The sequence below is a fragment of the Glycine max genome, chromosome 20, assembly GCF_000004515.6.
Source record: "Glycine max cultivar Williams 82 chromosome 20, Glycine_max_v4.0, whole genome shotgun sequence".
NCBI classification, from domain to species: domain Eukaryota; kingdom Viridiplantae; phylum Streptophyta; class Magnoliopsida; order Fabales; family Fabaceae; genus Glycine; species Glycine max.
In genome coordinates, this window is record NC_038256.2 from 36,280,549 (window position 1) to 36,331,673 (window position 51,125).

General features: G+C 30.3%; 4 protein-coding genes and 1 long non-coding RNA gene across 9 annotated transcripts; 2 read left to right on the forward strand and 3 right to left on the reverse strand.

The window, feature by feature from the left end:
* Positions 1-9,735: 9,735 nt before the first annotated feature.
* On the forward strand, positions 9,736-14,572 carry LOC100782799 (alpha,alpha-trehalose-phosphate synthase [UDP-forming] 5). 5 transcript variants are annotated; one of them, XM_041013254.1, is made up of 5 exons: positions 9,736-10,106; positions 10,223-10,448; positions 10,855-12,916; positions 13,203-13,476; positions 13,876-14,572. In XM_041013254.1, exons 3-5 carry the CDS (start codon positions 10,932-10,934, stop codon positions 14,173-14,175), a joined length of 2,559 nt encoding a protein of 852 aa, XP_040869188.1. In that variant the 5' UTR covers positions 9,736-10,106; positions 10,223-10,448; positions 10,855-10,931; the 3' UTR covers positions 14,176-14,572. The 5 variants fall into 5 exon arrangements, with proteins under 5 accessions (XP_040869188.1, XP_006605933.1, XP_006605934.1 ...); XM_006605870.4 differs by having other exon boundaries at positions 9,760-10,106; positions 10,818-12,916; XM_006605871.4 differs by having other exon boundaries at positions 9,760-10,106; positions 10,228-10,448; positions 10,818-12,916.
* Positions 14,573-15,814: 1,242 nt separating this feature from the next.
* LOC121174287 (uncharacterized) lies at positions 15,815-16,643 on the reverse strand. Its single transcript, XR_005890277.1, has 2 exons — positions 16,211-16,643; positions 15,815-16,100 (listed from the first exon to the last, which is right to left on the reverse strand). It is a non-coding gene; the product is annotated as an uncharacterized lncRNA (long non-coding RNA).
* Positions 16,644-21,213: 4,570 nt separating this feature from the next.
* LOC100783332 (putative nucleotidyl transferase) lies at positions 21,214-26,935 on the reverse strand. The gene is made up of 12 exons (NM_001255864.3): positions 26,788-26,935; positions 26,614-26,712; positions 26,458-26,542; positions 26,170-26,239; positions 25,092-25,152; positions 24,859-24,912; positions 24,433-24,589; positions 24,252-24,339; positions 23,611-23,720; positions 23,057-23,163; positions 21,676-21,786; positions 21,214-21,586 (listed from the first exon to the last, which is right to left on the reverse strand). Exons 1-12 carry the CDS (start codon positions 26,875-26,877, stop codon positions 21,470-21,472), a joined length of 1,149 nt encoding a protein of 382 aa, NP_001242793.2. The 5' UTR covers positions 26,878-26,935; the 3' UTR covers positions 21,214-21,469.
* Positions 26,936-37,569: 10,634 nt separating this feature from the next.
* On the forward strand, positions 37,570-40,529 carry LOC100792873 (receptor protein kinase-like protein ZAR1). Its single transcript, XM_003555205.5, has 2 exons — positions 37,570-39,346; positions 39,462-40,529. The coding sequence occupies exons 1-2, from the start codon at positions 37,870-37,872 to the stop codon at positions 40,115-40,117; spliced, it is 2,133 nt and encodes a 710-aa protein (XP_003555253.1). The 5' UTR covers positions 37,570-37,869; the 3' UTR covers positions 40,118-40,529.
* A 5,791-nt stretch (positions 40,530-46,320) lies between these two features.
* LOC100793397 (auxin-responsive protein IAA32) lies at positions 46,321-47,833 on the reverse strand. Its single transcript, XM_006606828.3, has 4 exons — positions 47,655-47,833; positions 46,928-47,164; positions 46,717-46,825; positions 46,321-46,604 (listed from the first exon to the last, which is right to left on the reverse strand). Exons 1-4 carry the CDS (start codon positions 47,797-47,799, stop codon positions 46,523-46,525), a joined length of 573 nt encoding a protein of 190 aa, XP_006606891.1. The 5' UTR covers positions 47,800-47,833; the 3' UTR covers positions 46,321-46,522.
* Between the last annotated feature and the right edge of the window lie 3,292 nt (positions 47,834-51,125).

Consider the following 51,125-nt stretch of genomic DNA (forward strand, 5'->3'; position numbering starts at 1 on the left):
ATAAAATAAATATTTTTTTTTGTTTTTTTAATGTATTTGTCTAAATTACTTTGGCTTAAAAATAGATTTTTTTATACTTATTTTAAGAAGTAAATCATGTGTTTTTTAAAATAAATATTTATTTTATTTTATTTTAATTTAAATAAACTCATCCTTAATGTTATCACTAGTCGATGTAAGATCTTCGGTATATGAGTAGTCGCCATTGCTTTTTGTTGTACAATACATCTTTATTTCTTTTCACTAAAAAGAAAGAAAAAAAATCCATGTAATAAACTTATATCTAAACTTATCTCTCCTAATGTAAATAGATGAGGTTGATTATAAGATTCAAAACCAAAGTTTTTATTAATGTAAATTTTATATGATGAAATAAAATAATTAGTAATATTAGGCTAATCATATAATGTGACACTGACATATGTTTTCATATGCTTTTATTTGGTATAAAAAATTAATTTACATTGTCACTGGATCATACTATTAATAACATTCTATAAACTTTAAATATATATTTGCAATATTTACATCAATAGTTTAGTTTCAGTTAGAAAAAAATTATACCAATAAAAAAAAATTAAATGGCTATATTGTTTCTCGGATAGTAAAACAAAGACTAGGGAGGTCCTTTGTGAATATCTGAGTGGGTTTATTCAAAATTAGGTCAAATCTTCCGAAGCCCATCCATCAATTTTTTTTCCTAGAAACGTAGGATGCTTGTTCGCTTTTAAACCCACTTAACTCACGCGAGCTAATTTCCAATATTTTTATACCATTTATATTTTTACACAAACTTTTGATGACCATTATAACCACTATTTCATTTTCGGTGGCTGAAGGAGAATCATTTTAGAACAATAATTGGTGGGGTTGGGTTCCCCACTTCAACTCGATCGTTATTATTTGTAGACAGTTAGATGTCTTTTTCTATAGGGGAACAATAAGCCACGTAAACCCCAACTTTAAGCATAGTTACGGTCATTCAAATCATAACATTTTCAACTACGAATTGATACCATGTAACTTCTTCCACCTTTGAATACTAGACATGCACAGGTGATAGATTTACAACACTAAATAACTCTTTCAAGACTTAGATTGATTCACATTGTTGTGGTATCAAAGTCACAAATTTTTTTCTTACTGCCAGTCACTTGTGTACAAGATGAAAATTATTAAAATAAAATAAAAACATTATTTATACTATTATTCAATCACAAATTATAATATATGAAATTTATTAATTTTTATAAAATTATCTTCACCATCAAATAAATGATATTTTATAATCGGATGTCAACACTATTTTACAGCAGCATCAGTACATTATCGTTAATCTCTTAAAATTATATATAAAACATAAGTAACAAATTAATAATATTCTAAATTTTAATAATGGACAAATCACCTTCAGACGAAAAAACATAGGTGTTGAGTATAAAAGATAAATTAAATTTTAAAATTCATATAAAGCTAAAACACTAATTGAAACAATCTAAAAATAAATTAGAAACTACTAAAATATAATCATAAAATAAACAAGTTTATTTTGAACAAACCCACTTATATATTAATCAAGATAGTTTATAAATTAACAAGCATTTCAAATAATTAAAAAAAACTAAAAAGTAATTTAAAATACTTACCAAACATATCTCTGGTGATATATATATATATATATATCATAATTTTGGTTTTGCAAGGTAAGTATGATTTGACCATAGATCTAAATTATAGTAACCCATCATTTTGGGGAGTTAGCTCATCGCTTTCATTACTATTCTTTGGTCACCAGTCAATCATCCTGGTTTTGACTCTCCGAATAAAAGAAGAAGAATAATATTCCTCAGTCTTTGGAATATGACAAAATATTCATCTCTGATTGATTATATAAATTTGTACCGATAACTAACACCAAAGATATAACATTACATGCTAAGTCAATTATTTGTTGAAAATTATTTATTTATATTAGCAATTCTTTTACAGGAATTTCATATTTTATTATGTCCTTTTGTATCCGGAGCATTTTACTTTTAGCAAATGTATTAACAAGTCTTTGTGTATTATATGAGTTTTTCAATTTTAATAAAATTTAAAATAGAAATAAAATATTTTAAACACAACATTATTTTTTAGCAGTATTTTTGAATTTAAGGGAAAGTTTATGAAATTAAAGTAATTGAATTAAGATACAGTTTTGGTTTAAATAAAAAGTTGATCTATTATTTAAAGTTTTCCACATAAACTAAGAAATATAATTAAATTGTAAGAATATTTATTGAAATTTACTTTGAATCCTTAGTTTATTTTATCTATGTTCCCTATATCCTTTTTCAAGATAGGGGTGTGATAAGGAAAATAATAATTTATATTATTCTAAAATGGTGAATAAATAAAAAAATTAAAAAGGTGAGAATTAAAAAGAAATAGAAATACAATTTGAGAAGTCATGTGTCGTCTTAAGGATAAAAAAAAATATAATAGAAGATGTTCTCAATTTATAAACATGGAAAAAAGGGTAATGCATTGAATTTTCTGTAAATTATAATGTTAAGTAATGAAAGAATTTAATAAAAAAAACTATTATTGATCCAATCCAACAATTGTATAAACTATTTTTGTAAACCCAATAATAAAACATTAAATTTTAAAACCATTTTATGTAATTTAAAATATATGTACAGAGATATTTATTATTCAGAGTAAATAATATATTCACTGAGAGTATCTATAATTATTTTTATAATGTCATTAATTACATACTATTATATATAATAAATTTGAAAGAAAAAAATACATAATAAAACCACGTTAGCAATTTTTTTTAAAAAAAAAAGCATTTTTGGAAAGATAATTTATTATTTTGCAAATTTCCAATTCACCTCCCTTCCAAACCATGCAAAGCATGCAAGGTTTGAGTTGCAGCAAGCCAGCAACCATTTGTTACTTATACGTTGTATCAAAAGGTTGTTATAATTTTTTAAAATATTTTTTGACATTGCAAACTGAAAATAGACCTTCAACACATTACACACTTTAGAGACCATGCCATCATCATCCAAATGAGTCTTGACTCTTGAGTTTGGGTTCTATATATATGTACTCATTACTCAAGAACATTGAACTCGTTGATTGCCTCTATTAAATTATTCATTTCCCATTGAGCTGGTTGTAGTGTGTTAAGAAAAATAACGCATACATCAACGAAATTATCCACACTTTACCCTAAAATAATATAATAATTAATCAAGGTTTTGGGTTTGGTTAGTATGGAGTTATAATTGAAGCTATCACTTTATCCTAAAATAGATTGATCATGTGGAAGAAAAATTTGTTGAGTGTCAAATAAAAAACCCCCACATACCTCCTAATTCCTAAAAAAAACAAAAACAAAAATACCCACATGTCTAAAAAGAATTTTACGTCATCTATTTAATGTTATCATAGTTAATGATACAATTTTAACTATCAATAAATAAATATTTGATTATTAGATTAAAATTACAAAATTACAAAATTAGGTAGTTAAAAATTGAAGAATTAAAAAAAGAAAGACCAAAAACTACAATTGGATATTATAAGAGAACAAAAGTATAATTTAGTATATTTTCAAAATAATTATTTATTGTATAAACTTATAATTTATTCTATTTTTAAAGAATTATTTAATGCTTAAATTTACACAATTTGATTCTTAATTAGCATATTTTTATATTAAGTAAACGAATAAAATTTATCATTAAGTAGTTTTAAATATCCCATTGATAAATGAATATTTTGAATTATTAGTATTTAACAAATTGTTCTGTAATGTTTCGGTAAATCTGCCCGTTAATTTATTGATAAAGTAATAATTTGCTATAAGTTTGAGACTTTGTTATTCCACTAAAGTGTGATAACTTGAAGTTTAATCTTGTATTGTTGTTATGTTATGGTCATATAAAAGTTTTTTTTTTCCTCTTTTTTTAGGAAAGAGAAAGTAACTAAGTAAAAAAAATAAAAGTAGATAATAATTATTGTTAAGTTGTAACTGAGAGAAAGAAGGCTAATTATGACGCATGATGAATGGGCATCGAGTAGCAGTTTGGCATCAGTAATGATTGTATTAATTTTCTTCATTTGTAGTTTTTTTTTTAAGCCTTGATGTGATGATTGTAATATTACAAATGGTATCCACACGCTAAGTGGACACAATCACTCAACGTCAAGAAGCAACTTAACACAAATGATAGACTTATTATATAAAAGTGGCACGCAAATCATTGACGTTACCAACACAACTCTACTTAGAAGTTTGTGATCCACGTATTATTTTAAAAAAATTCTTCTTTTCTCATCTATTTTTTCACAATCAAACTCACAAAAATCATAAGTGACTTAATAAAAATAACTAAATAAGTAAATTTCATGACTTTGTTAAAGAAAAGTTACGGTAATCAACGGCTGGTCCAAAAATAATGTTATTAAAACTTAGGCAAATGTTAACTAGGGTTAAAAAACTGAAAGATTTTTTTATATTGAAATGAATAAATTTATATTGTTTATAATTTTTTTATGTTTTCCTATTATATGTATAGTAAGTTTTTTTTTTAGTTCCTTGAGTACTAATTATCAATAACCTAAAACTTACACTCCACCGATAAAATTTGTTTTAGTATTTGTTATTTTTAATGTTCGGGTAAATGTTATACCGAAAATGTAATTAAACTTACAATACTTACTTTCTTGAAAATAAATTTCTTGAAAACAAATTAGATATCTGATAAAAAAAATATTTCAGGATTTGTTGTATTTTGTAAATAGTTATAAAAACAATTTTTTAGAAATATTTATAGAAAGCTATGAAATAATATTTTTTTTCTTTTACTATTACTTGTATAAAATACTAAAAATAAGAAAATAATTTTTTATAATAATAGATGGACATGAACATAAAAAATAGTTTTTAAACCAAATTTGTTTATATAATGATTAGTGTGTGACATATTCAAAATTAAAAATCGGGTTAGTAACAAAAATGGGTAAAATTTAAAAAAAATACTATAATAAATATTTTTGAAAAAAAATATGAAAATAAGTAACAATACTTTAATATACAATTTCACAATGAAAAAATTGTATATCAAAATATGATTTTTACTTTTCATTTGTTAAAAAAAATCCTCTAAGAACTAAAATCGTATGCTAAAATACAATTTTTAAAATTAAAAAAATGTTGAAATCATATTTTAACATATGATTTCAAATTTTAATAATAAAAAAATTTTAAAAATTGAGATCATATATACATATATAATTTTAATGTAACAATTTTATCAAAAATAAAATCGTGCTTTTGAGCATGATTTTTTATAGTAAAATTGTACTTCAAAGCATCTTTTTTTTTCATTTTTTGTAATTTTTAAAAAATACATCCATTATGGTCATTTTAAAAAAAATTACTCCATTATAGTGCAAGAGCCTTAAAATTCTTATTTAAAATTTTTTAAGGTTGATCTAAAATAACAAGATCATAGAAAAAGTTATTGAAAAATATTTCTTATTTTGCAAATATGAATACATAATGAACATTTTATTTTTTAAATATAAAATTTAATTTTTAATTGCTTAAAATCAATTAATCGATGTTGACAAAATTAAAAAAAAAATCCTTAATTTATTTGAAATTTTAATAAATAAAGGGTTCTATAAGAATGTCAATGAGAATAATATGTAATTTAATTAAATTTGTTTATTTTTTACATGAACAGAATATGAAAATTTAACTTTCATATGTATACTTTTGCTCAAAATCAAAGACTCAAAAAAACATTTGATTAATATTAGTAAAGCGGGTCATTAATTAAAGTCTATGTTGCATTACCACAGGCGTTGTCTTAATTTAATTGAGATGATATGCAGTAACCTGAACTTGGCTTGGAGTAATTCATAATGTTGATATTCTATCTGTCTTAAAATGACTGATCAAACATTACAAGAGAATTAATTTATATTTGGAGATAATTTTATTAAAATATTTTTGTTCTCTCTTTTAATCTTAATAGATATATTATTAATTCTTTTAAAATAACATTATATATTGATCATAGAATAAAATTTGAATGGATGTTTGAATATCTCATTAAAAAATAAAAACATTAGTCAATTTAAAATTCTTTTTAAAGATTAAAAAGAACTGATGAAATATTTTTTAAGTCATGATCACGCAATCTATTTTGCTATACGTTACGAATTCTAATCTAGCATGTTCGGTCCAGATATTGATTATGAAGTTGCCATGGAACCAATTTATAAATCATGACAAGTAATTTTCTAGTAATAAAAGTTTAGGGTGCACCTCAAATATAAAGGATATATTTTTTTTGTTACATATTGCTCCTGTACATGACGCAAGACAAGAAATATTGTCGGTAGGGTGATCGTGAAACAGATCCAGATAAATCCTGGTATTTTTTAGTGATTGTATATTCTTCTGTTTACTCTTCCTACGAATTATCCCATTTAATTAATAGTAGTACTAAATAAAGTAAATATTGCAAACTTTTTATATTTTTAAGAAATTAAGTGTACTTATTTTTTATTTAATGCTTCGAGACAAGTAATGTTTCTTTTATCCCATAAGGGACTAGAACCCTTAGATAACCATATAATCGAATAATACTTTATCATTGGGAATTGTTCGACCTTATTACAGTAGGCAATGTTAATGTTAGAGGCATAATATTATTATACAACGAAGGATTATCATGACATTAATAATAAGATAAGGTTCATAAATACTAAGAGTCATAGTATATAAAGAGTGAAATTTTCAAAATAAAATAATTATTCATTCTTATTTACTATATTGAGATAATATTTGTCTTGAATATCAAAGAACAAGTATCCGCTCTTCCTTTGACACACAACAAAGTGCGACAAAAGATGACGAGGACAAAATAATAGAACTCAAACAATAAAGAAAAATTACCATCATATTCTAAAAAATTTAGATTACAAGTTATATATATATATATATATATATATATATATATATATATATATATATATATATATATATATATATTAAGAATGTTAATGGGTCGGATTCAAAGTCTTTAATAGATTGCTTTGGACTAACAATTTGATTAGGTTTGATTCTAAAATGATTGACCTATCCTAATTTGGTATAGGTGCTGAATTGTAAGGTTTTCAATATGATGAATCCAAACCAAAAAAATAGGTTAGTCTAATGTATTTTTAGGCCCAAAGCGATTTTGTGGTGAGCTCCTCATAAACTAGTAATATTCTTTTAATAAAAAACTAATACCTATATTTTATTCAGTTAAAAAAACTATATTTTATTAAAAATTAGGGGTCTACCAAAAAAATAATACATGTCATTAAAACAAAGGGAATTTGATTGAGAAGTTGGAATAAAATTCATTGATTGAACTAATTTGTTATAATTTTTAGTTTAGTTTCTTAAATTTATACATGTCATTAAAACTAAACGTCTCTCTCACAAGTTATTATACTCCACCGCGAACAGCAAATATACAACTACGATAAAAAAAAAAAAAAGAATAATAATAATCATTTTTAGCTTGAGGCTCCATGACTGAAAATGAAGTCAAATAAAAAAATGAAAAAAAGGCTCGTGCACTACAAAAAGGGTAAAAGAGAAGGGTTATAAATGATATTATAATAGAAAATCTAAAAATGGGTTTCCAATGCTCAATGACGACATAAACCAAAAAAAAAAAAAGTAAATAAAAAAGAAGCACGTCCTCGTTGTGTAAAAGTAAACATGTGAAATGAGGGAAATAACTCACAGAGGAGGTGGGTTGTAGGGATGACAACTGGGCAGAGGTTGGGAGTGAGTTTCTCTAATCCCATTATCCTTCTCATAAAAAGTGAAATAGATTTGAGTTTATAAAACATGGAAGTGAAAAAAATTGAATTCAATCCTATTCTTATCGGATTTTATTGGATTTGGGGAAATCTATTAGAAAAAATTCATCTCACATTTTAAAAAATAAGATGTTTATATACTTTAAATAAATTATAGATTAATGTATTAATTATATTTTAATTCAATCAACACATATATGATTTTATAAAGAATAAATAATGAAAACGTATTTAAGAATTAAACTATATTTTTAATTAAATGTATAATTTTTAATTTTTTTATAATTATAGTATTATTTATTTTATTGTTAAAATAATATTCTATTTATATATATATATATATATATATATATATATAATTACATTATTAATAATTATAAAAATATAGTTAGGGAACGAGTAGGGAGATCACGATGAAACGGAAAGGACATACTCAACTCTATTCCCGTCCTGACTCCCTCCCAAGTCGAAAAAAATTTAAACCTGACTCCGATCCGAGTCAAAGTAAGATTTTTCCGTCAAATTTGAAACAAAGTCAGATAGATAACCTACGGATTCAATTTTGTTTATCATGGTTTGTGGGTTAGAATTATAGTATGATAGGAGAAAAAAATCATCTTTTTAAATTGAGTATTTTACATTTATTTTAAATATAAAGATCATGAGTTACCGGTAATTTTTTTAACATATTTCACTATTTCAGATTAGATTTTATACTTTTGGTGAAAATAAATTTAATAACTTAAATATTGACCAAACTTTAAATTAATATTTACCATAAATTATATTTATATTTACGTGATTTATGATAAAATGTTCAAAAACATCAATTGATATATGGCATATGTATGCATCACGCTTACTTGAATGATAATAACATTTATGTCATTTATATAATTGGTGTATTCTATTATAACGTACGTTTTTACATAATTTATCCCTCTCTTATATTCTCTTCTTCCAAATATTTGCATGATAATGCTTAAGATTTGAATGCATATTTCAATTAGCCTGTTTTGAGTTTTGAAAGAGCAAAATTTTTCTACATTCTCTTAAAAAAAAAAAAACCAAATATCTTGCAACCCGGAACAACAATTAAGAATCACTTTGTTCATAAATTAAGCTCTATCGGACACTTTTTTTTTTTTTTAAGAAAGACACATGTTGCAATGTTGTTCACTAACATTGCGGGTGTAATATACTCTGCAGCAAATTCTAAGGTCCTGCTTGTCAATAATTTCTACAAAATCATACTAGCATTTTAATAGTTAATATAACTAGTACATTGTTCAAGAGAATCTCCAATATTAGTTGTTGGATTTATTTTTTTATGAGCCTTACAATACTATATGAAATTCGAGTATTTTAATAAATTTTCTTTATAAAAGTAAAATTGTTAAAAAGTTAAAAATAGATGATCTTATAATTTTTAAGAATTAAACCGTGAATTTCTCCATTGGTAAGATTATATAAGAGTTAGTTCTTAATTTAAGGAATTCTATAAAACAACTTTTAACAGGAATGTTGTTAGAAAATTTACTAAAATCAATTTAAAAATGAAATTATTCAAATATTTTCGAAACAATATGCACAAAGGAGTACATGAGTTATCCCTATGTGATTCTCACCGGAAACAATGATAAAATTAATTATGTTCAAGCAGGCATTAACCATGTCCAAATCACAATTTAAGAAAATTAAACACTACTTTGCGTTAAATTAATTTCACGAGTTAGTTAGAATATATTTGAACCTAAAAAACCAGACAAGCCCACTTTGCACACAAGAGAATGACAAGGGAATATATGCTGGAACTGGAAGGAAAAAAAAAATTGAATGGAGATATGATTACACGCGCTTTAGTGTGCATTAAGCATGTCTTAGTGGTGGCAGTGAAGCACCACCGTCACATTTGAGGAGGGTTTGGTGGAGTTAATCTTTCATTTAGAAAAAACTAACCGTGGTTAAGGATGTTGGAGTTCACTGTTTCGGGGTAGTCATGTCATCACACATCACTGAGATAGAGACATTCACACATAGTGAGAGTGTGTGCGTGTGCGTGTGTTTGAGGGGAGGAGAGAATCAAATTCTTTGTATAAAGACATCCCAATTTGTCGTTAGTTGGGTGTAATAGGCAAAAAATATCACTATGAATTTTCTGGTTTGGTAAGAGAAAAAGGGATTCCCAGTTGACACCATTGCTCACTCAGGTGAGTGTTTTTGTGTGTGACTGAGAAGAGAAAGAAAAGAAGAATCTTTTGGTGTCTGTCTCTCATATCTTAACTCACACCACTCACCACCTCTCTTTTGCTTGTTGTTTTCAAAGGGTAGGATTTTTCTTCATTGCTGTTGTGTAAAGTTTCTTCCTTTCTTGCTCTTCTGTTCATTCAACGCTGGTTTGGCCTCTCTTGAGCTTCTTCGTTCATCAAAGGAAGATGGGCTAATCGAGCATTTTTATATATCTTGGTGTTTGGATCCATTTAAGTGTTCACGCAGCCTTCCTGAAACGTTGCTCCAATTCTCAGTGTTAGTGGATGCATTTTTTCCTTTTGGTAGGTGGTATTATTAATAATTCTATTAACAGATTCAAATGTTCTCCATTTTTAGGATTTTCTCAAATTGTTGTTATGGTTGCCTTTTTGGTTGAACGCGGTATTCTTCGAAACATAATTTGTCATTAAAGTACACAACTATTGTCTGTCCCAGCTGAAGGGGTTCTAGTGAGATTTTATATTTATCTCCCTCTCTGCTCTTTTCTCATGAGTACTATGTGCGAAACCTGAATTTTTTGAAATCCTGAGGTGTAAAGAAAACATATCAAATTTTTGTTATGGACCTTTGTTGTAATGTAACATTAGGTTATATTGATTCTGCTGGACTTATTAGTTTCGTGCTATAAATGACATTTAATTTGTTTTCAGATTTCTGAAATTTCATCCTTATTATGGCTGTTTGAAGGACTGTGAAGTGAACAATTAATATAAGCCTGCTTCTGCATCTTGTCCACCAAAGCTCATCATTTGACCATCATCAAAATGGTTTCAAGATCATATTCTAACTTGTTAGATCTTACTTCTTGTGGCTCCCCAACTTTCGGCCGTGAGAAGAAAAGGCTCCCTCGAGTGGCAACTGTTGCTGGAGTACTGTCTGAACTAGATGATGAGACCAGCAACAGTGTTTGCTCTGATACTCCATCCTCAGTCTCTCAAGAGAGGATGATCATTGTTGGTAACCAGCTTCCATTAAAGGCACACAGAAAAGACAATGGTACTTGGGAGTTCACATGGGATGAGGATTCACTTCTTTTACAGCTGAAAGATGGTCTTGGGGATGATGTGGAAACTATATATATTGGTTGTCTTAAAGAAGAGATTGAGCCAAGTGAGCAAGATGATGTTGCTCAGTACTTGCTTGACACTTTCAAATGCGTGCCAACGTTCCTCCCTCCTGAGCTTTTTAGTAAATTCTATCATGGATTCTGCAAACAACATCTATGGCCTTTGTTTCACTACATGCTTCCACTGTCACCTGATCTTGGCGGTCGTTTTGATAGGTCCCTTTGGCAAGCTTATCTCTCTGTGAACAAGATATTTGCGGATAAAGTGATGGAAGTCATTAGCCCTGATGATGACTTTGTGTGGGTTCATGACTACCATTTGATGGTACTTCCAACATTTTTGAGAAAGAGATTTAACAGGGTGAGGCTAGGATTCTTCCTCCATAGTCCATTTCCTTCGTCTGAGATATACCGAACTCTTCCTGTTAGGGATGAACTTCTTAGAGCTCTTCTGAATTCGGACCTTATTGGGTTTCATACATTTGATTATGCCAGGCATTTCCTCTCCTGTTGCAGTAGAATGCTTGGGATTTCTTACCAATCCAAGCGTGGCTACATTGGCCTTGAGTACTATGGAAGAACTGTAAGCATTAAGATTCTTCCTGTTGGTATTCACATAGGTCAGCTCCAATCAGTCATGAGTCATCCCGAGACAGAAAGCAAGGTTGCGGAGTTAAAAAAACAGTTCAGAGATCAGACTGTGCTGCTTGGGGTCGATGACATGGATATATTCAAAGGAATCAGCTTAAAACTTTTGGCCATGGAACAATTGCTTTTACAACATCCTGATAAGAGGGGCAGAGTTGTTCTGGTCCAAATTGCTAACCCTGCAAGAGGTCGCGGAAAAGATGTGCAGGAGGTACAAAGTGAAACTTATGCCACGGTGAAGAGGATAAATAATACATTTGGAAGGCCTGGATACACACCTGTAGTCTTGATTGATACACCACTTCAGAGTTATGAGCGAATTGCTTATTATGTGATTGCAGAATGTTGCCTTGTTACAGCAGTGAGAGATGGCATGAACCTTATACCTTATGAATATATCATTTGTAGGCAAGGAAGTGAGAAGATAGATGAGATTTTAGGGACAGACCCGCTTACTCAAAAGAGGAGTATGCTGGTGGTGTCTGAGTTTATTGGCTGCTCCCCTTCATTAAGTGGGGCAATTCGAGTGAATCCATGGAACATTGATTCTGTCGCTGAAGCTATGGATTCTGCATTGATGGTCCCAGAGGCTGAAAAGCAGATGCGGCATGAGAAGCATTATAGATATGTCAGTACACATGATGTTGCTTATTGGGCACGTAGCTTCTTGCAGGATCTGGAAAGGGCATGTAGAGATCATCTGAGGAGGAGATGCTGGGGAATTGGTTTTGGTTTAGGCTTCCGAGTGATTGCTTTGGATCCAAACTTTAGAAAGCTATCTGTGGAACATATTGTTTCAGCTTATAAGAGGACCAAGCACCGAGCAATTCTTTTGGATTATGATGGCACTATGGTGCAGCCTGGGTCGATGAGTACAACGCCTAATGCTGAAGCCGTTAGCATCTTGAACATCTTGTGCAGGGACACCAAGAATCATGTTTTCATTGTAAGTGGAAGGGAGAGAAAGACTCTTACTGAATGGTTTTCTTCTTGTGAAAGGATGGGAATCGCTGCAGAGCATGGTTATTTTGTGAGGTATATCCTCTTTCCTTGTGTGTTAGGAACAGGAAGAGTTTGTGGTTACTGCAAATCATGTTAATGGTTTTTTTACTTGTTTATTTTATTAATTTTAAGAATGATGGAATTTGATTCTTTGTCCCAAATTTGATGGGATTGAGAGATCATATTTGGATTTTTTTTTATCATTAACAGCAAAATAAACTCACTTTCATTTTATGTATGAGAGAATGTTGAGGAAAAATACTTTTCCTTGCAGAGCTTGCTCATGTACTTAAGCTGAAGTTTATCTTTTTTTGTCCAGGACAAATCAAAATGCAGAATGGGAAACTTGTGTTCCAGTACCCGATTTTGAGTGGAAACAGATTGCTGAGCCGGTTATGCAGTTATATATGGAAACAACTGATGGTTCTAACATAGATGCCAAAGAAAGTGCTCTAGTTTGGAATTACGAGTATGCAGACCGGGACTTTGGTTCATGCCAAGCTAAAGAGCTTTTTGATCATCTGGAAAGTGTTCTTGCCAATGAGCCTGTTTCTGTTAAGAGTAGTCCAAACATTGTGGAAGTAAAACCTCAGGTCAGTAAAAGAAAAACTTTCCACTTTTTATCTATTTTTAGGTTAGTCATATTTGCTTGAAGAAGTTTATACTTTATATGCATCTTATAGACATGACTTGTGTGGCCTCTTTAATCAGAAAGGATCTTTGGATTTGGACCTTGAAGGAGATTTAATTGTAGTGGTGCTCATAACTGGCCCAGAACCATGTTTTGACAACCCTATTATATTCTCTGTTTTGTATAGTTGACTGCTGTTTGTTACATAATATTCTGTTCAAAACTATTGGAAATTTGGAATGCATTTGGGATTGGATACCTTCTAAAGAACTTGTGTAGATCACAGGAATTAGTTCTAATATTTGGTCATGAAATGTGGTTGGGTTGACTATTTCCTCTTGTTTTTCATCTTTCGGTGCAGGGTGTGAGTAAGGGAATCGTAGCAGAACGTCTTCTCTTAACAATGCAACAAAGGGGAGTGATTCCAGATTTTGTTCTATGCATTGGAGATGACAGATCAGACGAGGACATGTTTGGGGTAATCATGAATGCAAAGGCAACCCTATCTCCAGTTGCTGAAGTGTTCCCATGCACTGTTGGCCAGAAACCTAGCAAGGCCAAGTATTATTTGGAAGACACAAGTGAGATTTTGAGAATGTTGCAAGGCCTTGCCAATGCTTCTGAGCACTCTGCTAGAATTTTGCAACCAGCTTCTCATTAAGGTCTTTCTAATGTGTAGCACACGCACACACACACTATTTGGCTACAATGTGGTACTATTTTTCTATACTATGGTGGGATATCTATCTTGTGTTAGATTTCGTGATCTATTTTTATTTTCTGGCCTACTTGCCTTCATTTATTGATATCCCAACGATGTTACAACTACCAATAGGTTGTTTTGAAAGTAGTGAATTACATGGGGTATTGTATTTATTGTTTCTTTTCTTCACTATTGATTCGGGCCATTTTGATGTATGATAAGATTGGGAAAATGAATGCTAGGATTGTGAATGTACTGTATCAAGTAACATCTCTTGTTGGCATTGAGGGGGGTCATGAATTCTGCCGCTTCTTTTTTCGTCAGCTTTCTTCATAATGTACACAAATTTCAGTGAGTGGTGCTTTTCTTTCTTTTAGCAATTGCTCGTACAATTAATTGGGGGCCGAGAGCTGTGGACTGTGGTAATATAAATGTTTTTCCGAGGTGGTGATTTCTGAATTTATAGTCCTAACGTTGCAGAGAAGTTTTGTCTCAGTTTTTGTGTCAATAGATTGCTCTCAGATTTTGTAGTTCACTTCTAATGCAATTAATTGTTGTTGGGCTAGTTAGTTAGGAAGAAGTCAGTTACGAAACTATACAGATTTTAATGCAAGAGTACTATAGTAAGACAAATGCGTGTCCTTAGGTTTTATTGGATTTGTAAAATTATGCCGTCCGTATACTTTTGTTATGCCTTCTGATTTTCACAATAAATACTACTAATTCTTTGTTTTTGTGTCTTTTTTTTTTAACAAAGATTTAGGCCCTAGACCTACCACAGCTAAATAGCCTCAAACTAGGCAATTAGCTGCCATGACTCCATTACTTACAATAGTTCTACTTTACTCAAGCATGATTGTTTCTCATTGAAGATATTTGTGGTCTCAAACCAAAATAACAGCGTTGAGTTTACAGATTTAGCCAATTTGCACTAAATTGCAGTTAAATGGAGCAATTTTTGTAGGCCTAAATTTAAATTTCCCAATGTTTAACAAACTCATTTAAGCTCTCAGTTAAATAGGCCAACTCATGGATTGGTTTGCAAACTTTTTATTTTCGTTTGTAAAATCTTTTATTATAGTTTGGCCAAAATAATTCACCAGCTAGATCAGAATGTCTTTTTTAAAAAAATAGAAAAAGTTTTTGAAATATATATATATATATTTTAATATAAGTAAATGAGTTTGAATGTAAATTAAATTCGTTTAAGCCTTATTAGGCTGTAAATTACCGTTACAGCTAATATACCTGAAGCTGTAAACGATCCATGCATTGATTGGTAGGTAGGATACGATAGGGTAGAACCACTATCTGTGAAAGATGGCTCCCCATGCAGGCCACCTCCAAGACTATCGAAATAGGTTGGTTAGGAATCACCAAACGCCATCTCCCTTTTGCATTGGTACAAGTAGACCCATAAGCCTCTCACGAGAGTTTTTTTTTTTTTTTTTTATTTGTAAGAATCTCATTATATTTTTATTCAAAATTGTAAATTTGGTTTCTTATTTATCTCTGATTTCGATTTTACTTTTTATTTAAATTTATTCACGAATTTAGTCTCTCGTTTATGTTTAATCATGTAAATTCAATCCCGAAGTCAACATTAATAGTTACTAATGAACATTAATCGTGAACATTAACCGTCACATGTTATGTTGTGATTGAACAATAGATAAGTGACTCATTTTAACCATGTGTCGAAATTTTTTGGTTTAATTTCCTTTTCTGTTTGTTACTTCACCACTCACCCCTTCAGAGAATTCTGTCTTCTCTTTTTTTCCCTTCTAACTATCCATCAGCTACCCAGAAAAACTCACAGAAACACCACTCTGGAAGCTTCAGACACAATAGAAAGCTTGATCACTGAAACTTTTGGCGAACACCTGGTGTGCAGTGATGTGAGTTTCTAAACAGATCTCAAATATGCACTGAACTCAGTATAACTGAAAGCACATCCAAAGCTTACAATTTGAGAGGCATTGAGAGACCAAACCTGCATTCCTCTGATATCCAGATTCCGAAATCAGCTCAAAACCCAGAAAGGTTGAAGCTGGTGGTGGGTGCCGCTGACACAACAGGATCAAGTTGTTGACCCTTTTTGAGCAAAAGCTAGGGTTTAAGCTTGTTGCAATGTGTAGGAGTGGTGGGTTTGGAAATGAGGTTGAAAGAGTCTCCAAAGGTTGAGATTGCATTCTGCATTGTGGAGAAGGAGGATACTCTCAGCACTGCAACCTTGCTCACGCATTCCTCAGTTGAATTCATGCTGTGTTTATTTTCTTTTCTTTTTTCTTTTTCTTTCCCAGAAAAATAGCACAGATGGTTAAAATGACGTCCCTATTTTATGGTCCTATGACATGTTTAATAACATTCTGGACTTGAATAACATATAACGTACCATTCTGGACTTCGAGACTGAATCTACTGGATTGGGCATAAATGGAGACCAGTAAATAAATTAAAAGGAAAATCAAAATCAAAATTTAAGATAAATAAAGAGATTAAATTTATAATTTTACGTAACTTTTAAGAAATTGATAATAATTAATGCAGTTTTGTTCAATTAATTAGTTAAACTCCCTTAGTAGCTTGTCATGAGATTAATATTTGATACTAGTATCTTAGCTTTTACATTTTATAGGATAAATATTTATATAATTAAAATTTATAATAAATAAATACTTTTAAATATATGAATCATATTACAAGTAAAATTTATAAATATTTGATATATAAATTACATTTTAGATTTATAATAAATAATTTAATAGTGATATAATTATTTTTAACTTGGATATTTTTTAGAAAAAACTATTGAAATCTAATTCACTTCTATGTTATAAATTTGAATCATGGTACTTGAATTAGAGTATTTTTAGAAATTATTCTTGAAAAAAACTATTTTGGGAGTTATTCTCAAATGAGGACTTTTAAGAATTACTATAATTCGTTTTTTTTTAAAAAGAATTACTCTAATTCTCATTGATTCATATGTCTTATCAGAATCTTATATATTAAGCATTTATCTTTTTTTATTCCTTTCATATATTTATTTCTCAAATTTAATTTGATTTAATAACTAGCACAAAATATTTCTTTCTCAACCCACTTTCATTACCTTTATTAAATTCATATAGTTAGTTTTCTCAATCAATTGTTTGTTTAAATTTTTCATTTTTATTTTTAAATTGAATTTCAATATTTTTAATAAATGTTATCAATTAACCTTTTATTAATTTCAATATGTTTATCGTAAATTCACAATACAATTTTTATTAAAAATATTATTATGAATTTTAACTGCAAAACAAAGTATATATTTAAAAATATGTTTATTACAAATTTAAATTATATAAGACTCAATATTTATCATGTACATTGCATAAGCTAAAATAGTAATTTATATATAAAGATAAAAGAAAGGTAAATTGAAAGGCACAAGTAGTTAAAAAGATCAATTATACAGCTAAAGTTAAAATGAATAGTTTGAGTTGAGTTAACAAATTTAATCCTCCTAACTAAATTAACAAACTTTTTTAATTTTTGTGAATTAGTCAGAGTGGCATTATACATAAGAATGAAAGTAGTATATAGGAAGAAAAGTAGTATACTGTACAAAAAAATTATTAAGAAAGAATGGAAAAATATTTTAAGATTACTTTACTATTTTAAATGAAAAAATTAACAGTAGTAAAGAGAGTGATGGAAAACGTTTTTAAATGAAAAAAATAACAGTATTAAGAAAGACAGTTTTGAAACTATGGGTGAGTTTTTTAAACTTAAAAAATATAATTTTAAAATAAGTATTCTTAAGAAACAGATAACATTTGCTTCTTAAAATAAACAAAAAAATAATTATTTTTAGCCGAAATAGTTTAGACAAATAATAAACAGATAAAAAAATTATTTTATTAAAATAAATATTTATTTCAACAAATAAATTTAAACAAAATAACCGTATTCCAAATATAAAGAAACTCCTAACCTCATAGGAGGACGCCATTTGATGAAAGTATAGAGGTAACAAATCAACTAAAATGTTTATATGACATAAACGTGTCAACTAAAAAATTGATATGTGAATGTAATAACTCTTGTTTCAGAAATTAAAAGCATAGCAAATTTCTTAATACTAATTCAAAATATTAAACTACAATTATTTTAATATAGAAAAAGTAAAGAAGCTGAACGAACGAGAAAATTTTAGTTTTCTCGCGGCAATTTTTTTTCCTGGAAGTAAGTTATATCTTGATAACCGGAAACTATAAGATTAACCTCAGATCACCAAAATAAAATTTAACTCTAAATAAAATATTTTTTTATACACAATCAGAAAATCAATCCAACCATCTACAGCTTTACGTCACATTTTGGCCTCAACGCAAGGACTAAATTCTATGGGAGTGACATCCTAATTTGTAAATTTAAGGATAAGATTAGGACTAAGCTCATTAACAATTTGGATTACAATTGTGAGGTGAAGTCTATCGGATAGAAGTGAAAAGGTTGAGTACCATATAAGTGGGGAGAAGACTCATAAACTTGAGCCTTAAGGTTTTGGGTTAGGGTGTGGAGGTGAAGTCTCACTTCGGATATAAGTGGGGAGAAGACTCATAAACTTGAGCTTTAAGGTTTTGGGTTAGGATGTGGTGTCAGGCCTTAAAAAGCGAAGGAATCAATCAATATTCAAGTTAATCGGTCGACTGCTTTTTGAAGAATTATAATCATCTACTTATATTACTTTTTTTTTCTCTATATCACTTGCTATATTTATTTTTCTAATTTTTGTCTCTCATTTTTCTACTTCAATCCACCATATTTTAGAGAAAACGTTAATTAGTAATATAGAATTTCAGATTAATTATTCTACTCTGGATGTATAGAGGTAAAGGAAGAGAAAATAAAAGAAATAGTATAATTAAAAAAGAAGACAAAGTGAGGAAAAATAAGATTATTGAAAGTCTTAGAACCATTCACATTCACATGTTGTTTTTATTTTCCTTGTACCATGACACTGTTCCACGTCACCTTTTCGTGGCCCTAAAGGACAGTAACCATTTGTAGCTAACACCATCTCTTTATCTTTGCCACAGATCAGAAGCTTAGAGCCACAAGATGGCGAGGCAATTGAAAGAGATGGGAGTAGTGAAGAGTGGTGAAGAGTTTGGAATTGGAGGTCTTGTTTTTGTGTTATGTGTGACACTTTCTCTTCTTACAACCATCATCTTCTTCTGTGCAGATGGAGTGCCCAAGAACTCCAAAAAAGCCTCCCAAGACAACAACTATGGTGGTTCTGCCTGCGCCGCCGGGTGTGGCGGAGGCTGCGGTGGTTGAGGCACGTACACCGGTGATCATGTGTGAAGGAAAGGAACTAACTAACGAGACCAGAGAGTATCTATTTGGCACATGCTAGCTTGTGTTTTTTTCGCTCTAGTCAAAATAGTATAGGATGCTATGAAATTAAATGATTGATTGTACGATCCTAAGTAAATGCGTGAAATCTAATCAAGTCACCATGCCTTTTTTTTATTCCTTCTTTATTCCTTAATGAAAAATATTTATTTTTTAACGTAAAGAATAACAAACGAAAGAGGAATTATACGTACCATTTAAAAGAGAAAAAAAAAAATATATATATATATATATATATGTATATATATATATATATATATATATATATTATTTTTTAATTAGAGAATGGACAAACAAAACCGGAACTAACAGTTGGATTCGGGGAAGCGAAAAGGTGGAGTTGAGTTTTCAATTACAGTTTGAATGGATTATTTTCTCACAAGGAGAATAAATGCAATTTAAATTTTTCACCAAGAGAAATACTTATTTTCTATCTCACCACATCTTATAAAGCACATTTATGAAAAGAAATTAGTAGCTATTGTGTTGATTATTTCAAAAATTAAAATTTTAACTTGTTCTAATTAAGTTAACAAGTTAAAATTAGATTTTTGACACTTAAAGTTTATCATCTTTTGTCAATAGTATATTCTAAAAGGATCAAACTCAAGTTTTTTTCTGTAAACTCAATATGTGTTGTTGTTGATTGAATTACATTCATTGGATTCTGTATGACCTTTGGTAATGTATCATTTTATTAATTTAATATAATATAAAAAAAAATCTTATCAGTTTATTCAACATTTAAAGTTGAATAAACTAATAAGATTTTTGGAGGTGGAGTTGAGTTTTCATTTACATTTATTTTATTTTATCTATTCATTTATCTAACTATATATTTATTTCTTTATGTCTATATTTATTCATTAATATACATTATATATTCATTTATTTAGCTCATATTTCTCACTTCTCAAGGCCAATTCCCGGCTTCATTCACTCATCTTCCTTTGAGAACTAACTCATCAGCACAATCAAAGATGGAACTAGCGGAAGTATATAGGGGGTGGCAGCCGCTCCCCCCAGAATATGAAAAGTCTCCAACATTTACAGTTAAAATTAAAATTTGCCCCCCTCTAATATTGGGCCTTAAGCATCAAATCCATATATAATTAAACTAAACTTTTACATTCTCCCACCCAAACAAAGTTCCGTCCCTAAATACAATCGTCGATTCGTGTGGTACCTTCAAAATGCAGTTTCACACTCACTTTCGCATACAGTTCTTTGTACATGTTTAGTTGAATTTTCTAAAATTACATTAAAATACTAACATAATTTTAAATAATTTTTTACTTTTATATTAAGAAATTGATTATGAATCTAAAATTAATTAAATTAAAATAATTTTAAATAACTTTTACGTCAAAACAAAATAATTTATAATAATACTAAATTTTACTATCAACATACTTTTATAATAAAAATATTTTAAACATAAATGAAATCATTTTAAAACAATCAAAATTAATTCCGTTAAAAAACAATTTTGTCATTGTTGGTCTAAACACTCACTTCATCTACATAGGTACGTTTTTCGATTAACACTCACAAAGTATGTTCTCAAACCCTAACTAAAAAGCGTCGTATCTAAATCATCCTTCACTCTTTTAATCAACGTTGCAGAGACATTCTTTGTCTTTTACACTAAAACCAAAACTACGGAGGATGGACACTATACAGACACATCTCGCCTTCGGATTTTAAGTGTCGTGTCTTATGCATGAGCATGACTATTCAATACTTGTCTGACAAAGATAGTTCAAAAAATATAAACCCTTTTTTTTTTAAGTGTTAGTGATTTCATCCTAGATTAAACATTGACCTTTAGCCATGAAATTATTTACATCCCACTTCTATTTCTTATTTCAGTGGAGGATATATCCATGCGGAACTGTTCAGCTGGAATGGAGACGAACATGTCTTTTAGTTCTTTTGGAACATCAATATCGTCAAGAACCTGCCATCGAACCACAAAATGGCCTCACTAACACTGAACTTGGAAACGAATATCACAATTAGAAACGCTCTTTGCTTATGCAGTAATACCTTGAAAGCACCATCAACATTCCGACCACCCACAAGGAAAGTGCATCCTGTTTCTTTACAACCAACAAGTATCTTCAGCATCTTGTTGTAGTCACCATCGTAGTATTCAGGCTGCAAGAGTAACGAAGATACTAATTAATAAAATCTATTGAAGCAACAAAAAGAAAAAGTACACTTATTCTTAACTACAAAGAAAATACAACGTGGGAATTTTAGGTACTGAACTGGTCAGACTTTTGGCTTGACTTCCACAATAGAGCAGCAGAAACGGGAAAAAGAGAATGAGACATTTCTTATTTCTTCTTATTGGCCAGATTTGAGAGAATATTTTGTTTTCACTTTTAATAAAAAAAATAGTTTATTGTTTTATTTTGTTTTTCATTTTTAAAACTTTGCATAGGAAAACAATAACAACAAGCTGCTTTAACTATTTTCTGTACATATATTTGGAAACAGAAAATAAAATGAAAGCAATTTAATATTATCATAATTATGTTTACTGCTTAAGTTATACTGTTTCAAAAAGGATATTCACAACATTTCTAAGTTTCTGTTCTTTAGTAGAGAGTACTTTCCCCCCAAGTTACAACCTAATAAGCTAGTTAAAGCGGCCAATCTGGTACATAGGTCCTTATTCAAAATCAGTCAATCTGTCCGAAATATTCCCTATCATGATAGGCTCAATCTAACTCAACATATCTTTAAGGAGAAATAACAATTTCAGTGTGCAAAAGCTACACATAGTGGGAAACAATCTTAAAATAAATACATAATTTTGTTTCACAAAAACCAGTCCACTTAATGAATGTCATGACACAAACCACAGGGCTGCAGATTGATAAGCAATGGAATAGGGAAACATATAAATATAACAGTCAGATTGCTCTACTCCATTCAGCTATAAAAAAAATGGCCTAAGTAATATGTGTTGTGAAAAGACTGAAATAACATTCTAATGAATAAAACGGGCTTTTCCACAACAGCAAAAGCACTGTCCACAGATAACATACAAAAATATCATGAGGGACAGTGACATGATCCAGAAGTAACCAGGGATTGAGCTTTATTTATAATGAAACTGAAGTTGCATCCTCAGTGTAACAGTGTTGTACTGTAATAATGTTGTGTTTCTTGGACAACCCACTAATCCTTTATTTATAATGAGCAAATAGGATCTACATTAATTACATAGAACCAATCTAATCTAAGTAATAATGAACAAATCCCTAGTTGCTCTCTAATGATAATTAAGAGACTAATATATAATTCTAACACTCAGAAACATGCCATACACAACTAATGAAGCAACAAGTATTAAAAAAAGTGCAGGACATGACATGGTGAAAACCATGTAAAATTAATCCAAGAAGTAATTCCATACGTTAATAAGCCTCACTGCCGTGTCGGCCCCAATTACAAAAGCACTGCCTGGGAAAAGTTCAGCCTTCTTATAAAAATAAGGCTGATTGGATATAATTACCGTCTTTCCTGCCATTGAAGAAATCATTTACTACTTTAGGTGGTACATTAAACAACGACATACTAAGTACTCAGAAAAAGTATTAGTACATTTTTGGATTAAAATTGGAAGAGCTCAAAAGTACTTTTACTCTAGAAGCAACATTTTTTTTCTTTCTTCATTTAATACATTGGAACTCCTTATTGTGCATTAATCCAAACATAGCCTTTAACTCCAAGTATGATATTGTCATATGAGCTTATCCTAAAATTTTTAACTTAAAACAAAACATGTTAATCCCGTTCAGTATTCACTGTGCAAATAGGAAGGTAAGAACCTATTCTTGGATATAAAAATCGAAGCAGATCCCGCTTCATAAATTGGTAGATGAAATGATACTTACGAAACTCATGCATTTAGAACTTAAGACCAATGCAAGTTTATATAGAATCTGGGATGGTGAAAAAGAACCTCACCAACTTTTTCAAATTGCTTGATGCGATCTTTGATCTGAGACACTGATAATGGAGGTTTGTCTGCATTGACTGCCGATATTTCAAAGCAAGGATACCCATCACCACAAATGCTGCATAAATGTATTCTTAATTAGAGAAATATTGAAATAAAATTATGAACAAAAGAAACAAAGTTTAAATAAATCATCATGCGTATAGATATCTGATCCTAATTAGATTCTCAAAATAGATCTGGTACAAAAGAAAATTATAAATTTCTATGATATAATGTAAATTTTACACTCACTACCCAATCAGATATGATATTTGATTATTATGGTGTTGACACGATGTCAACTTCTAAAGAGAATACTTCATTGTCAATTTCAAAGTTAAAATATTTCTTTACTCCAGTCCAGTAGTAGCTACTTTGATAAATAACTTTAATGTTATCAACAAATATAAATATCATTGAATATTTAAGACTAAATTCTAAAAGCAAATTAATAGAGTAGCCCCTTGGAAGGCATATTATCTATAACAAGCATATTAAAATAAAACCTAGAAGAAGAAAAAATACATGTTGTGACTAGTCCATTAGATTATCATTGACCTATAAAAAATATTTGAGCATTTTTACAAAATAACATAAGTTTATGTACCGAGTAGCAACATCCATAAGCTTCAGATGCCCATCATGTAATGGATTGAAAGAACCAGGCATTATTATTTTCCTTTCGGCTGATATCTCTGCAACCAAAAGATAAAAATTTGTCAATATGAAAGTAGAATGTAAACGTCACTGAATTACTAAATTGCTTCTGCTCAAAAGTTTAACCATACCATTTTCAAATGGGTAAATTTTAAAGCATATTTGTCCATTTATAAGTTGTTCTAACTGTTGATCTTCATTGAATTGTGTTTCACATTCATCAGATACATCTGACTCACTCAACAACAAAACAGATGCTCCGGGAACTTTGCATGCATTTCCAATTGCCTAGAACCAGAACAGAAAATGGAGCAAAAAGAAAGCCAAAGCAAAGTAAGATTTTAAAACAAATATGTCATAAGGAATACGTTAGTTTTTTTTATGTGGTAAGGAATACACAAAATTTTTGCTTCCAAATATTCCTGTTCTCACTTTACAAGATCTCCAATGTTCTTATAAATAATCTTACAAAAGGAAAAAAAAACAGATGAAAAAACTCGAGTGCTAATAAATAGCAGAACAAAAGTATTCACAATTTTTTCAAACCTGCCACACACCTTGATCAAAAGATGACTAGAAACTCTATCCTCTTCTTCTCGAGTACGAAGCCCCTAAAATTTAACAGTTTGCAAAATAAATAAATATAATTTTTTACATAAACAAAATGACAAATATATATATATATATATATATATATATATATATATATATATATATATATATACTATTATCAAATGATTAGCATCAAGTTCATAGTAACACATGGAAAAAAATACTAGGATAACAGTACCTTAGTCAAGGTCACACTTGATATCCAAAGTTGGTCGGCTGTCCTTGTTGACATATAAAATCTACAAATAAACATAAAAGTAAAAGAAGTTCACATGGGATTAGTCTTCCCCAAAAATCACACTTAGGAGAAGAGGCAGAGTACAATTGTGCAATATGGAAAGATCCTCTTTAAAGAAAATGTGACAAATTAACGAGATCCAGAGAGTGATGCACTCAGATTGACAAATAAATCCAGAGGTAACTTGAAAAGCAGAAGTAATGCACATATATGTAGTTGAGCTTAGTTTGTTTCTTGTATCCTTATATAAACCAACGCCTGATACAAATTGCTGCTGAATGCACAAGGCTCACCTGGTGCTTATTATTGGATATAAGTGTACAAAGTCTTACAACCACAAGCAGAAAGGCTGCTTTCTGAGTACATGATATCCAAGTCGCTAGGCAGCAACCCTGCTGTTGTGCCAATGCTTGCCCTCAGGCCTCTACTACTAATACAACTTTAGGAAAAATATATCTTCATGGGAAGTCATGGACAAGTAATAGCAAGAGAACATAAAAAAGAACATTATATGAGCTCCAATAATAAGCTAGTTATCAATTTTAATTGCTGTCCAAAAAGGTTCCAGCAGCTTGTTTTCTAATTGCTTAAATTCCCATCCAACTTCTCTGTTTTTCTACAAAATTGAATTACAAACTTGAGCACCCATGTTCTCATCGAAGTAGTATTCAGCTATAGCAATCTTCGGGGTAGTTTCATAAGGTGGTGCCAGGTTAATCACACAAGACTGCCTTGCAAATGTGAATTTCTTGGCACAAATAGGAAATAAGTAAATAACTCTGGACCAGAGGTATAACAGGTTCAAACAAAATTGGAAATCCCAAAACCCATTGGCAGTAAGCCTGAGAGATTGAAACCAGTATATACCAATGCAATTACGCAATGTACATGCCAACGGTAACCTTTTCAGAAGTTAAGCATATAAGAAACCCATTGAAAAGCTTAATTGGCAGGCTGCAACTGAATATAGTGAGGTTTCACGAACCATTTTCATAGATAAGGCAAATTTAGACAATACCTGTGTTCCCCGAGTTTTGGACGACTGCTGGCCAAAGAACCAGTGAAACCCACTCCAACAGCCGGGGATCCTAATCAACAGGCAAATGCAAACCCCATTAGTTCATGTTGTTTGCCTTTGGCACAACACACACACTCGCACACACAAAAGTTGCAATCCATCCAAATTGTAAAAACATTTGTACCATGTTTCACACAACACATAAACTTTCACATGTTATTATTATTATTATTACTAGGCAATAACAAAAACAAAATTGAGTGGCAAAGGTGCATTCGATTAGTGAACCTGGCTTGGAGAGCTTAAGAGCGCGATTATACGCCAATAAAGCCATATCTTCAGCAGTCTGTTGGCCACAAAATTGGGATGGAATCTGCATGAACAAAACCAGTGAGAAGAAGAAACAGAAAAGCTGATTGGTATATAAGATGAAAAGGAAGGGACCTTTCCGAGTAACTGAATGAGAGACATCTTAGAGTAAGGAACCACAACTTCGAGCACAGTATTCGAAGCACCGGGAACTGATAGCAACGAACCCACCACCTGATAACGTCCAATTACTATTGTTTCGTTCAATTCAACACTCTGCGTGCAACCAAATAGGAGAGAGAAATGAACCTGAGAAGCTCCACCGGCGAGATGGAGAACGGCTTGGAAAGGAGAGGAGTGAATGGCTTCTACGACGGATCGGATGCAACTTTCCGTCATTCTCCTTCTCTTCTTCCTTCACCTCTTGTTCCCCCACTCTTTCCGGTTTTAACGCCCCTCTCACGTCGTTTCTCTCACCACGTTTTGAGTCTTTTGGGTGGTGCAGGAAGCAAAGGCCTCTCTACCAACAGGGCCCAATTAAAATCTGAAAATTTCATCTTTCACTTTCTTATAATTAATCACATCTTGTTGAGCTCCATCATCCGATGGACAAAGTGACATACATTATCACACTTTTATTGTGTTGTATCTTGTGAGTGTCTACCATCATTGCTATTTGCATACAAGAGCATCTATGGTTATTGCGAAGAAGCAAGCCAGCACAATAAATGACATCAATGTTCTTCTCAAACTCGTGTGAAAGTAATAATTGGATTACTACATACTCCTAACACTAGATACATGTTTGGTTTTCGGATGAAAAAAATACTTTTGAGGTAAAATTACTTTTATCAAAGAATCAAGACTTTTGTTTTTGTTTTCATTTTCTTATTATTTGTTGAATTTACATTGAAATACACTCACAATATTTTTAACTTCTATTCAAGCATGTACTCATTCTATTACACTCACCTTATTATTAGGTAAAACCTATTAGAAAATAAAACATAAAAGATGTTCATTAAATAAAATATATGATATATTACATTATGATTTTTAATCAATTTTAATAAATAGAAAATATTTTAAAAAAATGTGTTAGAAAATATGTTATTAACATTTCTTATATTAATAGATGTTACATGTGAAAACTAATGTATTTCAGTTAATAATAAAAAATAAAATAAATTGAGTTTTTGAAGATTTTCATTTAATTTAATATAATAATTGTTATTATTGTTGTTAGTTATCTGGATTAGGAGGAAAAGTACAAATAAAGGTTTTATAGCCATCATTGGCCAGAAACGAGCTAGGTGGGCGGGCTGGGCTCAATGGAGCAAAACGGTCACGCTCCCCGTTACTACTTTTCTCTATCCTATATCCACGTGCACCACATTCATCTTGCCTCAAGTTTAGAAACTATTATATTATTATTATAAGAACACAAAATAAACAGTAGACATCTATATAAGCACGATAAAATTAATTCACATCATTAAGAAAGGGATATTGCTAATCAATGTTGATAACACAATTCTATTAACTATTATTCTTGGGATATTGATTTAAAAAATAGAGTATCTATTATAAAGTTCATAGAAAAGTGTGAAAAAAAAATTATGATAATATAATTTTACACACTCTAATAAAAATCTTTATTCTTTTGGTTTTTTAGGTAATTTCCAAACGACACTGTTTAACATTTGTCTTAAGAAAATTAGTTATTGCTTCTGTCCCAAAACAAGTATTATTTTTTTAAAAATAAATGTTGAATTTGATTTTTCAATATAACATTAATTATTTTTTATTTCAAAATCCTAATAAATATCACTTTAGTTTTTGAATCTAGTATTAATATTCATCTATTTTATTTATGTAATAAGATTAGTTTTGTAAAATTAATACTTTATTATTATCTATTTATTACTTTTATGTATTTGTGTAAAATAACTTAAAAGGAGACTTATTTTAAGATGCAGAAAGTAATATTATTTATGATCTTATATATAAGAAATAAAAGATAATATTTTGTTGATCATAATTATAAAAAACATAAGATTGTTTTATTATTAAATTCCCTTTTAACGTCTAATTAATTGTGATGTCCATCATTACTTTCATTCTTATTTATAAAATCCAATTATTTAAACTTTTTTGTTCATTTATATAAGATCCAATTTATATTGCATTACTTATTTTTAGACTTAAAATGTCCCTAATTAAATAAGAGAGAGATTACATTAACATAAATTTAGAAGAGAGAAAAACATTAATCATAATGATATTTTTGAAAAGTATATAAATTTAAAACAAATTTCAGTATTTTTCTCAATATTTGTGAATTAATTAATTGAGTCTTATAAATAATAACAAAATTAATAATGATCACACTCATTTCATGCTAAAAGTAGGTATGTTTATTGAGTCATCAACAAAACTTGATATACAAGTTAGTTGAATTTGAAAAACAATCACTTTTCTTAAAGCATTTAATTTTGATAGTCTCACTACAAGGTTAACTGTGTTTTCTAATATATTAATTGTATAAGACAAAAAAAAAACTATTGAAAATATTGTAAAACTTTTATTAAACTAATGATATTTTGAAAATACTGTCATTAAATATTAAATAGGAGACAATTACTTAAAATTTACTTATATTTCAATCCAACACATATTGAATTTTTTTCACTTATTTTTCAAACCGAAAATAATATTATAAAAGTTTTTATATTATCAATTAATTTAAAAATATGCCTCTTAGCATAATTATTATCCAACGAGTCCTAAATCTTACTTTTTTCAAAATGAGATTAAAATTTTATTAGTATAAATAAACAAAAATTTCTTTTTTTTTAAATATAAAAAATTTAATTAATTTTATCTTATTGAGATTATTTTCAACTATATTTTAACAAATTTTTTATGTTTGATGTCTAATTTAATCGAATGATAATTTAGGAAAATAATATTTTTTAATGGATATTAACACAATCTAACGAAGTTAATAAGTGTGATTTTATTTTTCTCTCGTTACAACTGAGTATTAACTTGCATGAGTGTAGCGTAGCGCGAGGCCTACTGCAATCTACCAATTCTGTTGGATAATTTAATAAAATTATTTTGGAATCATTAAATAAATATAAACATTAGTCAATGTATAATAGTGTAGTCTCAGAAAAAGAAAATGCAGAATAGTGTAAACTCCAACGTTAACACGGGGCCACTCACCCCGCAGCGTATTGCGACAGGAACGTTACTTGCGCGCTTCACGATCACATGCCAATTTATCGTTATTTTATCGCCCCTTCTCCTATTCGTATCGTGCTATTTTCACAAATTTATAATGGCTCCGTCTTGAGCGGTGCGCTGACACGTGCTCTGCAATCACAACGCGTCGTAGCAGCGGACCCCCCTAACAGGAACATCACAATGGCTCTTTTACCACTCATCTTATTTCTGAGTCTTTTTAAGATACAGCATGTTTTAATTAATTTTAGGTAAAATTACTTGTTTTTCTTTAATTTGTCTTTAATTTCGATTTTAGTCATTTTTTAAAATTATTGACAAATTTTACCCTCTTATTTTATTCAATCACGTAATCTTTATCTCTCAATTCAAAATTCAAAATTGGACATTGACTACACATGTTATTGATGGTTATGTGTCACATTTTTATTGGATAATGACGGTCACATGTCTTATTCTAATTGTGTTTTATTCTAATTGACCAATGACAAGTTAATGCATTTCATCTTTTATGGATTCGATATCCAATCAAAACATGACACGTAACAGTAGATCAAGATTGCGTGATTGGATAAAATAGGAGGACAAAATTTGTCAATAATTTTAAGAGGAGACCAAAATTAAAATTGGAGATAAATTAAGGGACCAAGAATATAATTTTACCTTAATTTTATTATAAAATAAAATGCATAATATTGTGGCTAAGAAAAATAATTATAAGTATTTTCCTTTCACCAAGAGTAATATTATTATTTGTCGCTGTTGTGTTGCATCAGACTGATAAGTGATAACACAGGAATAATTATTTATAAATTTTATCAATATTTATAATTTTTTTTATTATATCATAAATCTTATAATACTAATACTTTTTTTTCTATCTTATTGCATAATAGGTGTGCATAAAATATTTTCCGATAACACAATGTTTTCTTTTGTCAAGATATAGAGCTTGGGGACAGTATCTTTTTTCCTTTTTAAGGATGAGAACATTTTTTTTTCAATTGAAAAATGTTGATAGTTAGTATTATTAACTTTTTTAGTAGGAAAAAATAAATATGTAACTTTTTTTTCTGTTAACCATTCAATTCATCTTATATACTTAAGAATGGGAATAATATTCTTAATCAACAGCTAAAAGGTTAGATTTGCACCAGATAGTTCATAGATTATGGTGGTTATTTTAACATTATCATTTTAAATATTTATATAATATCGAGTATGATCGAATAGAGGCTCAATGATCCAATTCACCCTGTACAAACGGCAAAGATACGTGATTCTTCATGTCTTCTTAATTTCACGATAAAAAAAAAAAGGCTTAATCATTATTTTGATTCTTAAATTTGGAAATGTGGTTTTTTAGAGCCTGATTTTTTTTTTAAGTCTCTAATTTTTGAAAATTTAATTTTTTAGTTCCTCACATAATAAATTAACATTTATAATAAAATTTAATACTTTATGATGATTTTAAAATACAAATTTTAGCGATTAAAATATAAAAAAAAATAATGGCGACTAATATATAACATATTATCAAATTAAAATTATTCAAAATATAACTCATTTATGTTTTCATTAACATTTCTCATTTTGGTATAGACAGGGATTCATATTGTCATGGCACTAGGTTGGTTCATTTTTTAGATAAAGTGATACTCCTAATTATTACTCTATACTTAAGTTGGGGATCGAACACTAGATCTTGGTTCAGGCACTTAAGTGTCAAACCACGTGTACCAATAACTTTTTTATTTTTTATCTTCCTTTTCAAAATTTACTTATTACTCAAACTAGAAAACTCGACTAGATTGACCTGTCGGTTCGTTGGACCGAACTGGGAAATTGTTGACCAAAATAGAACCATGCCTATTTAGGCTAACCCAATGGATCCATCAATACATACTAGACTCAATAAACATAAGCTTGAATTCTGATATGATTAGGCCTAACCAAACTTCAAAAAATAAGGTCCGTATAAAATATAGAATGGTCTTACCTTGTCCATTTTTCATGTTTGGTCCATCGAGCAGACCCATTTGTTTATTTTTTTCAACTCGACTTATTGCATCAATCAATTTTTTTTACTCATAGAATTAAATTTGGGTGTACAAAAATAGTTTTATTTGTGAAACATGTGAGATCTAATATGTAAAATTTGAACCAATTAAAATTAAGCTTAAATATGTTGAAGGTCGATCCCTAAAATATACTTGAATTTCATAACCAATCCCTGAAATTTTTTTGCTTCTCATTGGGTCCCTAAAACTTCAAAAGTTTTATGGGAGATTCTTGTTGTTAGTATTCATCCAAAACATGATAATGTGTTCGTTAGTTGGACACATCAACGATATACGTGCAGAGTCATGTTAGAGATATCAATGACATGACATGTCACCTGATTTTTTTTATTTAATTTAATAGACTATTTTATTAAAAAAAGAAAATAAAGTTAAATATGTGCAACTAACAGAGGCCCACTTCATTTTTCCCATAACCTCGTGGCCGATCGCTGCCATCTTCCTCCTCCTCCAACGAACCCTACGCCAAGAAGCTCTTCTGCAACCATGAGAATCCTACTCAGTACAACTTCTCTGTCGTTCCCATTCCCCTCAACATCAACTCCCTTGTCAACAAGCACGGCTTTTTCCCTGTCCTCCGTCGCTGCATCTCCAACCCCTACACCTCTTTGGTGCCGACACTGTAGTCAAAGCAATCGTTGTCACCGGAGAGAGGCTCTAGGTTGCCTCCCTTGTTGTCGAGATTTCGACGAAACGTGTAAGATCTCTTTGATCCTTTGTCGGATAAGGTTTGTCCTGTTTGAGCTCTGAAGAAATTATTATGCCTGGTTCCGTGGTATGGAGGGTTCAGAAATTGAAACATGAAATTAAAGCTTTGATCTTTTTGGGTTTGGAATAATGGGTTTTGTTTGTTTTTTTATGGGTGTGTAATTACAGAGGCTATGAAGGATGAAAGAGCGTTTGAAAGAGATAAGAAAGTGGTGGGATGAAGTTATAAAAGATGAGGAAGAATGTGACATCCTCTATCCCAACATACATATTTATATAATATCATACATGAAAATATGAAATTAATTAAAAATTATTTTATTCAATAAACATAAAGGAGCTCACATAGGTAAAAGATTCACATTCGCACTAATCACAAAATTAAAAACTTATCAAATAAGGGTATGAAAACATCTTTGGCCCAAAACAAGGTCATTCAATTTTTACAAAAGGAAACAAGTTAAAAAATATAATAACATAAAGTAACATGTTGAGAACATTATGCAAATGATACAGAAACTCATGTCTCAATGTCACATCCTATCAGAGTATTGTGTTCCAGTATCCTCTAGCGTGAGGTTCTTCATAGTCATCCACCTAACCATCTTCTCCCACAAACACAAAGTTCGAGATCATCACAAGATCCAAACACAAATAACACACAGAGAGTGAATTATCACATTCCTAATTAATAGAGAGAAATGAGACAACATAGATATACATATCATATAAATGAAATGCAACTTACTTTAACATAACTCATGTCATTTCACCACTTATCATGTAACATCACATCTCAACACTACACATCTCACACATTTTCACATCATTTACGTACTCAAGGATCAAAATACAATATCAATATCGATCAATACACAAGCATTGTGCAACAAATATACTAAGACTCAATCTTATATGCAATGTGGTATCATGTTAGTGAAAAATCTCATCGGGCGCCTAAGATTACATGACAAGATAGATTACACACTGGTAAGTTAGGTCACTCTCACTAGATAAAATCATAGGGGACCAGTCAGGGTCACTCTATTTTGTGAGAACGCTCCAACCATATGGGATCAACATAGGCTTCAATGAACATTCAAACCGAATGTATTTACCCCCAAGACTTACATTTCGAAGAGTCCGCTAGGGTCTCTATCTCCTGATTCAGGATCTAACCCAGAAAATATTTTAGCACGCAGACTCTATCTAAGAACTGTATAAAACACACGACTCTTCAACTGTTCTCAAAATAACTTTAACTCATCGCGCCTCAAAATGATTAAATTCGTCGGGTTTCCACAGTGGATCTCATCACAATACTCGTCACACATTAGCTCGTCGCCCCTAAAGGATTTTATAGTTATGTGATTGTATGGTTCATAGCTCACAACTCAATGCACACGACATCTTAATACACACGTGTGATCTCACAATTTAACACATACTCAAATTGTTATTTACACATAGTTCATCACACTTCCATAATCACAAGACAACATGTTATCAACCCTCATGCATTATATACATGTCACACAATAATAATATTAATATGTTATGTTCATGTGATTAAACCTCTCAAACAATTTCACATAATAATGTCAAAATCAAAAGAATCAAAATCATAGGTCAAAAACATGAAAACATCAAAAGCACTCAATTTTATCAACCAATTCACGTTAGGGCATCAATTGGCTTGTCAAACACAACAATATCATAATTATAATCATAAAGGAAGAATCACAATACGGTAAACATTTCAAAATAAATCTCAATTTGATCCTCTAAGGATCCCTGCAAATGTTCATTTTAACCTCAATTACAATAAACTCATCCATTACCTCTAAGCGGGCATACATGTGTAATTCGGTAATGATAGCAATGTCTTTAGCGTTTCCCTAAGATTCCTCAAGCATTTCTTCTAGTTTCTCTGCTAGGGTTTCCAAGTGTCAGAGAGAAGGAGAAGTGAGTGGAGCCTCCATTTCAGTGTATCTGTGCAAGGGACATTTACTTCATCACAGACAATATTTCGTAAATCCCAACTGTTTGGATGTGTGAAATGAGTTCTAAACCTAGTGTTAAAATTTAATGATGATCTAATGGTTAACAAGTTCGAGATCATAGTTTTACTGAGATAGATTCGGGTGTATGTGAGAAAAAGAGAGCTATGTGCGAAGGACATTTCTCTAACCGCAGATGTTATTTCACAAATCCCAATGGTAGGAATGTGTGAACACAAGTTCCAAACTTGGTGTTCAAATTTCACAATAATCAAACTCATTTGATTTTCATATATTTCTCGAGATATTTTCTTACGAAGTTTTGTTATAACATCTATAATAGCCTTCGGTTTAGGTGGACAGCCCGACAAATAGACATCCACTGGGATTAGTTTATCCACGCCCCCCAACAGTACTATAAGAATCGGTACTAAACATCCCCCCCCCTGTAATTGTACATGCTCCTATAGCAATAACATATTTAGGTTCGGGCATTTTTTCATATAATCGAACTAAAGAAGGAGCCATTTTCATAATGACTGTGCCCGCAGTTAAAATTAGGTCTGCTTGCCAAGGACTCGATCATGGTACTAGTCCATAACGATCAAAGTCGAATCGTGATCCTATTAATGAAGCAAATTCAATGAAGCAACAACTAGTACCATAGAGAAGCGGAAGGAAAAACGAATTTGAGAGTAAGAGAGAGAGAGTGGATACTTATCATAAATGTAAAACTGATATAATATGTCTCTACTTATTGTTAGGGTACTCTCAACCTATTATTTACTTTATTTTTTTATTTTATAGAAAAAAATTTATTTTATTCCTTATCAAGTAAATAAATAAAATATCCTTTTTATTTCCTAAGAACATATATTTATTTTCTTTACCTTAAAATCATTATTTTAATTAATAAAACTATTTTTTTATTTATTTAATTACAAAAACCTCGTTATTTTTTTAAAATTCTATTTATTTTTAATTTATTTTATAAAAATGGAATGTTACAAAAGAAGATGGAGGCATAAGAAAAGAAGGGTGTGCAGTTGTTGCTGAAGATGACTAGGTCCTAGCTCAGGTGTGTGTGTGTCAACTAATCTTGGACTAGTGGAGGAGCGATGAGAGGAGAACCAACCGAGGAGGAAAGAGGTGGGGAGGTCAGTGTTGGTAGAGTCATGGAAGGAGGGAGAGGTGAGGAAGCCAGTGGTGGTGGCAAGGAGGATAACAGAGAAGGAAGAAGTGTTGTCGTCATTAACGATATAATTTATGTGTTTGAACATTTGACATGACTTCATATTGTATCATTGACATATATAATCAAGAGACACGTAATCACGTTTTGAATGGATAGTAACAATAACAATTTCTCACAAAACTTTTGAAATTTTAGAAATAAAAAAAAATTAAAAATCAATTGTGAATTTCAACATAAGCTTTAAAATTATCTCAAATCTCAAATTGAATTAAACTAAAGAGGCACTAACGGACGAAGAATATGCCCAACAGAGAACAATCATGGCTGACCATTGTTGTGTCCAAAGCATTCATTCCTCTGTTAAATTTCCCGGGTGTGTGTGTGTGTGTTTTTTTTTTATTATTACTGTGTGTATTAACAATCAATAATTCAATATCATGATCGTTGGCAACAAAATATCGGGATCCATCCTTGTCTGACCAACACCAGGTAAGCAGGCACAAGTACAAAATGTTCAGTTTAATATATTTTGTTCATTTTATTAACATAAATCTTGTAATACTTTTAAAAGGTATATAGATAAAATTGATAATTTCAATTCAGAATTTGATATTAATAATAATTATATATTAAAATTGAATAAATATAAATAATGATAAAGACTCTCATTTTTATATACTTTAAAAATACATATCAACACAATATTTTACAAATATGATTTATATGATAAGAACTTTAAAATAAAATATTGAATAATATAAGAATATATATAAGTAATAAAAATATAAGCTAAATTTATTTATATATAAATAATAAGAACAAATTTCAACAATATAATTAAAAATTAAAACTAATTAGAATGCATCATTAAAAAACATGTCATTGTTAAAAAAACAAAAGGAAAATAAAAACATTGTCCTCTTTAGTGTATGTTTGACAAGACCAGCATGTTTCAACTCATTTATATTTTTTTATTAATTAAAAAGTTTGTTTGATAATATTAATAATGTTCAGTGTATATTTAGTAAATATTAACTATAATTTTTTTAGATGTTAGTTTAAGCAATATTTTAGTTTCTAAATTCCAATTTCTTATGTTTTATTTTTTTATTCTTAAAATATTTATTATTCTTTTTTACCTTTTTTTACATAACAGAGATTTTTTTTTTCACAATCTTTTTAGCATACTTAAGTTAAGTATCTGTTATTTTTATCTTATTTAGTTGAAAATATTTTAAGATATAACAAATTTAATAATAGGATATATTTAAAATGTTTTATTTTATATATAAAAGTGTAAGAGTTTAAAATTAACTAAAAATGTAAAATTATAATTACCAAAAATAATTTATCCATAAAATTAAATTTAATATTTAGAAAATATTATATAGCATATATATATATATATATTTATTTATTTATCATTTAATATTTATTCATTTCTTCAATGAAATATTTATCACTTCATAAATATTTTTATTAAACATTTTTAATTCAATAAATTAACTTGTTGACTTTTAGTTAATAATTTTGAATTAAATGATTGATTACAAATAATTAATGTAATTAATTGCTGAAGATAAGATTAAATTATTTAAATATTATCTGAGTTTAATTTTTTATAAAAATAATTTTTAATTAAATTTTACTTGCCTTTGATTCGATTGAACTTCAATTTAACGGGGATTTTTTTTTTTCTGAAAAAAAAAACTAACAATTTCGAACTACCGATAGTTTTTGGGTCAGTTTTTAATTAACTTTTTTACCTTTTTTTTTTTCAAACATGCTCTAACTTTGATAAAAGAAATATTGCGAGAATTTGAGAATAGTACTCGTGTAGTGAGTTGTTGTTTCTCTCTCTTCATTGTCTCTCACCAACAACCTAGTAACTCTCCCCGAGGCTTTGGTCTTGCTTTCCCATTCTTCAACACTTCCTTTTCTCACTATTCTGTTTAAGCTTTTCTCGCACACAGCCTAGCCTGCATTCTCTTTCTCTCTGTCTTTCCACCTCTTTTTTCTTCTATTTTCTTTTCCGTAACTCAAACCAGCTTAAGCTTAAGCTAACCTCACTACCGACCCTTCTTCTTCTTCTTCTTCTTCTTCTTTCCCTTGCATTTTTGGATTTGCTCCAACGGTCACTTTGTTGGAGGAAGGAGAAATGCCCCCTTTTGCTTTGTTGTTTTTTCTTCTTTCCTGCAACTCTCTTGCACCTGTGGTGCATTCTCTGAATGCCGAAGGTTCTGTGCTTTTGACACTAAAGCAGTCCCTTACAGACCCACAAGGATCCATGAGTAACTGGAATTCCTCCGATGAAAACCCTTGTTCATGGAATGGGATCACTTGCAAGGACCAAACTATTGTGTCCATTAGCATCCCTAAGAGGAAACTCTATGGCTCTCTTACTTCTTCTCTGGGATCTCTCTCCCAGCTCCGCCATGTCAATTTCAGGAACAACAAGCTCTTTGGAAACTTGCCTCCACAGCTCTTTCAGGCTCAGGGACTTCAAAGCTTGGTGCTTTATGGCAATTCACTTTCTGGGTCTGTTCCAAGTGAGATTCAGAACCTCAGGTACCTTCAAGCTCTAGATTTGTCACAAAATTTCTTCAATGGATCGTTGCCTGCTGGAATTGTCCAATGCAAGAGACTCAAAACCCTTGTTCTCAGTAAGAACAATTTCACTGGCCCTTTGCCAGATGGGTTCGGTACTGGTTTGTCTTCTCTGGAAAGACTAGACCTTTCTTTCAATAAGTTCAATGGGTCAATTCCCAGTGACTTGGGAAATCTTTCAAGCCTGCAAGGAACTGTTGATTTGTCTCATAATCATTTTAGTGGTTCAATTCCAGCTAGCCTTGGTAATCTGCCTGAGAAGGTTTACATTGATCTTACTTACAACAGTTTAAATGGTCCAATACCCCAAAATGGTGCTTTGATGAATAGAGGACCAACTGCTTTTATTGGCAATCCTGGTCTATGTGGTCCTCCTTTGAAGAATTCATGTGGCTCTGATATTCCATCTGCTAGTTCACCTTCTTCATTTCCATTTATTCCTGATAACTACTCACCTCGGGATGGTAATGGTTCAAGGGGAAGTGAGAAAAACAAAGGGCTAAGTAAGGGAGCTGTGGTTGGCATTGTTGTGGGTGATATAATTGGAATTTGCCTTTTAGGTTTGCTGTTCTCTTTTTGCTACTCAAGGGTTTGTGGTTTTAACCAGGATCTGGATGAGAGTGATGTAAGCAAGGGAAGGAAAGGGAGGAAAGAGTGCTTCTGCTTCAGAAAGGATGACTCTGAGGTTCTATCTGATAATAATGTTGAGCAGTATGATCTTGTCCCATTAGATTCCCATGTGAACTTTGATTTGGATGAGCTTCTCAAGGCTTCAGCTTTTGTTCTGGGTAAGAGTGGAATAGGGATTATGTACAAAGTGGTGCTTGAAGATGGACTTGCTTTGGCTGTGAGAAGATTGGGAGAGGGAGGTTCTCAAAGGTTTAAAGAGTTCCAAACAGAGGTTGAAGCAATAGGGAAGTTAAGGCATCCAAATATTGCAACTCTGAGAGCCTATTACTGGTCTGTTGATGAGAAGCTTCTCATATATGATTATATACCCAATGGAAGCCTTGCTACAGCAATTCATGGTAAGTTTTGTAAGCACAAGCCTTTTTTTTCTTATTGGCAATTACTGACCTTTCGGCCTAACCTAACACTTTGTTTTTGTTCATTTGATTGTTTGGTTCCATTTTATAACTTCAGGGAAGGCTGGACTTGACACATTCGCACCACTATCTTGGTCCTATAGATTGAAAATCATGAAAGGAACTGCAAAGGGATTGCTCTATCTTCATGAATTTAGTCCCAAAAAATATGTCCATGGAGACCTCAAGCCAAGTAACATACTTCTTGGACACAACATGGAACCCCACATTTCTGACTTTGGAGTTGGGCGCCTTGCAAACATTGCCGGAGGGTCTCCGACCTTGCAATCGAACCGAGTGGCCGCGGAGCAACTACAGGGAAGGCAAAAGAGCATATCCACTGAAGTCACAACCAATGTGTTGGGAAATGGTTATATGGCACCAGAAGCACTGAAAGTGGTGAAGCCATCACAGAAGTGGGATGTGTACTCATATGGTGTGATATTGTTGGAAATGATCACAGGAAGATCATCCATTGTCTTAGTGGGGAACTCAGAAATAGACCTTGTTCAGTGGATTCAGTTGTGCATTGAGGAAAAGAAGCCAGTGTTGGAGGTGTTAGACCCTTACTTGGGTGAAGATGCAGATAAGGAGGAGGAGATTATTGGAGTTTTGAAGATTGCAATGGCTTGTGTTCATAGCAGCCCCGAAAAGAGACCTACTATGAGGCACGTGCTTGATGCTTTGGATAGACTGAGTATTTCCTCTGATTGAGAAATTTCAGGGAGCTGTGCACTGTGAATCCAGCTCATTTGTGTAGCTTTTGCCTTTTACTCTGTCTTGGTCACGTTTAACAATGTCTTCTTCAAGCTCATGAATCCTTGTTATTGGTTGGAGCACTAGAAGAGAAATTCATCTTGTTTGAGCAAAAATCATCAATTTTTCTGCTACAACCTACGAGACATGGCATGCTTTGGGGACTCATTATTTTTTTATCCTTTCTTTTAACCCGAATATATATAATTTAATTTACCATCCATACGATCCAAATTAGTTTTATTTAATCTAAGTCATCAGTTTACTGTTAAAATGTGTCATGTTCATTGTACATGAAATCAAGAATAATGCCTTTTTTTTTTATTTTCACACGACAATGGAGTTAAATTATAACTTAAGGTTCCACGTACCTAGGTGAACTTAATGGGTTATACATGAATAATGCCTTGGTGTCAAAAGAACAGTGTTGCTGTTTTAGTATTGTCATGTCTGAGTCTTGATGAGGACAGTGGAAAGACTTGGTTGGGTTCCTAATGGTGATCTTATCGCATCACCATTCAATTGACTGGACGTTTTGTTCTTAACCCCTCTAATCAGTATCGGTAATGGGGTTGACGCATCATTCGCCTTTTTGCACCATTAAAGGGCGTGTTTGGAATCTTATTAGGTCAAATATTTTTTGTACGGTTTGGGAGTAGTGCGTGTTCATTATTTCAGTAATTTTCATAACATATGTAGTTTAGTTTTTTTTTGTTTTTTGTTTTCACGAGTTAATAAAATTTAATTATTTGAAGATTGACCATAATAATAGGCAAGTGTATACAATAATTTCTTTGGTCACGTACTTGTAACCTATTTTAAGGTATGACTTGAATTTTAACACACTATAAGAGCATGCTTGTTTTGCCATTGGAAATATTGCAATGCTGGAGTTCCTTTACTCAGGCTTCAACTCTCCAAAGTCCAAAGTTTTATTCAAACATATACTAAATTTATTTCTGGACACACGTCCAATATGCAACATGCACGTAAGGAATAAATCGCATCAAAATTGATTTTACATATAAGCAAAAGTGTATAGCGTCTAGTGAATGTGCGTCAAGTGAACTACTTCAGTGCCAAAACAAACACGTAAATCATAAACTATATCTCTAAATTTTTCTGCATTATTATTATTAGATAAAGTAATAAATTTTTTATATTTTTTAAGACACTAAATATATCTATTTTATTTAATATTTTCCTTACGAAATACTAATTAGAAGAGATAATGTATAAGAAATTTTTGTAAGAGACATAGTATTAGTAATATAATGGTAGCTTACTTAGACAATAATAAATTAACTTACGAAAGCAATTTAATTAAATATGTTAAGAAAAAGCACTAACAAAGTAAATGATGTATAAAAAAATAGGGAGAAAGAGAGAGAAATGAATAAAAGATACATAATTATTAATACTATTCTTTTCAAAATCATATATTTATCAAATAAAATAATTATATTATATAGTTATTATTTTTATTTAATAAATGATAAATATTTACGAAATAATAATATTTTGATCAAATAAGATTTGTATTATATAACTTATAAAATATTAAAAAGCAATACGAAGTTAAAATAATAGTCAAGTTTTCAAGTATCACACAGATAATGAGGAGAACATGCATTTACATGTGATACATATACAAAAGTTATGAGGTAAGATAGCTCTTGTCTTATTTCTTAACCATTTTTTAATTATGCAGACAGTTACAACTTAACATTGGATAACCAATAAGTTTGGTACGAGTGATATCAAACTTGGTCTTTTTTAAGCAAAGTTTCAAATAGGAGTTTTGTAAATGATGAATACTTTATACCAATAACGTGATAGAAAAAACTTAACATTGAATATTTATAGATTTAAACTTTACTAAATACTTTATATCAATAACATCATAAAACAAAAACTTAACATTGGATATTTATTACTTCAGTAAATGTTGATAGGTGAGTTAAAAGTTTAAAATAAAAATTCAACCTAAACCAATAAATCATTAGAAATTATTAGTTTTTTTTTGTCCTAGGTCATAGATCACAGGTGTCTCCCAATCTATTGGATCAGAGACTATCTCACTTGTGATGCCTAACAATCGCTGACTCAAGAAAATTTTGCACACGGTGAAATCAAATACGGGTTCTTCGACTAAATAGATCATTCTCACTCATGTGAATGCATTGAGATCTTATACCACTGTGTCAACCTTTTTTTTTTTAATAAATCATTAGTTGAATTCAGAATTGGACAAATTAATAATTGGTGTAGATCACCCACTCTCTATTTTTTTAGGCTTAAATGTAATTTTCATTCATTTATTTTACTCAATATGTAATTTTGATCTCTTTATTTTAAAATTGAGAGATTTGGTCCTCTTATTTTAAAAAATTTATAATTTTGATCTTCCTATTTCAAAATACAAACATTTGATCCCCATATTTTAAAAAAACGTAATTTTGATTCTCGTATTTTAGAAAATCTATAGTTTTGATTTAATCTTTAATTTTGCCAACATTTTATTTTTTATTTCTTATTTTGTAATTAATTAAATTATTTTTTAATGATACCTTAAAAGAAATATATTAGATTCAGGATTCAATTGAACCAAAAAAAAAAGAAATAAAACATAGACAAAATTAAAATTTTGATAAAAATTACAAAAAATTTAAAATACAAGAATTAAACGTCTAAAATCACGTATTTTTAAAAAGTAAGAAGATGAAATTTCTTAATTTTAAAATAATATGAATCAAAACTACCTATCCAATAAAATAGGGGTACATAATTGCATTTAAATTTTTTTATTACTACTATAATGTTACATTTTTTTTTTTGTTGAAAAAATTACAGTATTTAATTTATCTCTAAGAAATTGGTGTAGATATACCCAAATATAACGATAGATTTTTAATTAAGTCTAACTATCTGCGTCACTGATCGAATCACTATTGGGTAAGAATCAGTAAAATTGTCGGTGACCCTTAATGGTGGTCCCTTTAGGTTACTTAAACATTTACCGGTACTCCACTGTCATCCCTTACAACCATTATTAAAAGTTCATTAATACAGTATATTGAAGTTACTGTATATACTTTTTTATTAATAATATTAACTAAATTTATATTTATTTGTCAACTTCACTCTTATTATTGCTTTTTTTGTATCTCTTTATGACTTTATCTAACTTTTTTCCTTATGATTTTATATTATATGTTATTAAATATATTATAAATTAAAATATACTTTAAATATTATCAATTCAATTATATGTGATTCATTTGTGAACCGGTATTTATATTAGTTCAATGGTTAGTACAGTTTAAAAACATTAGTTAATTTTGCTGATAATTTTTTCATTGATTTTTATTAACTCTCGACTTTATATATGCATAAATGACACGACTGACTGTAGTATGTATTTATCTAATTGTACCCTTCTTTCTCAAACTTTGTGATTAAGCGAAGAAAGAATAACAAAAGACAAAAGTAACGAGCTTCAAAGTCAAATTCCTTACATTTTGCTTCATGGGTTGTTTCATTGGCAACTACATAGCTTAACATAGCTGTCTGCAGGTCTAGGATAGGTGGGTAACTATGGATGAATGGTGGGAGGAAAAAGATAAATATTACATTTTTTATCAGGAGTTTAGTATTTTGAGTTTTATGCACATGATAAATATTGAAATTATCAACAAATATAATAAAAAGCTATTGTGATATGGGAGTGCTGAAAGTTGCTTCGTTATGCAAATTTTCTTAGTTTTTAGTTGATTTATTACATGCAAATTGTTTAAGGTTCCAAACTAAAAATGTTTACGACTCAAAATGGTAGTTCTTCATTGTGAGTATTGCAAGAATCTGTAACTAATCATAAACCATTAGCGCCGCTGTGCTATATATTTGGTACGAAGGAAAATAAAAGAGACTTATCTTTTGACCAATAACTTTTTTAAAAAGTCCAATTTTTAAAAATTTGATTATTCTAAGATTTAAAATGAGAAATCGAAAGAGTTGATTTTTACAAATTATGTTAAGTTGCTTGCACTTCACAAATTTTAGTAATTAAATGATTTTTTGCATTATCAGTTATAAGTATTCCTCATGTTGCGCTCTAAGTCTAAGATGCATGTATATTCCATAAGATTTTGCTGACTACACACATTTGTAAATTTTACAAACTTTATGAGATATACCCTACATTTTTTTTACGTTGATAAAGACGACATTGGGCTTGGGATGGCTTAACATGCGGCGCGAATTGAGGTGAAATGTTAAGGGTGTAGCGGGTTTCTTTAGGTTAGGATGAAGAAATTTATGACTCAATTTAATTAAATTTAAATGAGTTGTTTTGTATTGATTTTTTAAGAATAAAAATAAACTCAGGTCAATTTAACTTGTTTGTAAATATTTTGAATTGAGTTGGGTTGAATCAATAAGTCAAAATATTTAATTTTATTTGTTTTTTTTAAATGTAATATTTTTATAAGTTAATTTTTTTATTAAATGAATCAAACACAATAGTTTATTATTAGATTTTTATTAAAAAGAAAATATTATAATATTATCATACTTCAATAAGCACAATGAAAAGAGTTTCAAACATTTTTTTTACAAAAATCAATAAGATATTATGAAATTTACTCTTTATAAATAGATTTAAAATATTTATAGAAATTCATCTAAAATAACTTTAATAAGTAAAATTCTTGTTGTTTTGATCCTCAAGTTAAATGTGTTGATATTTACTTAATTATTCATGTTGATAAGTCTATATAATTAATAATCAATAATATTTGATTTTTTAAAAATTTAAAAATATATATTATATATTACATATAATAATAATAATAATAATAATAATTTAATATAAATTAACGAGTTAATAATTCAATAAATTTAGATATTAAAACTCATGATTTAATCAAAAATTTAAAATATTTAATTGATTTGATTAAAGTTAAACTCAAATATAAAAATTACTCAATCAATTTAAACTGTTTGAGTTGATTTACGTGGATGAGATGCTCCCACTTAGGCCCCTAAGAAATGAACTCTAACCGTACCAAAAATAATGATGGCTGTCATTTGTATTTAACTGCTAATTAGTCTCATCATTCTTTTGACTTTGACACGCAGCATTTTTCCCAGTTTGAGTTTCACATGGTTTGTTGTGAATTTAGTGCCAAAGCTAGAATATTAAAAATAAAAACTTTTGTATCACGTTTGCTATATTTGTAATAAGTTGGAAGCTATATATATGGTATCTATTTTCTTCCTATTGACAAAGAAAGCCCACAATATGAGAAAATAAACAAAAGTCTAAGGCTTTTTCATCTTCTTGCTTACAAACAGTAAAATAACTGATAAATTAGTTAAACATTGAAAATTGTAAAGTTATTGAATTAGAAATATCTGATAAAATTTATCGTTCAACAAACCAATAAATTAAGATAACTAAAATAACAGAAGGATAAGTTGGTATGATTTTGTTTCATATAACTCTTTTATTTTGTAGAAAAAAATAGCAAAGAATAAAAAAAGAATTTAATAAGTTATAAACTATAAATTCAAGTGGTGTGAAAATTGTTAAACATAAAATTTTATTTTAATTAAACAAATTTATAAAGCTAGTAAAACATATGTATTTTTTTTAGAGATAATCATGTTCAAGTCATTGTTAAACACTAAACATTGACACATGTCTCATGGTTCAAATTTTGATTTTCTGCATCATAAATGACTATAACTAGATCAAACTCTTTTTCATAACTTGTAAGATAATTTATTATCTTGTTTTTTTATTGGTGAAAATCAAATACAGAAAATTTACAATAACTAACCTACGCTGATCAATTAACCATTAACTAAAACAACTTAATTATAATTTACGGTAATAAATAGGATGAGTATGAATGAAGAACTCTGATATAAGCCAATGGCGGGAAACATGTCATTGTCACAGTGAAAGGAACTTGAGAGACAACTGTATTTTCTAAATTAGTAGCATGAAATTTGAGAGAAATAACGGAGAACAGTTGTCTCGGTAGTGATTGCTATTTACTAGGTATTAATTTAATGCAACAATGTTGTACTGAGCAACTACATTATAGCGATGGACCCATAGTCACCCAAATGAAGCCTTAAAGTCCTTGATTGAATTTTGGAAGTGATTATTGGTATTCCATTTTAATCATTACATGTCACGTAAGGTACGTTTCCATCACGGACTTGCTTTCTAATATACCATGTGCACTAGTTTGAATGAATCCATCAACTATTACATGGCCAAAACAACTTAACAGAAGGACATCAAGACAACTTTGATTAATTTAATTTCTACTCAAGTAAGAGACACGGAATTTAGGTGCATCTTGATGAATAGGAAACAATGCCCGAATTCTTTCTTGCAATCCTCAACCGCTTCACACATTCTATAAACTCTCTGCGACAAAAATAAAAGAAGTGAAAGAGAGAAAAAAAAAACCCAGTTAGAATTATTGATAAAATGACCTATAATAGAATTTAGAAAATTTGGCAAGTAAAACGGGACCTACTTCCATGGTACATCACCGACAGGCCTCCAATTATCTTGTCTGTCCTTGTAGAACAATGAGTACTCTGATCCCGATTGGAACAGTCGTAATCCAGAAACAGATTGGCTTCCTGAATTGTACAATAAGTTAAAAACATGTTACTAGTTTAAATAAAATTATACTAAAAATTAAAAATATCTTGGAAGTGTGCATTATTGATCATTCTGCCTACCAAACATGTCTTCTAATTGGAGTGCTAGACTTGAGTATCCACCATGATCAAGTACACAAATTTTCCTACCAATGGTAACCCCATCCATGTTAACCTTCACATAAGCCCACCTCTCATTGCTCTGGACGCCCTCTATCTCTTCATCAAAATTTTGGTGGACGGATCTAGAATGCATTGTTCTTGAATTCTTGAGATTGAGATTGGAGTGAGGCCAATCCATAAGCTCTTCATCATACACTGATTGCAAATATAGTTTCATTAGACTATATGAGGACAGCTCGAGAAAGAGAGTGGGAAATTAATTAAGTTCAAATTGTTAATGTTACAACTTCAAAGTTAGGTATTAGTTGATTTCCTGCTAACAATGTTAGTAATATAACTCATCTCGGATGAATCATCAACATACAAATGACATTAATTACACATGACTAAACTGAATTGACTTATGAATTTTCTTCTTAGAATTTAATTTCTATGCAACTTTAGTGTTTTATACTATCAACTTATAAAAAATGATGTTGGTATAAATTTTAAGATAATTATTATAAAAGTCAGTAAAATTATTGTACATGATAATCTTTGATAGATTAATAGTGTAAAAATCTTTTATATTTTTTATTTATATACTATTTACTCTCTTTTTTTTATCAAAAATATCTGCCTAAAGGGTGTATGAGAAATTAGAAAAATGAAGAATTAAAAGAATGAAGGAGGGGTGAACCCATACAGTTGGCAGAAGAATGGTAAGCTTCATGTCGAACAGTTCCTAGACTAAGACCCAGATCAATTATGCCATCATCTTGTTTTTCTTGGTAGAAAACTGAGTGCAAAGTTGAAGAGTTCAAAAGAAACCTTGATGTGTTTGATTCCATTTGGGAACTGCTGGACTTAACTTCTCAATGTAGGTATTGTTAGTCAAGGTCTAGTGAGTTGCATTTGTAGACTTTATCTATTTATAGTGAAAACTTAGAGTATCTAAATGAGACATGAAAGAGCACATGGAAGACAATGAAGCGTCCTCCATTATCAATCATTAAATGCACAAAGCTTATCTTCTGTTACTGTCTACATGGAACACAAGGTAAAAACAAGACACCCCAAGAACAAAGGATGGCCAAATTGATCCTAACAGAAGTTATTCTGGATTCTGCTTCCTGACATTGCTACAAATGCTCAGACTCTTTTTATGACAATATTCCATGGTGATAGAAACCCGAGGACAGCAACTGGAAAATACTAATGAACATTAAACTGGCTCATACCAACATATAAATTCATTTAGAGTAAAAAATGGTAAGCTAATTATACAGGAAAAGCTAATAGTTCAATACTTCATTTATTTTTTTAAATCAGCAAAGAGAAATATTATTAAGAAAAACGGTACCAGTAGTACCAATAAGTTGTAGTTACATCACTTTGGGGTTATATTATATTTGTGAGTTCAGTCGTGATAATCTACTAGCAACATCTATTGTAATAGTCTTTTTATTTTATTTTATTGTATAGTCGTACGGAAGATAAAATGATCTCATGTATATTATCTAAATTTCTCGGTACTTAGCCGACTCTAGTTGGTTTAGTGTAATAGTATCTGATACAGGCAGAGATGGCGCGTCTAATTTTAGAAGTATTATCATAACTTTGAAACCTATACGGTGAATCCTTTTTGTTATTTATAGGCTAAATGCACAATGGATACTAATGTTTGCACAACATTTCTGTGCATCATTTTATACATCGCTCCAATTCTTGCACAGGGGATCCAGTGATCCACGTGTTTAGGACATGTAAAGAAATCAATTATTATACAATACTTTGATGTCAACAAGTGATGTACTTATGCAAATGAAGAAGTGTGTGCAGAAATAATTTCAATATGTTATACATGTCCCAAATAAGCAATACTTCTAAATATTAGCATTTTCTGTCAGAAGAAAATCCATGTCCATTTGCAGAGATTAATGAAATACTTGAATCCAATATGACATGCTTATAGGAATTCATTAACTTGCATATAAGTTTAAGTTTATATTAAAAAGTAGTATATAAGTGGACTGATTATTAGGGTTTAGGGCTTGAATTTTTAAAATTCTACGAGTCCTTGAGCTTATCTAAGCAACGTGGCGATATAGGCATAAAGCTCACATTTGAATATTTGTTGAGTTATCCACATATGACAGGAGTACCACTTTTCACGGGAACAGAGACCTGGTCAGATCACAGCATCCCATGCCACTATGCTTTAGCAGGAAATGTCGTTTCTTGTTTTTTTTTTTTTTAAAATGTGTTACAAGTAGACAGAACAAATACTAGCGGTACTAAATTAAAATAGATCAACTTTAATCTTGATCTCAACAAGCTGCATAGATTGGAACTATATAGAAAACGAGTTTCTGTACCTATGTGTCTGGGTAAAATATTAGCAGTCCTGGATAATAATGGAGGCATATGGTATCTGATATTTTAATACTGATAAGAAAGATATCGGTATTTTAAATGCACACTAGATTCAAAATTTGCACTTTGCAGACTTAATTATTAGCAAAAGAAAACTGATCAAACTATAAAATTTTCGATTTTTATCCTCTTACTTTTTAATGGTAAAATTGGGTCCTTTCATTTGCAAAATTCGTGAATTTGGTGCATCCGTCCAAAAGGTCTCATTGACTATTAGAAACTTACGTTGACCTGTGGTGTGACATGTAACTTAAATTATTGGTTAGTTTGTAGTTCTCTTAATTAATAATTAACATCAAAACCACCCTGACTCTGCAATGGCTGAATCCTAACCTTCTCCCAAAACACCAAACTCTCATTCCTCTTCAATTAAACCCACGACACTACTCCCCTTCTCATCGTCACTGTTGGAACTGAATAGAAGAGAAAACGAAGTTGAACGCGCCGTTTGGGAACAGAATCCAGCTTCGAGATCCACGATTACGAACCCTTCAACAAGGAGCAGTAGCCGTCAAATCCTAGTTCAACCATGGCCGCAAGAGGAGGAAGAAGAAACTCATAAATTTGTTTCTTTTTTTAATTTATTTTGGATTTGGATTGGAATGGAGACTTTGTGAGGAGAATTGAGTATAGGATCTAGATTTGTGTTGTAGATTTGGGTTAGATCTGGATCTGGGTTGTAGAGAGGGAAATCAAAGGTCATTGTGTTGCAGACGTTGTTGGTGGTGACGAACTTGGCAGTGTCGGTGGTGTTGTCGACATTGTGCGCAAGGTTAGTGGTGATTGGTGAGGGTTTGGTTTAAATCTGGATTTGGGTTGTAGAGAGGGAAATCAAAGGTCACTACTATCTCGCGAAGGTTGGTGGTGGTGCTGAACTCGTCGACGCCGGTGGTATCGTCAACGGCGTTGTGTGCCGGTGCCCAGATGTAGTGAGGCAGAATAGGGTAAATGGGAAAAATGAAAATAAAATTTAACTAACGGTCTCTAACGGTAAAATGAACACTAGAGGGATCCAATTTTGTCATTAAAAAGTAGGGAGATAAAAAATGAAAATTTCGTAAATCAGAAATATCAAAATTACAATTAAGCTAAGAAAATTTGACACATCAACTTCTCGAGTACTAATCTTCCCCTACAACGATTGTTTCAAGTAAAACCAAGGTTGATTTAGATACAATTCTTGGTGGTGTCAAGATCAAAATCGATGCATCAAATTATTGCAAGTGACGAGTGTAAAAAGGAGTCTCGAATTAGATGAAAATCTATAAATTGAACTAGATATAAGTAGTAATAACTCAAATTTGATGCATTAAAATTTTAAGTTGAATGTGATGTTTACTTAATTGGTTTGTACTTGACCCATTATTGAAGATACATCGATGGCCGTGCACTTTAATGCCTCATTGAAATGCAATAAACTTGTGTGTTGAAGAGTTCATCAACTTCTCACTGTTGACCTATTATTGATCTAGTCACTGTTTGCCTCTCAAGATTTGAGTCCCCGTTAAAAAGTACCAAACTTCACAACTTAGACTTTTCAATTACAATCTGCCTTATGTGTTGAGATTCTCTTAAAAATCTTAATAAGAAGCTCTCCAAAGATTGTCCCAAACTCTTACAATTTAAGAACTTCTCACCATGTCTCTCATATTTAATTTAAGCTATGATAATAATTTCATCTCTATCCAAAAAAACATATATAAAAGGTTGAAATATAAGACAGCCACGTTTCGAGAAGACA

Excerpts from the sequence above, each read along its gene's own strand:
- LOC100783332 (NM_001255864.3), bottom strand. The coding sequence starts at position 26,877 with ATGACGGAAAGTTGCATCCGATCCGTCGTAGAAGCCATTCACTCCTCT. Across the intron at positions 24,913-25,091 it reads CAAGTGTGACCTTGACTAAG|GGGCTTCGTACTCGAGAAGA; the intron begins GTACTGTTATCC and ends GTTAAATTTTAG. Across the intron at positions 24,590-24,858 it reads CTAGTCATCTTTTGATCAAG|GCAATTGGAAATGCATGCAA; the intron begins GTGTGTGGCAGG and ends TTCTGGTTCTAG.
- LOC100793397 (XM_006606828.3), bottom strand. The coding sequence starts at position 47,799 with ATGGAATCAAACACATCAAGGTTTCTTTTGAACTCTTCAACTTTGCAC. Across the intron at positions 47,165-47,654 it reads TTACCATTCTTCTGCCAACT|TGTATGATGAAGAGCTTATG; the intron begins GTATGGGTTCAC and ends ATTTGCAATCAG. Across the intron at positions 46,605-46,716 it reads GTCGGTGATGTACCATGGAA|AGAGTTTATAGAATGTGTGA; the intron begins GTAGGTCCCGTT and ends TTTTTGTCGCAG.
- LOC100782799 (XM_041013254.1), top strand. The coding sequence starts at position 10,932 with ATGGTTTCAAGATCATATTCTAACTTGTTAGATCTTACTTCTTGTGGC. Across the intron at positions 12,917-13,202 it reads GAGCATGGTTATTTTGTGAG|GACAAATCAAAATGCAGAAT; the intron begins GTATATCCTCTT and ends TTTTTTGTCCAG. Across the intron at positions 13,477-13,875 it reads TTGTGGAAGTAAAACCTCAG|GGTGTGAGTAAGGGAATCGT; the intron begins GTCAGTAAAAGA and ends CTTTCGGTGCAG.
- LOC100792873 (XM_003555205.5), top strand. The coding sequence starts at position 37,870 with ATGCCCCCTTTTGCTTTGTTGTTTTTTCTTCTTTCCTGCAACTCTCTT. Across the intron at positions 39,347-39,461 it reads CCTTGCTACAGCAATTCATG|GGAAGGCTGGACTTGACACA; the intron begins GTAAGTTTTGTA and ends TTATAACTTCAG.